Source organism: Wyeomyia smithii, chromosome 3, assembly GCF_029784165.1.
Source record: "Wyeomyia smithii strain HCP4-BCI-WySm-NY-G18 chromosome 3, ASM2978416v1, whole genome shotgun sequence".
NCBI lineage: Eukaryota > Metazoa > Arthropoda > Insecta > Diptera > Culicidae > Wyeomyia > Wyeomyia smithii.
The window spans coordinates 204,988,800-205,060,888 of NC_073696.1; the positions used below are offsets into that span (position 1 = coordinate 204,988,800).

Sequence of the window (72,089 nt, forward strand, 5' to 3'; positions counted from 1 at the left end):
TAATCTGCAACGGAAGCTACAAACCGAATAGGAGAACATTCTACAGCATTATTTGACGGCTGAGGCAGAATTATTAACCCAATCAGTTCCGCAAAGGGATTAAAGCTGTAAAACTTTACACAAGTTTGGAACTCAGCTTGGACGTCTGTCTGCGCCTTCACCTTCGAGCATAGACTAAAGAGACATAGATATCCATAGTGGTTCTCAATCGATTATTAAAATTGGTACAAACAACAAATGAGTTATGCTAATGATGACTAGAGCAAGATATATAAGATATAATCACCTGACTTCATACATTTTGCTCGCAACACCTTTATAACGGTGCCATCTGATGACCTCAAAACTGTGATTATTAGCAAAATCAATTTATCATGCTCAATCCGCTAGATGAAAACGAAAACAAGGTAGCAATACCGTATAAGGATATTGAAAATTAGATGACAGGACCATACAATGATATTAAAAAACATGCTTCACCTTTCACCACCTTGTCATCACCAAATTAACAGTATACAAATTAGTTCAATTTTCGTTCACGCGCAACGAAACTCGTGACCGCTGCATACTGCAAGAGTAACGTATTGTGTACTAGTCATCTTTGGTTATGCTTAAAAACATATTGTTGAAACGACTATGAACGATTAGTCATACTATCTTTAGAATAAATAATTCATATCATGGTCATCTCATACATTGACATTAATTATAGTCCTGTTGTAATAAATTATTGTTATTATCTAGACCATATAGATTAGTCTGTTAAAAACACCGCACAAAACCAAGCCTGAAAAGATAGCAATTACCTTAATATTTTTCTGTGTGTGCTCATTAAATGTAGTTCACCCAACCGCCATCATACTCGGAGGGGCGCCACATTTTTGTTCCCCGTATTGTTGGTTGAGTTGGATATCTATGTTTCAATAATCTAAGCTTCGAGACATCAAATTAGTCTATGTTCATGGAAGCATTAATTGACTTGTTGGGACGGGGAAGCTGTCATTTTTTTTTGATTCTGCTGTAGAGAATCTTGCAGTAAATGGTGTCTATTCATGTTGTCTGAGGAATTGGCTCATTGTTCTCGTAAATTTGCTTTTGAAAAAATTTTTATCCATTTTTTACCACTAAACAATAAAATAATAACGGTTACCTTACCGCGTATTTTAAAATTGTCCAACATTTCATCTATTCAACCACATATTGGTTATTTTTATTCATCATGTGGTTATGCTGTTATTATCGTTTGAAATCTGATGGAACATTTGCCAGTTTCATATTGTTGATTGCGACAAATTTTCTCGCGAAAAATTCTTGTAGAAGTGCGCGGTTACGTCCAATCGCGGTAATATCTTCTACCAAAAGTGCGGAAATTGAATTTGCGCACTTTTTGTAGAAGACACCAACATGATTGGTTATACCCGAGCACTTCTACGGCGTTTTTCATGCACCTTGCGAGATAAATTCTCCCGCAATCAACAATATCCAATTGTACAGAATGTACCCGGGTACAGAAATAGACGAAGTCTGTTGAAAAAATCACTTTTTTCTACGATGAATCGGGCTCATGCATCCATTGATTAGAACTTTTGTTATAAAAAGGATTCTTACCTGTTTTTTCGTCAATAATTTCTTTAGTACAGTAGTGTCTTGAGGATGGCAAAGCTGACTCAGTTCTGAACGTGAATTCATATTTGATCTTCTTTCTTACTTATGTTGTTATCGGTCGTCATGGGCAACTCTAAGTGAGTAAACTATCCTAGAACGTCATTTAGGCTAACGTGCTGTACTAGGTGCTCAGGGCCTCGCATTGATTGCTGTAAATATCACATTATTGAGGAGGTAACCAGTGATTAAAAACAAACTTACCACAAAATCAAACCCTGTCACCAATCCGTAAATACAAGGTTCACCTAAATTCTGCTCGATCAATATAGCCTTGACAGTATTGATTTGGAAAAATTTCGGCACTAACCAAGTTTGCGCTATTTCTGGTTCGGTTTGTTTAGCGTTTTTTTTTGTTTTATTTTTAGATTTGTTTTCTATGTCACTTAAAATAATGATGTTTTAATCATAAAAACAATTTTTTTGTTCCTTGAATTTATGTAATCCCCAAGCGAAACATTGTGCCACCTTTAGTGTGGTTCAATTTTTATAGGGGATATTGATCTTTTCGAAGTTCAAGGAACGCTATAGGCAAACAAAAAACAGAATAACAAAAAATATTTTCCTTTTTCTCACATGTGTTTTTTTACTCGCGATACTGTTGCACAACAATGATCTTTTGTTCGCTTTTTGTTTTTCCTTAGACTTGATTTTTGAAAATACAATGATGTTCACAAATGATGTTAAGGCGAAGACTTCTTGAATCTTTTAGTATCTCTCTCAACATTTTTTTCTTTATAACTTCTTCCACATCACTTGTGAAATAAAAATCTGTGCACGATCTGCAAATCGATTTTGAACAAAAAAATAAAACATAAATTTTCTGATAGAAAGCATTGTTTACCAACTATTGAAGACTATTATCTAATGCAGAGTTTTTCACGCATTCCCCTCATCATCTTTTGGGTGTTTTTTTTCGTAACGACCAGTTCCCGGTGAACTTGTCGTTCGATGCAATATGTACGTTCACAGTACTGCTAATTCATTCTGCGGAGTTGATTTGTGTCATCTGGCTAACCTATGTCGGACCTTTTTAAAAGCTGTGGCGGTTTTCGAGTTTCAAATTATTTTACGATTTACGAAAATCTATCGCTTGTGTGATGAGTGCTGATGTGTTAAAACACGTTTGCGATCAAAAATCGAGTTTTGAAGATATGAAGAAACCAAATTTTTGGTGTAAAAATCAAACTCAAAAATTCTACGCTCCGAACCGTCAGACACACGCTGGCCAAATTGATGTTTGTCTGTTTTAATATATACTTCTATTTCTCCTCTTTCACCGTCACATTTTAAGTTTACCTTCGTTTGGTTTTCGCTATGCTATCTTTTGATTAACATGTTTAACATGTTTCACGTGTGCTCCACTTTAGAAGTTGAATTCGCTCCTCTGCTGTCAACTTTTTCATGTATTCGTTTTAGCACCGATTATTGTGACAATTTCCTTCTTTCATTTTCCTCGATCTCACTTCGAGTCACTCGCCGTTTGCGAGTGCATTGTGTTTGTTAGTATTTCTTTTGGCTAGTTATTCTTCTCATAATAAGTTACAATTGGTTTATTGGCTAAAGTAATTCGATTTGCTCTTGTTCTGTTTTTATTTGATCTCTCGATCGCCGTGACTTTCGACGCGTTCACACGATCTGTGCTAGTTTTCTTCATTTGTCTATACAAATGCATCATTACATTTCAACGTATTATGAATTTCTTAAGCACACTCATGCCATTCTGTGGGAACTCAAACTTCAATAGAAAAGCGGCCTTACACTGTGGGCACGTTCCACGCATTCCTTTTTACTCGGCTTATCTCACTAGTGTAACTCATTATCTAACGTGCTTTTTCTTACAGTTGTTGCATAGTTCGCTTGTTTGCGAATATAAGAAAACTTTGAGTCCGATGCAATTCATTTTTTAGAAATGCATGCTTTTCCATGTAAAATCACGCTAGCGATATTTCGAACCAGTTTGGGAATTCATTATATCTTTTCTACATTTCGGCGAACGTTGGCACGTGAAAATAGATTATTATAACAAAACTGAGGTTTTAGTGGCACCGCATGTTGTTCAACAAACAAACGAATTGAAAATCGTCACAAGTTATGTACAAATTTATCAACAGTCAGTACAACAGTCTGCGAAAATTTAAAAATTTCTACTGAACAATTAATAGACGACATTTCACATTGTAACATAAGAAAGCTCAGAGACATGCAAATGTATTTGTAGCAAACTGAAAAAAGAATGCTGCAAAATTGCAAATTTTAACATTTGCCCAAATCGATAAGCCTTCGGGGTCACAACTAACGCTAGTATCAATAAGCCATGATTACCGAATAATCTCTTTGCGAAAAACAAAAGTAAACAGGACTACTAATGCTACCACATTTGCCAGAATAATAGAAAAGCAATTTAATATTAACCTGTCCGTAATTTAGTTTTTATAAATCGAAGAAAAAACGCAGAGTGTTTATTTGCGAGAAATATACTAAATATTTGTGGTGCAGAGATTCTCAATTAATGTGGGTGTGTTGAACATGTTTACAGACGTCGATTTGACCGTTTTAATCCGTTTATGAGTGGAAAAGAAATACCATTTTTGTGCCCGTTTAGCATATTACAAACTTTATCTTCGACAAATTTAGTTATCGGTGGAAAATTTAAACTACCTAAAAAATCTGCCTCAATTCCAACGTTCGCCAGCTTGCAATTATTCTTATCGATTACAAAAAGATTGTTTCACAAAATAAATTAACCAAGTATATTCATTCACTGCTGTAAAAACAAGATAACAAAATGTTCGCTAGTATATTCCAGACTTGATTTTTTTTTCCAACGAGCGTATCTAGTTATCCTCAGGTTACCATGTCCCGGATCTGTCTGCTATTCTCTAAACGGATATTTCAACGATATTGAACAGGCAATATCTTTGCTAGTTTTCACTTTACTCCTCAACTGTAAACGACTTTTGATTTGATCTACTATTTTAGTAATTGCTGCGTGCGCATTTTTGCTAGCCGGTACCAGCTAACGCGTCGCTGCTTTACTTATATTTCACGTGCGTTTGTTTTCCTCTCTCACATACATCCCATTAACACTTTTATTCACTGCTTATTCTTGGTAGTTTTAAAATAAAATGTAGCGCGCCTTCCTACTTGTTACCACCGATCCCGCTTTCGTTCATTTCTAATGTACATGTCGTTATAGCTACTCTAGTTTAGTGTACTAACGTATTTTGCGCCGCAAAACAATCAAACAACTGAAAGTAGTCTAGTAGATAGTAGTGACTCTCTTCCATTCCCTGACCATCGGAAACAGCAATTCTACATGCAGCTTTCATCTCACACACCAACCTAAGCGCATATCAGTGTTCGTTCTTCAACGTAAGTCAGTTTCTCTGCTCGCCTCTAATCGGTACAAGTGAAACAGATGACACATCAAAAAACTTAAAATGCAGCCAATGACTTCTTTTTCAGAATCTTCAGTTCTTAATAGACTTTCTACCGTAGGGTGAGTAGCTGCTCTGGTGGATACTGGTGGTTACCGTGGCCACCGTACTGTGCTGTGGGTGATGATGGTGCTGTTGCGTATGTTGGTGCTGATGTTGATAGTGCTGGTGATGATGTATATGAGGATGGTGGCTATTATTACTGCTGGCAGCGACTGCGGCGGCGGTGGCGTTGAATTTATGCTACTGAGCGGATGGATGCTGCGCAACGTGCATTAAGTGTAAATTCTGTTGATGGTGGTTCTGCTGTGGCGCCCCAGGGGTCATATTCGGGTATACCGTAGGCATGATCTGGGGCGGTGCAGCCACAATAGGACACATCATTGGATAGTGCGGGGGTTGCTGCTGGTGCGCTGGGGCGTACGTTGGAGGACCCCCGGCAGCGGGTGATGGTTGCGGCCCCGGATGATATTGCTGATGCGGTTGTCCAGGCGAGGGCGTTGTCGATGGCGGAGTTGGTGCCAAATATTGTAGCTGAGTTGGTTGTGGAGTTTCGTGATAGATTCGATATGATTGGAATGGCGGGGCCTGGAAATGCTGTGGATGAATCGTTGGCGGATAAGGCGGGAACATTTGAATTGGTGCCGGAGCCAGTAGCGGCTGCCCAGTGGCCGCAGCGACTTGAATTTGAGACGCGGCAACGGGAACTACAATGAAAGAAAAAAAAAAGTTACTCTGTGTTATTCCCGTTGAGCTAGTTTTATTATTATTCAGATAAGTGTAGCCATCAAAACAGTTTGACGCAATTCAATTCAGCAAGACTGAGCTAGAGAATTAAAAACAGGGCGTCAAGTAATATGGGATACAATGTTTGTTAACAGTAAGTGAATATTCTACTTGTTTTAATGAAATGAATTTCTAATCGTAGTTTCTTGAAAAATTATTTTAAGATTCAATGATACTTTATGAAGTATTAAAATACGGACCATGTTGAGAAAGCTTAATTTCGAGCAGGATAAGTTCATCAATTGTATGATATATGGGGAATGACCGGCCTGCGGAGTGTCAGTATATCCGAGATATGACTAAATATAGGGTTAACTTCGAGTTACGATGCTGGATTACACGGTACCCAAAACCAATTTTTGATTTCATCAAGAATTGGTAAGACAGATATAAAATGCTAAAGATGGATCGAGCATAACAACTGTCTGTATTGTTGCACCCCAAAAAATACGGAGTTCTAATTTGGAAGCGTGATGTAGTTCGATATAAAAACATTATAATCTAAACACGGAATTCGTGTTGAATTTTTTAAGGTAAACAGTCATAATTTGCAAAAAATCTGAAATTTACCGTTATACAATTTTTTATTCTGAAACGGTACAAAAAGAACTACTCCTCAAATAGGCTTATTCAGCCATATTTGAAAAGTCCGTCTGAAGGGTACTTTTTAATTTTGGAAGTTGATCTTCTGTTTATTTGAACCATACTTTGCTGTTAACTATTAATTTTAAAGACAATAACATGACAAGCGCTACAATTTTACTAGCTTTCTCTCAGTCTCTTATAGACGATATTCGAACATTGTTGTTAGACCAGAATTGTACCTCCCGACCTACTGGAAAGTGATGAAAATATATTAATCATATTAGTTAACTGTAAAGCTTTAAACTCATCATTAGTGAGTAACCGTGGATCGTATTTGTTTTTAGTGCTTCATTAACCCATTTGAATTCGTTTGCTCATTTTTTGCATTCCAAAACAAACACAAATTAATCGAAAATTTTCATTGGAACTATTTACTTTCAATTTTCGTAAAAGGTACGAACTGTATTATTGTTCGGGCTCTAGAATTGATCCCAAACTTTTTTATCCCTCATTATACCATCCATTATATGATGAGAGAAAATATACGATTAGTTGTAAGTCATGGATTTAGTTCTTGGCGGAGATGATACATACTATTATCAATGCATTTGTACCAGATTTGAGGTTTCGCCCAAACCTTGCTCTCTGATGTCCAACTTTGAGAAGGTGATGATGAACCTAGTTGGGTGTAAAGAAAACTATGTTTTAATTTTAACGGCCACATTGGCGGTGGTTTAGTGGATTCAGGAATTGCCGATCGTTACATGCGTGGTTAGAAGAAAGAAGTGTTTCGAAATTACCTTTCATTGTGTTTGTTTTTTTTTTTAATTTTCTTTGAAAACACATTTCAGATGATTGAAGTGTTTTTAGAATGCTCAAAATATTTCTCACTGACAAAAACATAACATGCGGTTGTGTACACATTGTCCACTGAATTTGTATAAATAAATATCACAGAAACGCTCACAAACCAACCAAACAGTTTGATGAAGCGATGCCAACAGAGTAGTAGATATAATCAGTTTAGAAATTGGAGTATTGGAGTAACTTCAAGTAGCATTTTCATCGAAAAATGCTAACATACACAATTAGTAGTTCAGTCTGTTGATTTTGTTGTACACGATTCTCCTCCGTTGACAGATTTTTGCATGCAGTTTCTTGTATGAGCTAACGATTTCACACGCAACATTAAAAAAATAGTTATACCTTAGACCCATTGCGGAACATTTCAACAAAAAAGCCGTTTACAATTAAGAAAGGAGAACGAACTTGCACAGTTAAGTGGAGTTTTGCATATGAGTGCCCTGGTATTTAATTGAGTAGAATAGAAAAAAAAAGGTTTTTCTTTTTCTTGAAGACCACAGTTTGACGACCACAAGAAACGCTCACACAGAGAAACTATGACCAAGAATCCAACAAAACAAAAAACAAAAAAAACGTTTAGTTATCCTCAGACCGTTACCTTTCCGGATGCGCGTCGGTTGGCCAGCGTGTGGGTGTTGCTGCGTCGGCTGGAATGCGGTCTGCGGCGATGGCATTACGTAGGACATAATGATTGGCTGCGGGGCCACATGTTGCTGGCCCGGGTAGGCACTTTGCTGCGGCTGGGGTTGCGGTTGCTGCTGCTGTTGGGCCATCACTGGTCCCGGCGTTTGTGGAGTGTGAGGGCTAGAAGACGTGTGACTTTTAGAAAAAATAATTACGAGAAAATTGATTAGTACTTGGATGAGGTCCCTGTTTGCGTGCGGATGATATTTGTTAGTATTAACGGGTACAAGCGATAGGCGGCCGACACCATTGGGATTGGTAGAAGAGTATTGAAATGATTTTTTTACATCGGAAAGCACCCACTTCCACAATAAAACAAAAAAAAAGGTATATAATACTTACCGTGACGGGTTTGGAGTGCTGGGACTACGTGGGGTGAAAGGTTTCGCCGCTGGATTCAGCGTGAAAGTCTTCTTCGGAGCAACCTTTGCCGTACCGTCAGTATTGGTAGCGCCAGCACCACCACTGCTGTCAACCACTGATGTACTATTTTGACCAGTTCCACTGCTAGAATTGTTACCAGCAACGCTGCCGTTGCTACTGCTAGTTGATGTGTTGATCTGGTTAGGAAGTCCGCTATGTACAGTGGATTGAACTGTTTGCGGCGGGGAGGATGATGTCGCCTGATGTTGCTGCTGTTGGGTTTGCTGTTGTTGTTGGGACTGCTGTTGTGGAGGGGGCTGAGATTGGGGCTGTTGCTGCTGCTGCTGGGGCTGCTGAGATTGCATTATATGCTGTGGGGGCTGGTGTTGATGTACCATACTGGAAGGTGTTTGAGAGGATTGATTCTGCTGCTGTTGTTGTTGATGTGGTACATGATCTACAACGGAGTGTTTTTGAACTTGGGACAGAGGAGGAGAGGATTCCATAGGAGGTTGGTTAGGTGATGAATGATCTTGTTGTTGTTGTTGCTGTTGCTGCTGCATTTGTTGAACATTGTGTTGCGGAGGTGGTTGTTGATGCACATTTTGCATCGGTGGCTGCTGCTGGGGCGGGGCCAATTTGAAGTCTTGCCCGAATTTACGCAGATTGTCAACATCCATATCACGCGATCGTACTACTACTTGTCGTTGAGGTTGCGGTGGCGGTTGCTGCATTTGTTGTTGCTGCTGGGGAGGAGCAGGACCGGTGGCAACACCAATTATGGGTGGTGGAAGGACAACATGATGCGGTTGCATTACCACCTGTGTCTGAATTTGCTGTTGCTGCTGATCTGCAGTGACCACTGTGGGCGGCGGAATGTGCGTGGCCACAGCGTGATGTGGATGAGTGACATGCATTGGGGGTTTACCCATGGACTGCATCTGTCCTGGGGGCATCTGCTGGGGACCGAGCGAGGGTGGTGGCTCATTATAGTTTACCGTCGCAGCATTCGGATATTGCCGCGTAGCGCGTTGAGGCAATGGTTTAGAACTACTATTTACATTCATGTTACTACTGTTCGACATATCTCCTCTTCCGTCGCCGTTCATTTTGTTCATGTTATTGTTACTATTTACAACCGACGGTTGGTTGTGTTGCTGCGGCACTGGCTGTTGTTGCTGCTGTGGTTGCTGCTGTTGATGGGGCTGATGTTGAACATGCCCATACGGCGATGGATTAGTATGCATTCCATATTGAGACCCATGAGGGTTTGGTTGCTGCATTCCTCCACTATGCTGATTGCTGGGTGGTTGCGGCTGTTGAGGTTGAGCTTGTGCCTGTTGTAATTGTTGCTGTTGCTGCTGCTGTTGTTGCTGTTGTGAAGCCATTGACATATTAGGATAACTGTTTTTGTGGGGTGGCGCCTGAGGGCTCGGGGGCTGTTGTTGCTGTTGTTGCTGCTGCTGCTGCTGGGGAGGTCCACCGTTATTGGTTATTGGTGGCGGAGTGCTCCGAACAGTCAACTTGCCAGCCTGACCCGGTTTGCGCTTTGCGGGCACGATGTATTTAGCATTCGATGGCATCACTGAGCTATTACTGTTGTTTTTATCGTTCATACTATTAGAACTTTGTGCTGGCGAAAGAGTGCTCGCAGACGACGGCTGTGGACTGGAGTTAGACGGCCGAGATACAGCTGCGAAAGCCGATTCTTCGTCACCGTTTTCTAAGTCGATACGATCTTTGTACACCGGATTATTCTCTATTTCATTGGCAATTCGTTCTGCTTCTGTTTCCTGTGCCTTAAAATCATCCGAATCTTTCTTCTGTATCTGCACCGTGTATCCGGAAAGCGACTGATCGAACGTTGATTGTACACCGTAAATCGTTTCGTTCTTGTGGAACATATCATTCACGTCCCATCCGTTGGCATTGGCGTCGAGTTCCAAGTTGAATTCGCAGTCGCCATTCAGAGTGCCACTTTCGTCCCACGGTTCAAGTTCGCGTTCCTCCGGTCGGCCGTTGCCGTTGCAACGAGAAATGGCGGTATCGGTCTTAAATGTGTCTCTGGTAGCGTAATCTAAGTCAACATCTTTGGCAGCAATACTGACGATGTCGCTAGGCTTGAATATGAGCCGGTCGACTACCGAGTCTACGATAATTTTGCTGTCGTTATCTGGGCCGACCTCAATGCGATGTGCCATTTCCAGCACAACCTGTTGGGAAGCAAACAGAGGAATTAGCGTTTGAATAATGTTCTTTCTAAAAACACAGATGTTAAAATTGCTTTTGTCTTCCTTTTGAAAAGGTATACCGTGTAAAAACTGAAGTTATAAATGAGGCAAAATGGGCTCGAATGTTGTGTATCACTGAACTGTGTGTACGCAACGCTCGCCAATTTCACTCGCTTTTTCTTAGTGATGATGGCCCCGATGATCCCGACAATCTAAGTGTTGAATAAAATTCTAGTTTCTGATAGTTTAGTTCGCTTTTGAATTTGATTGATATCGGACCTAAATTATAAATATATGTATAGCACATATATGGGCGTCGTTGTATGAAATATACCTCTTAGAAGAAAGGCAAAAAAAAAAATAAAAACTTAATAGCACAAACCCAGAACCAAGTTTTTTTTTAATTTGGGATCCCGAACAATTTTAAATTTATCGAAAGTCCATCGGTTTTGTCTTCTCTTGCCACTTTTTTTCTCAAATTTGTATGGGAAAACCTACTTTTTTGTATTTTTTTCGTGGAAAATCAGGTTAATTTGCTAAATGTTCCTCCATGATTTATCATTTTATGTTTATTTATCACAAGGTAAAGCAAAGCCTTGGTGCTACATTCCGATTCGAAACTCGACCTTCTGTTTATTATACACAGACTTCGCAGCCAACTGTTAAGTGTACAGGACAATTGCGGGGCTAGCGCTATGATACTACCAACATCAACAGTCTCTCCCGAGCCAAGACTCGAACCTACTCGAACTGGCTTGTTAGGCCAGCATCGTACATTGAGACCAGCTGGGATTTATTTATCACATTACATAGAAAAAACGGCGTTTATATCTTTTCTTGAGACTTTATGTGATGAAAAAATTACGCAAAAAAGTCTATCCACTCCCAATCGGATATTACGATTTAAGTGTGTTTTACAGAGTTTTAGTTTGAATTCTGAATAAATTTCTCGAATGTAAACAATGTGTCTAACTGTCATTTGGTGCTCTTGAAGTTTTCGTGCTTAAAATTTCATGTTCGTGTGGACTTATCACTGCGACCAAAGACCTTTGATCTATTGTGATTTTTTTTGTATGAACCCTACTGCGACCAGTAGATTTCGATCTTTTGTCCGGACGTTTTTGCTGTTCGCACATTTTTGTTTTTTAACTTTTTGCGGTGTTACTTATTGAGAAGTAACCTGCTCCGTGCTTTTGTCTTCTCCTTCAGACTTAGTAACCTACATCCTTGCTTATCGATCCTATTAATCCCCCTACAAGCTATCACTCTAACAGCGTATAACGTGCTATATAGTCTAATCAGTGCACAATGGTCGAAAAATTAAGATTTCGACCAAAATTAATTTGTTGGTGTCAAATTGTTGGTTTTCTACTGTAAATGATTCTGTCTCTCGAGCAAAGTGTTTCAGTGGCAAGGGTCTGTCCATAAATCACGTGAATTGAGGCAAATCTTATTTTTTTCGAAACAATAAAAAAAATTGTCAGTGTATACAAGCGAATAATTATACTAATTTTAGGTTTTCTCGATGTGTTTTGGACCAAACTAGTACGATATACGATGAATTTCGTTGATAAATCACCAAGAAATTCAAAACTTACATAAAAAATGGAAAACTTTTAATCATCTTTTTCTACAAAAACGCAAATTTTGCGCAAACTTTTAACACTTATTCTTGAAGAGCACAAGCAGGGCTTTCAGGCAAACTATCAGGAGCTGTGCTTATACGTGCTTATATTTAATGTTTTCAATGGTCAACGTTAGGAAAATTTCGCTTTTTTTCTACGTGGCCTGCGGTAGACTCTATAGGGTTGAAATCAATTACTCTTTCAGTTTTATGAAGCTAATATAATAAACCTCTAATTGTATGCAAATATGCCATAACAGATTTAGTAGGATTTTATATATTCCGACATATTCAGAAAAACTCTTTCCCTTAATTTTTGAGAAAGGTAACTTTGGAGGCGTTGTTCAACATGAACCGTTCTATACATCAAGATTTCTTCGAGAAATTTTGAAAATATAGACCAAAAACTACAAAATGATGAGTTAAAACATTCTTGAGCCTATACTTGAAAAAGTTCTTTTGCCATCGAGTTGGCTTGGTTCTACTCAGATTCGAACCTATCGCCACTCACTTGCCAAAGCGGACTCTGTAACCTTGCTCTACATCTATTGTGATATTGCCCAGGTGTTTTCTGTACTCCGAACTTCATGTTATTGGCAGTATCACTATTGAAGTAAGCGGGGTCCATACGAAAAAAATGTGATACGTTTATCATTAATATGCGTGCTTGTGTGTGAGTTTTACCTTTTGGTTTCAAGCTTACTATACGACTATACCGAGCCCATGGTAGCGAAAATTTTTCCGTGATATTTTTCAGCAAAGCAAAGCCTTGGTGCTACATTCCGATTCGGAACTTGACCTTCTGTTTATTTATACACAGACTTCGCAACCGACTGTTTAGTGTACAGGACAATTAACGGGCTAGCGCTACGATCCTATTGACACTAACAGTCTCTCCCGAGTCGAGACTCGAACCTACGACGCCTGGCTTGTTAGGCCAACATCGTACCTCGAGACCATCTGGAAGTTTTTTTTTTAATTTCTCAGCATTCAGCACAAAAAGTGAAACGTAATTGAACGCAACTGTGTTGATGAAAAAAAGGAAATTTCGAGAGTATTGAGGAGAAAGGTAAATTGTGAGAGAGTAACCCAAACCAATTATTGAAGAAACAATGGTTTAGAAAAAACGCGCATGCTTTGGTCTCCGAAGGACGCTCTAATCGAGTAGAATTCGCCGCCGCACCAAGTTGATCATCTACAAGACATTGATCTCTACGTTCATAGGGCGTGGACTATGCTTGTGGAGAAACCACGCGCCCTTGAGGTCTTCGAATGAAAGGTGTTGCGTACCATCTTCGATGGATTGCAGATGGATAACGGAACGGAACGACGAACGAACCACGAGCTGCAGGGGCTAGTAGGGGAGCCATCTATCGTCCACATAGATTGGCAGGTTGCTGTGTGCTGGGCATGCCGTAAGTATATCGAACGACAGCGCGGTAAAGATGGTTTTTGAAACCAATCCATCACAACGATACGGAGCGGTACATAGCGGGCGAGGTGGATCGATCAGGTGGAAAACGATCTACGGACCCTACGCAAACTGTAAAAATGGCGAACTGCAACGCGGATCGATAAAGAAGCATAAAATTTCCTATTTTTGACACCAAATGTCTTAAAAATCGAATCTTCATCTTCATGCTCTTTGAGTAGTATAGATCGCTTTCCATGGGAGTCAGATCAATATTCGAACTCTCCCAGAGTTATTTCTCCGAAAAAAATTCTGGGGCAACACCAGATCTTGAGGTTCTATGCATTTCTTTCAATTTCGGTTATTTCATGAGGAACAATCAAATTTTTTTATCGATCAAAAAATTGAAACTCTGATCGCTTTAGCATTCCACAGCCCAAAGTTCGTGGTCTGATCATACTAAGGTTTGAACCTACAACCACCTGTATGTCAAAACGACTACGGAGCTCCCGTCTCCTGACCTTCATCCGCTCGAGCATCTCTGATCAATTTTGAAAATTAAGGTCAAGGAGCAAAAGAAAACAAGTATCAAAAAATTGCTAACAATTTGTCTGACTTGGTTCGCATTCCCAAATAAAAGCGAAAATGTATTGTTGTACAATACATTCAACAATAAATGTTGTAGAATAAAAATTACTCATAATCTCAGTGTTAATTTGTAGCTTCATGATGGCGCTGTATAATACCCATACAGCCTAAATAATTCATTTGAAGCCTTCTCTAGATGTGAATAGAGTTGTTTAATTTTTGTTTCCCTATTCACAGCAAAGTGAAATTAGTATCTCATCGACATTCTAAGAGGTTGCAGGTTTTACTGTCAATTTTTAGGATATCGACCGTCTGACTTTTCGGCACAAAGAAGGCGCTACCGTATAAAAAAACCTTCAATCTAAACCAACTGTCACGTTTTATTCCTAAATTCCCCCCTCTGTCTTCTGCTGTATATAACTGCATCGGCACATAAGACGACATACCCAAATGTGTGTTTCGTTCGACGTAGAAGAACTAGCAAAATTCTATACTCGTGGTGTGTATGTACGCCTTACAAAAAATGGCCAACTGCATAGAGTGTTCGCACAAAGGGAGAGCTAGCAGCACGCTGATGCATCGTTGGATGCTAAAACAAGGTTATATGTATAACAAAACGGACCTTCCGTTTTCAAGCCGAACTAAGCGCTGCGAATGAAAGCTGCCCTTATGCACTGTAAGACACACCGAAGGAGCATAAAGCAACATGCCTTCTACATATCCTGCAGAATGGAAGCTCAATAGAAAGAAACGACCAGACTTCGCCATTTGACGTTGTAGCTCTGTTGGGGAAGGGGTTTACAACATTGCGCGAAAATCAATAACACACACAGGACTATATTGTACCATTAATTTCTCTATGTTCGCAATTAGGATAAGCGATTCGAAATTGAACTGCTGAAAATGCGGGTTAAGTTATTTTATCAGCAATCAGCTGTACAAAAGCACATTAACTGGCTATGTGTCATTAAAAAGTTTTCGACATTTTAATATCCCACAAACCAGCACAAACTCAATTTGAATGAGATGAAATAAAAAAGGAATAAGTGTGATTCTTTTGTTCCAAGTGGCACATTTCTATTTTTTCTTAGTGAGTAATTTCGACAAGCGATTCACGTCAGTCTATACGTACCTGAAATTGTGATGAAAATGTCCGGAATACGCCCTCGAATATAACACCGGACGCCGTCTGGACCTGCACAATGTTGCCGACGTGTGATGTGGCCGCATGCATAAAAAGCGAGTTGCTGTAGATGCCGTCCGCCGTGATCGAACGTTGCCGTTGGGTCCTGGGTAAAAAGTGCATAATGGGAGAGGATGATTTTAGTTTACTAGCGAAACTGGTGAGTAGATTTATTTATTTGTAGGTTACGAGTATTGGATATCGAAAACGTGTTTGATACACCAATAAAGAACTTGTTTTGTCATTCTAAAATAAAGCACACGCTTGGTTTTCAATTTATGCACAGGGTGTTCTCTATGAATTTTCTATCAAATCGTTCAAGTCTAAATCCTGTTCAAATGCTAAACAGGAATGAAAGAGGTTACTTTTTCTAAAACAGAGGACGAAGAAAAGTAAAATGGCAGTTTTTGAAGGGTACGAAATTAATCCAGAGAAACTAAACTCAAACAAACCCGATTTTTTTTCGAAAAAAAATTTGCTCTTGAATGAGGTTAAACTATACTGCCTATAATCGCATACCAGTCCCATATGGATTTTCATCGTTTTTGAGTTAAATATCAGAATCCATCTATTTCCTACTTTACTATCGATTAAGGAAACAAAAAAGTATGTTTTATCTGGAAAAAGTCAGAAAAAAATGTGAGGTAAAATTGTCCCATCTTGAAAATAATCGCAGTTCAGTCCCACCAGATGTTTTTCCTGAGTATGGCCATATTTTTTTCTTCAATCCATATGACAAATATTTGGTGCTATTTTTCAAGCTTTTTGCTGTCAAAATCATCAAATAATTACTTAATGCAAGGTTGTTTCAAATAAATTCCATACAAAAGTTAATTTCAAATAGACACTGAAACTGCAGCTTTTTCAGAGGGTTCGTTCCCGAAAGGTTATTGGTTTCGTCAATCAGAGATTTGAGCAATGCTGCTTTCTGTAAGGAGTTTTTTTTCCTGTGGATGATCTGCTCACTTCAAATGATCATTCAAGTTGAAATTGTCAAAACTCAGAAGGAAACTCTTTCAGTTGTACCTCTTTTCATCGCCGTCGTCTTCCGTCAAGTCACTGTTGTAATGGAATTGGAAACTTTCCTTTCTCAATACCACTTTTCCAATATGCTAAATGCACGGGCTAATCCGGAATAATTTTATTCAGCACGCATTACGAAACACTGAAGACAGAAATTTCAGTAGCTTATCCAAGACTTTAACATTATATTTGATTATTTGCTTTTTCAACGACGACCTTAAAGTCGGGGTAAGCAATGGATAGACGTCTCCGCCATTCTCCATGCAGCATATTTGGAAGCTGTCTGCGGCCATGAACGTCTGCCCATTCAAAATACTTGAGAAAATTATGACTATTCCTACACCGAGTGGTTGAAAGTGAGACTGGTATGCGATTATTTTGCAACTCGACGGCCTAAATAATCGCATATCAGTCTCTTCCTTGTTTTTTATTGTATTTTCCACAAAAAAGCAAATTCTTCAATAAAGAAGTTATGATTAAGGTCTATTTCATAACATCATGTCGAAAAAATAAGAATAACCCACCCCAAACAGGTGAAATACCCAAAACAAGAAAAATATCTACTAGCGCTGTTTTCTCAACTCGATGATTTTCCAGATGGGACTGATATGCGATTATAGGCAGTATAATACTTTTTTTTTATAATTTACCCTCACTTACCATTTTACCATCTCGTCGACATGCTCGTTTCAGTATTAGATAACATAACAGATTTTCATACTAAAAAGTAATCTGAATTATTTTTTTGTACATACATTTTTTTACATTTTGCAAGGGAGCTCCGCTATATTAATATCATTGAATACCTTTCTCAGGTTTTAGTAAAAAATTCGAATTCCAGTGAAATTGAACAAGCTTTAGCCAGAAATAACAAGTTAGGCGATTCGTACAAGTACTCTTGAACTTAAATTTTCATTTCTCACGAAGAGCATGATCAGGCATTTCACAAAACAGAAAAAAGTGTGGCTGCGTATACTAAAAACTGTACATATTGTATGGAATTTGCATTCAATTGTAGATGAAAATATGTAAAGAAAAGTCAAAAAAAAGCTACTACCGAATACATACGCTAATTCATTGCTTACGTTTCGTACCAGTATAGAAAGAACACTTCGTGAGATTTGAAGATTTAATATGCGAAACATTTTTTTTAAATTGACCGAAAAATTAAAAAAAAAACAATTTTTGCCTAGCGAACTGAACTGAACAAAAAAGCACTACCATCTGCATAATAATGTCGTCATCACTATCCCGTTTGTAGGATCCTATGTTAACCGTACTGCTGTTGTAAATATATTGTGTCAAGTATAGCAAAAAAGATAAAATACATTCTACGCTTTGCTTTCAATATCTTGCAACACAGTAGAAAAAACAACGTCTCGATAGCAATATAGCATTAACCGGATATACCATTAATCCGATAAAATGCAGCTCCAGGTATGTATGTGCAAAACAACGAGACTCGTACCATTATTGCTGCAGTTACTCTAGTCGCCTCAGGATCAATCGTTCAAAACATAGATATCGCATATACTTCACAAAGTTGTTCAATAATTAGTTCGTTTAGGTAAACTTTTCCGCCTTACTCTGCTGTCCGGCTTTCCTTTCTACTTTATAGACTTTTAATTGCACTCCGGATGCGTCGTTATGTGTAGGTATTTCTTCTTTAGCAGTAGTTTTTAATTCTATTTTGACAAAGTGCTGCACTTGTCGTTCACGCTTCCTACATACACACGCGGAAATGTTTGTTCTCACAACACATGTCAGCCATTGTCAGTGGTAATGTCACAAAACACTACCTCACGGCATAGGAGCAGACTCCGAGGTCCTGTTTAGCTCTTGAATGTTCACTATCATTCACAACTTTTCTCACGCTTTCCACTCTTTCGCTCGCACGGGCCTCTCCCGTTCACGTTTGCGACCGGCTCCCCATTCCGCCACCTTTTACCACGCTAGTTTTGTCGTCGTGGTGGTCGCGGTATGTAGCAACTGCGGCGTTTTCCCTATCCTCTGATGTATGTGTATACCACGGCACCGTTCTCATAAAATCCGCCTATTCCACACGCCACTTGCACTTGCAGATCCTTTTCTTGACCACCTGCCACCACGCTAGCCACAAAAAAGGGTGGATATGCTCTATATTTGCCTAATGCATCCACGTTGACGATTGATAAAGCAATAATTAGTGATCCTCTTTATAGATCAATCAGGCAGGAATGGCCTCCGTTTTTTCAGTTCTAGATCAAAACCGACGATGGTTTGCGAAAATGTTCATACACAAGCACGCTCGGCCATAATGAATTTTCCGTCTCCTGACGAAGGCGAATCCCACAAACAAGCACCCATTTTGTCATGATGTTTCAAGACGGCGATCCATCCATAACTATTATGCTTAACACTATATATAAATAAGTTAGTGCCTAGTTAAATGGTAACTATTCAGAATGAAAAACTGCTCGAGTAACAATGTTCGTACAATTGTAATGATTTTCTTCCTCCTCCCAACGTCCGATGTGAACACTCTTAGGCGGATAGATGCAATAGGCAGAAGTTAAAACTAAAACTCTAAATATATCGCAGTTTTTCTTCGTCTTCTTCCCGTGTGCGTGCAAATTCCTTTACTCCCTTCCGTCTCACTATATCAAGCCGAACTAAAAAGGCATCCAAAAAGAATAGCGTTCGTTTTTTTCCACTTTTTTAATTGATAAATTCACCTAAATTTATATTATTATCACAATCAAGTTACAGCGTTCAGTACACATTGCACCTAGGACAACGAAAAACAAAAATGGAGGAAAACCGATTTCCGCGACGGTATTGTCGCGTTTTCCTCGTGAAACGAAATGTGCCACGCAGTTTTGGTCTGACTGACTACAGAAGAGCCGCGGCGGACTGATTAAGCTTTTCTTCCGGATTCCGATGACTAAACAGACGGGTCCGCGACGAACCGACCGACTGTCCGAGTCCCAAGAAACAGACTACGAGTGAATGAGCGAGCAACTGTACCGTCTTTCTGATGTGACAACGAGCCAGACGAGACGACGGTCGGACCGGTGGGTGGTGGTGGTGGCGCATGGTAGCAGCGGCATGCGGTCGGAAAATTGGAACACGGGAGAGTCGTATTCATCGAGCAAGTGAAAAAACAGATCGATACCATGCTTCAGCTGTATTATTTTGCCATGAATTAGAATGGTTCTCGCTCTCTTGACTTCGAACCGTGGCGCTGCATGTCGTGTATCCCGATGGGGTCCATTTGCGACGAGAGTGAGACGCATTTCCTCCATTTTGGGTGTGTGTTTGTGAGCGATGAGGAAGGTTATTCTCATTAATGCTGGTTCACTCGGCTATGGGATGCGGGCATCACGATGGCAAGTATGTTTAGACGGTTGACTGTGACGGTGTCATGTGTGGCGTTTGATATATAGTGCCGGTCAGTCGTGTGAATTGGTGGAGCCGCTAAGTGCTTTGTGAATCGAACGTGTTCCGTTTGCATATTAGTACCTGTATTACGTGTATCATCATATCTGTCGGCTGTGAAAAAAACTTTTCAATATTGTTGGCCGCCATTCGATGGCAGTGAATGACACTTTAGGACGAGCTACCGTTTGTTTACATTTGGTTTCGGTTGGATAATTATCGAAAAATTCAAAAGTAGCGGTAGTATATGAAAATAAATTGTCAGTCCCATAGTCCCATAGATTTTAACCCTCTAGTGCCCAAGTTAATTTTCAGACGGACTTCGAAAAATTCACTATGAATCTGTACAAACATTTTTTAAGTATTGATCAAAGCTTTTCAGAGGTTCAACTGAAGACAGTCTAAAGGCGGCATTGGGCACTAGAGGGTTAAGCTTTCGGTATCGCCAAGAGATCAACGAGGCTCATATAAGAAAACAGTAATACGATGAAGCATCATAACTTTTAAGATGAAGTAGCTCAATGGCTTTTGAGATTACCGTTGAGCAATAATTATTGAGCGATGATACTGAAGTATCGAGGTAGAAGATCCTGCCTACGAGTGTCTCGCTTTCTCATAATCCTGGAAATCAAGTCGGCTCCACTTAGAATTCAACCGTAAAAGAGTCATTTTTACGCAGGCATAACACCAAAAACGGCTTCATATTGCCGGATTTTTCGTTTTAAGTTTTCCAAGTTTTTACAAGATAACTTCAATATTTTTTTAGTACTATAATAAATGTAAATAAGTATATAATAAGTTTGTGTGACCAATCACAAATGGTGACTTCTCAACACTGTTAGAAATTTGTAATTTTAATTTTTAGAGTTTGTTTGCTTTCGCAATTAGGACTTATTATTCGTAGGGATTTAAACCTACTTGTCAAAAAAGGGAGATGAACTTACACATATCTTAATTGCTAACTTATTGGCTATAAAGAGAGCATATCGTAGCAATTGAGGATTGCAACGATTTTTGTCGGAAATTGTTAATAATTTTGTCTGACATAGCTTCTAACGTGTCTCACGTGTAATTCGAGTGTACCAAACCAAGGAGGACGCTTGAAAATCATTTTCAGAATTTCATTCTGAATCCTTTGAAGCGTTTTCTTCCTTGTTAAACAGCAATTTGACCAGATCGGTACAGCATAAAGCTGTACCGATCTGGTCAAATTTGTTTGTAAATCAAAAGTTTATTCTTAAAACAAAGTTTAGAATACCTGCTAATGAGTAGATACAAACATCTCGTATATTTGTTGCACTTTGCTTGTATACTTTCAATATGCTCTTTGAAAATTGTTTTTTTTTATCGTTAATTAGTCCCAAGTACTTAACCTTGTCAGACTAACTTAAAATAACCCCATTCATCTTGACAACGTGATTATTGTTCGGCTTGAGAAAAGAAGCCCTAGCCTTATGAGGAGAAATTATCAACTGAGTTTGCAAGTAGGATTCTTCCTATAATATCTAAACTTTTCTGCAATCAATTGCAGATGACACGAAGATTTTTTCCTTTTACGGAGATGCTTGTGTCATCGCAAAACAATGACTTTGTGCATCCTGGAGGTAAATCAGGAAGATCTGAAGTTAATATGTTGTACAGAACTGGAACAGGTTCAGTCTTGGACCTTGAGGCACACCTGATCTGACGGGAAATCTATCGGATTTTGAATTCTGGTAGACAACCAGCAGAGTTCGATCAGTTAGATATTTTTTTAAAATTTTGATTAGAAAAATTGGAAAGTTAAAAGTTAGCGATTCCACAATCAAATCTTTATGCCAAACACTGCCGAATGCATTTTCTTTGTTTAAAAAAGCAGTAGCACTGGAATAACCTTCATATTTGTAAGCTCGCATCATATAAGTAACTCTGAGCAATTGATGAGTAGTGGAATGCCCATGGCGAAATCCAAACTTTTCATCTGCAAAAATTGAATTTTCATTGATGTGTGACATCATCCTGTTGAGAATAATTCTCTCAAACAGTTTACTTATCGAAGAAAGAAAACTGATTGGTCGACAACTTGAAACCTCAACCAAATTCTTATCCGGCTTCAAAACTGGAGTAATTTTTGCATTTTTCCATAATTTGGGAAAAATGCAATTTTGAAACATCTATTGAAAAATTTTACTAAAAATTCTACTGTGCTCTCAGGAAGATGTTTGAATAATATGTTGAAGATTCCATCGTCACCAGGTGCTTTCATATTTTTGAAATTTTTAATAATTGTTTTAATCTCATTCAAGTTAGATTAAATTATTTCTGCAGTTAAAAAAACCTGGGAAGAAATTAACCCTCTAGTGCCCAAATTAATTTTTAGACGAACTTAAAAAAAATCACTATAAAGCTTTATAAACATTTTTGAGTTCTTATTGAAGCTTTTTAGAGATTCAACTGAAGACCGTCTAAAGACGGCACTAGGCGCTAGAGGGTTGAATCAAATTGAAGTGTGACTTCATTTTTAATTGGATAAGGAAACATTTATTTTTCTATATTACACACGCCTTTGGTATATGTTATTCATATCGTATGAACAGGTCCTTGGAACTTTTAAAATATGAATTCTCCTTCCATTTTTTTCCTTTGTGACCCATCACTGCGACCAGAGACACTGGATCTATTGTGATATTGCCCAGATGTTTTCTGTACTTCGCACTTCATATTATTTGTATTACTATTGAAGTAATTGACACGCTTATCATTTATATCCGTGCTTGTGTGTGACTATACCCTTCCGTTTCAAGCTAACTGCTCTACTATACGAAGCCTCTTTTCATTCTACCAATATCGCCTAATGGGACACCAGCAACAATGTTCAATTCTAAGAGATGGCGCTGCAGTGGTAGTGGTAGTAAAATCGAAATTTCAACGAGCATTTCGCTTGATGACCGGAAAAACTGCTATTAGTTACTCTGTTTTTGTATTATTCTAACTTTCTAGTACTTACTTTTACTATATTCAATCTATTTTTATCAAAAAACTTGATTTTGCTTTACTACTATATTGAGTCAACGGAGTTGTATAAGAAAATCAAGTTTTTTTGATAAAAAAAGATAGCATATAGTAAAAGTAACTACTAGAAAGTTAGACTAATAAAAAAATAAGGTAACTAATAGCAGTTTTTCCGGTCAATAAGCAAAATGCTCGTAGAAATTTCGATTTTAATACCACTACAGCGCAATCTCTTAGAATTTAACATTGTTTCGGGTGTCCCATTACAATTCCCTGAAGAGAACTGTTATACGTTACTCAGACCACGTTTATTCTAGGAGGGACTTATTTTTGTTAGGAGGAGAGTCAACAGGGGTTTTGTAGGTAGAATTCAACTTGAAGGAAGAATACGTGTAGTAGTGGAGTTTTTTTTCTAGTGAAGTTTTATTCAAATGATGGAAAAATAAATTGTTCACAATTTTGTTTCGAGTAGGTTGCGTTCCTAAAGTGCGACTAAAACCATTTCTTCAAATCGTCCATTTTGGAAAATTTTTTACATTCACCAAGATTCGTATCTCGATCTGCTTAGTAAGTTACTTTGAAGAAAATTTCTTGAAAAACGGCTGCATCTACGTGAAAAGTTTTGGAAGATTTCTCACCAAACAAACATGTGGAAAGGGCCTATCTGCCATATGTAAACAAGCCACATTTTCAAGTTTTTCAACGAACACAAGCGTAATCTACTCGTACAATTAAGATTGTTTGACTAAAACAAAGTTCTTGAATCAACAAATTTCGTTGGTAAGGGTAGATTTCGCTTGAATTAATAAAAAAAAGAGAAAATTGGGCTTGTTTACAAATGGCAGATAGGCCCGTTTTCATATGTTTGGAGAGATTTGTTATTAGGTCATGTGGAAAATTTTTGTTGAATTATTTTTGTTTGTTTATTTGTTCTGGAGAGACAAAATTACTGCTGAAACTTTGCCGAAGACATTATACCAATTAAACAAACCGTTTTGGCTTTGATTTTTGCCTTTTTCCTAGAAAGGTATAGCAATCACTGGAAACACCAAAGGTATAAAAGTGCTCCAAAGGGTCGAATCTCGTATATCAATCGACTTAGTTTGACGAGCTGAGCATTTTCTGTATGTGTGTGTGTGTGTGTGTGTGTGTATGTGTGTGTATGTAACGCTCTCCCAATCTCACTCGATTTTCTCATAGATGGCTGGACCGATCTTCATGAAATTAATTGCAAATGAAAGGTCTAGTTGCAACATAAGACCCTATTGAATTTCATTGCAATCGGATTTTTAGTTTAGAGGTTATGTTTAATAATGTGAAAATCACGAAACATCATTATCTCAGAAACTACTCAACCGATTTTAACAAAATTGATTTTAAATGAACAAGCTCCTTAAAAAACCCTTAACTTTTGAGTTTCATGAAGATTGAACGTGTGGTTCAGAAGTTATTTAAAGAAACGTGTTCAGGAGAGTGTTTAATCTCACTCATGTTTCTCAGAGATGGCTGAACCGATTTCCACAAAATCAGTGTCATTTGGAAGGTCTAATTGCCCTATAAGACCCTATTGATTTTTTGTAATAGGACTATTACTTTGCCTGTTATGTTTAAAAATGTGAAATTCAGCTATAAAAAGGATTATATTCCGAAGACTACTCACTCACTTTTCTCAGAGATGGCTGAACCGATTTCCACGAAATTAGTGTCAAATAAAAGGTCTAGCTGCCTCATAACACCCTATTGAATTTCAATGTAATCGGTCTATTACTTTGTCTGTAATGTATCAAAATATGAAAATCACGAAACTTCATTATCTCAGATAGTACACAACCGATTTGAACAATATTGGTATCAAATGAACGGGCTAGTTAAAGGTTAATTGATGAATTTTATAGTGATTAAACACGGTTCAAAAATTGTGAAAAGAAACGATGACTTTTCAAATTCACTCGTTTTTCCAAAAATAGCTGGACTAAATTCAACAATCTTAGTGTCAAATGAAAAATTTGGCTTTCCTATAGGTTCCCATTTTATTTGACTATAATCGTATTTTTATTCCAACCGTTATGTATTAAATCATAAAAACAACGAAAGTCTATTATCTCAAAGATCACACGACTTATTTGAACATATCTAGTGTCATTGGAACGGGTTGTCTCTCAAACTCACAAGTAAGAAATTTTAAAGCAATTTGATATATGGTTCAAAAGTTATGAAAAGAAACGAAATTCAAAGACTATTTAAAACTGTAACTGCTTTGATCAAAACATATGGCCTCAACAAAATTTAAATTTGGTATTGTGCTATACGTACGTTCCCGGTATTGCTTGTGATTGAAGTGTACGAAATTTAAAGTCATTTCTTTTATTTCGCTATTTCTTCAGCACGAATATTTTACTCCTAATTGATATTTTTTTTAACTTTTGAAGTACAATACTTCTCTCAGGAAGTTCAAATACATAGGGATGTGAAATGAAAATCTAAAACCAAAAAAAGTGAAAAATATGTCCAATTTCAAATGCTAATAAATCGGTTATTATTCGATGGATCTCCTTCGTTCTTGCAGCAATAGATTGGAAAATCTTCTAAGATTCTTCCAAAATGAAGATAATTGTGATTTTATTATTCAAACTATTGTACTATTGAAAATAGTTAAGCCTTGTCAAAACGGAAAATTAGACTTCTGATTGGTCGTTATAAGATTGCTTCCCAAGCTTGGTCGACATAATCATATACCTTGCAGTTTAAAATATGCTATTTGGCCTATATAAGAGCCTGTTTCAGCCGAAGCCGCTCATAAAAGTTCTAGAAAGCGACAACAGTAGTCGTCCTCCCTTAGCAGCAGCACTAGCAGTGCAGTGGATACCAGCGATAGTGGATAGCGGCCACAGCTGTGGCATAGCAATGGATAGCGCACCAGTTGCAGCGGATCTCAGCATCGATAGCAGCTAGGTCAGCTGATGCAGGGGCAGCGGATACCAATGGTAGCGTATAGCGGCCACAACTGTGGCATGGCTATGGATAGCGTAGTAGTTGCAGCGGGTATATCTGACCATGAAGCATTTATGCAATAGTTGAATGAAAGTTGCAATTGCAGCAATCGCTTTTTTTCAAGGCTACTAAATGTATTTGGAAGAGCATAATGAATGGTTATTATTGAACTGCAACTGAGGTTTGATGCTGCTGCAAATGCACAGCAGTATGATGTTTATTACGATTTGTTGATACTGTGCTTAACAAGCGGTATATACGAAACAAATCCGATTTAGAAATGACTGACACGCAAGCAGCCGGGTTATCTTTCTTGTAAAAGTATTCTACTCCAACCTTGCGGTCGTGGCTTTGCACACAAAGGTATATAGCACTGGTATGTAGCACTCGACTCAGTTCGACGAACTGAGCATTTTTTGTATGTTTGTATGTATGTGTGTGTATGTGTGTATGTATGTGTGTGTATGTATGTGTGTGTATGTGTGTGTATGTATGTGTGTGTATGTATGTATGCGTGTATGTATGGGTGTGTGCATGTGCAGATTTTTATTTTCACCGATTTTAATGAAATTATATGCAAATGAAAGTTCTAGTTGCCCCATAAGATCCAATTTTTCATTGTAATTGGATTTTTATTTAAGAGGTTATGTTTAAAAATGTAAAAATCACGAAACATCATTACCTCAGAAACCACACAACCGATTTCAATAAAATTGGTATCAAATGAACGGGCTATCTCAAAAAACCCTTAACTTTTGAATTTCATATAGATTGAACTTGTGGTTCAAAAGTTATGAAAAGAAATTGTGAAAATCACGAAACTTCATTATCTCAGAAAGTACACAACCGATTTGATCAATAGTATTATCAGATGAACGGGCTAGTTAAGGGTTGACTGATGAATTATGATTTAACACGTGGTTTCAAAGTTTGGCTGCCCTATACGTTCCCATTTCATTTGATTATAATCGAACTAAGCAACCATAATGTATTAAATTGTTAATAAAACAACGAAAGTCTATTATCTCAAAGATTACACGACTTATTTGAACATAACTCATACGAACGTCATACGAACGAGTCATCTCTCAAACTTACAAATAACAAACTTCATAACAATTTGATATGTGGTTCAAAAGTTATGGAAAGAAAAGAAATTCAAAGGCTTTTTAAAACTATACCTGGTTTGATCAATATATGTGGCCTCAATATAATTTAAATGTGGTATCGTACCATTTGAATATTCCCGGTATCGCTCGTGATTGAATTGTTCGAAATTAAGAGTCATTTCTTTTATTTCGCTATTACTTGAGCATTTACATTACGTCAAATTTCATATATTATACTTCAATTACAACATCATTATTTTAGAACCCAAAAAGTGAATACACATTTATTGGATTGAAACGTTCATGTAAATCTATTTTTACAAATAATAAGTTTGAATGAGAAAGGCTGGGTCTGACCGCTAGGTGGATTAATTTAGGTTTTTTATTTTAGCGGTAAAATTGATAAAAAGTTCCAATGACAAATTTACGCGAACAATGAACCAATTACATGCAAGCATTCCTAGCACAGACGACGTGAATGGACACCAACCGTTCCCTGTGATATTCTCTGTATCAATATCAAAAAAAAATTGACAGAGTCTCCAGTCTCCCCGTCCCAATAGGTCAATTTATTTTTGCTTTCATGAGCTTAGACTAATGTCATGTCTCGAAGGTAAAAGTTTTCCAAAAAGTTTGAAACAATCCCCATCCTTGAACAATGCCTGAACCAGCTGTCAGAACGTAATAAAAACTGATGTCTTGAAAGAAAATATGCTGGTATAGGCAACAGTACCAGTGAAGCAGAAAGCAGCAGGCCTCTCGTCGTCTATGATTGCAGCGACACTCTTCTATTCGTACATTTCAGCGGTACATTTCCATTCGTACTGCAGCGCGCGGTACTATTCGTATTGCAGTGGTACACTTCTGTTCGTACATTTTTATTTTTATGCAATCGAGGTAAAACTGCAATGCTGCTTCTGATGGTGATTGATAGTTTATCTCATAAATATGATTACCATAAATTACTCAACAAGAATTGTACATTTTTGCAACGGTTATAAGTTATATTTATTATATTTCATATTCGATATTTACTAAATAATCGTGACCGGATAGTATCGGAAGACTGAATTCCCAAATACACTAAAGTCGCTTTTTACGCCGGGGATACGTGCCGCGTAAACAAAAACCGCGTAAATTCCGGAATCCGCGTAAAAAAAATCGCGTAAATTCCGGAATCCGCGAAAAAGAAAACCATCGTTAATTTTGCATTCCGAGTGAAGGGAAACCGAAATCCGGGCAAAAAAAAAACCGCGTAAATTCCGGAATCCGCGTAAAAAAACCCGCGTAACAAAAACCGCGTAAAAAGCGACCTTAGTGTATACAAATTTATAGAAGTGTAAGAGCCGGTGAATGCTTGTGAATTTTTGGTACATTCCGAATTTTTTTGTTACATTTCAAAATTGTTAGATGATATTTTATTATTTTATACTTTTCCATAATAAACGTTTATTAGCTGTCTTCGTTACACAGCGAATGTAATTGTAGGCAAACGAAAAAAAAAGTCAAGCAAAAAACAACAATGGAATTGTTGATTGCTACGATTTTTTGCTGAAACTTGTTGATAATTTTGTTTAACATATCTTCTTATGTTTGCTCACATATTATTTTAAAAGCAAGATCCATATTATAAATTTGATTTAATCAGAGTTAAATAAGACAAAACCATTCATTATGATAACGTAAGTAATATTGGATTTAGTTTTTGAGGATATAGAGTTAATTCTGACTTTGACGCATTACGAAAAGTTCTTGGTGCTTCTTCAACAAGAACGATAAGCTTGTGCATTGTCAAATACATGTTGGTTGCACAAAAAATTCTACAGGCATAATATCGCCAAATATAAAAGATATTTTTTCGAGTATATTACTATATTACTAAGGCTGAAAATAAAAGTACGTAAGTCACCGAGCAAACACATTGATTCTGTCTGCGGATTCTGTATATTTTGAAACAAAAAATCCTTTAATTACAGTGTTTAGTTCCACGTCACCATTTCATACAACCCTAGGGCTGTATACTTTGTAGAATTTTTTTTTTATTATTCAATGATCAGACGAGTATCAATGTTCAGCCAGATTTTTGCAGCTTTTATAAAAAAAAAATATTAACTTGAAAAAATAATTTGAAATATTTTTATGATTTTGTTCGGATCTGTCTCCCAGATGGTCTCAAGGAACGATGCTGACCTAACATGCCAGTCGTCGTAGGTTCGAGTCTCGGTCTGGGAGAGGCTGTTAGTGTCAGTAGGATCGTAGCGCTAGCCCCTTAATTGTCCTGTACACTAAACAACCGGCTGCGAAGTCTGTGTATGAAAAACAGAAGGTCAAATTCCGAATCAGAATGTAGCACTAAGGCTTTGCTTTTTTATTTTTTTCGGAAAGACAAAATTATTATCTACAGCTCTGTCAAAAACGTCATACCGATCAAACAAACCGTTGACTTTAAAAATATCAATACCGTTTTCACCCAGTTCACAAATTAAACGTGTTAAAAAGACCAATAGCACAAAATGACATCTTGAGCCCAAAAACATCTGTGCAAAGTTTCATTCAAAAAAACAAATAAGCTGGTCTTGTCAAAATGAATCAGGTTATTGTGGAAAAAGATGACGTTTGAGTTAATCTGCATTTAAGGATTCAAGAATAAATTTTAGCAAGACATACTTTAGGGAACATCCATAAATGACGTAGCTTTTTTTTGATATTTATATTTGCTACGTAGCATGGCTTGACTCCCAACCTTCCCCCTCGTCACATTTCATAACAAAACTGCCCCTCCCTTCTCGAATGCCACGTCATTTATGGATGTTCCCTTACTAGAGAATTGGTATGCTGCCAGTACCCGCATAACTGTCCCATCATGAAAAACCACATGTTAAGAAAATGGCGATTAAATAATCTTCGTGCATTTCATGAATTTCAGCTATTTCAAGCTCCAAACCATATCCATATCCAAAACCAATGGCCAGAATAGTTTCATGGCATCACAAACGTTGACAACAAAAAAAAACATCAAATAAGGGTATTTTCATGCTCGGGATGATACTCAGATATCAGGTTTGACTTCAGCCATAGATTTGAAATCCAAGATGGCGACTTCCGGTTTCTGAGAAACTGTCTGGATAAATAGGGAGGCGTTTTAATGCTGAAATATCGGTTGAATCCCAAGTTGCCGAGTGAACTCAGATGTTTTTTTTAGCCGAGCTTGAGATTCAGTTTTAAGTGTGTATGGAGATACTTTAATCTTTAAATTATCTTTAGTTCAGTTATTGTCAATAACTTCTTTTGTGAGGTGCATGCCTCAAAGTTGCCATTTGAAAATGTGTTTTTTTCTCGTTCACCAACGAGGAAAACTAAATTTTGATTAAAATAAGCCATGAAATACATAACAACGGTTTACGGCACGAAGAAAGTTGTTCATATTTTTCCCCGTTTTTCACTATTTTTTTACGACTTTCAATAGAGCATAAATGAATTACACAGAACCATCAAAATGGTTTGAAAATCGTTATCCGCATGCTCACATACGCACAAACATACACAAATACGCACACACAAATAAACACAATAATTTCTACAACGTCTTTTAAGTCATATGCTCGAAATAATCCGATATACAGTAATCTGGAGCAAGATTTTAGGCTCGCATTTTGTACCACTATGCAGGGGAACTGTAATGCGGGTACTTTTAATATGGGACAAGATAGGCTAATACTTTTAATATGGAACAAATACAAAAGTACTAATTTTAGTTTCTTTCGTAAGTACAATATCAATTAAGCCGATTTTCGGTGCTAACTCAAAAGTTACAAAAATCAATATAGGACAGTTATGCGGGTTCCGGCGATATAGGGGACAGCTCAAATCCTTATCAGATTTAACTAATGACAGTAGGATGTGAAACAAGATCAGTCATGTTGTCAGTCAGATGATAAGAGAAAATGATGGACTATCTGAAGACAGCATGAGTCCGCTACCTGCAAAAACCATAAGCAGCACATATATGTTTAGAAAGGGTGAAAACAAACATAAAAAAGATTTTTACCTGCTCAAAAAGACGTGCGAAATTGATGACGTCATAATAGTTCTAATACATGGTCATAGTGACGAATGTCCGAACAGAGCAAAATGTAAGACGCAGTATAATTTCCCTTGCATTCATCTGCTCAAAATAAAACTTTCATGTTCTATGCCATAATTTGTTATATTCTATTGTCTTTCTGCTGTAGCGTAGGAAGTTACGTAGTTACGATGATAATTAGTTTTGGGATTAAGAAAGTAGTGCTGCATTCTAAGTTTAAATTATGATAAAAAATATATCTCATGTATCTATTTCAAAATTCCTAACCGAGAAAATAAAACCTTAATTTGATGGAAAAGTAGTAACTAAAAGATCGTTTTCTTGTTACATGATCAATCGTCCAATTACGAATGTCTCATTGAACAAAATAGTTTTCTTGAAGAGCGCTTGTATTTTAGCATACATGTCATTCAAAGCATTCCAATTCTTCAGTTTTGTTGTTGTGCGAATATATGAAATTATAAAATCCAGGATAGTTAAATGGTGCACTTTTTATTCTTAAAGTTAAGAAGTATTTTCCAAAATTTCAGCTTAAAAAATCGTATTCCGATGATGTTGTGGATTCTAGTGGTCCATTTCAATCATTAAGTTCAGTCGAGTTAAACTTTAAAATATTTTAATTATTTAGAAATTATAATATTAGAATATTAGAGGTAGAATGGTTCAAGTATAGTTTTGATTTATTTTGTATTCTAATACGTCCTTAAGACTAGGATAAGTTGACAAAACTACGTTTTCCTATCACAGTTTCTAGCAGAACAGAAATCATCATTATAACGCTTCAGATACAAAAGAGAAATTATTGAAATTATTCATTATTATTATTATTATATTTATAAAAATAAAAAAAAACTTGGTCATTGAACTGTGTAATATTGTTTTACTTGGAGAATACGTAGCACGTAAAAAAGCCGCGTAAGTTCCGAAATCTGAAATTGTTTTAACCCAAATTAAAAATCTCTCGACAGCCGATGTACTTAGAAGGTTGATTACAATGATTTTTACGACTTGGATTGAACAGTAGAATCATTTACATCATCAGAACTTTTTTCGTATCACCTAAAATGGCAGGACGAAAAATGAAACCACGCATCGCTACGGGGAGGAAAAGAGAGGCATCTCTTTCTGAAACTAGCTTAAGCAGAGAAAATTTATATGATATTCCGCCTGAGCAAGAAGCCGGCGAAATTGAAATGTTCGAAAGTAAAACTATTCAAAGTGAAATTTCTGTAAAAAAGGAGAAAGTTCCACCTGTTGTGGTATCTATTGCTTCTGAATGTAATATTTTTAAAAGAGAACTTTCTACGTTTCTCTCCGACGTCAATGTTACTTATCAAATTGGTCGAAGAGGCGAATGCTGTTTACTGGCCCAAACATTGAAAGATTGGAATCGTCTTATTCAGTATTCAACTGAAAAGATGTATAATTTTTTTACATATGATACGAAGAGCGCCAAGCCGTTCAAGGTCGTATTGAAAGGTCTCACCAACGATCAAACCGTTGATGAGATCAAAATTACTTTGACAGAATTACTTGGTATAGCCCCTACCCAATGAATGAATTTTGTTTCTGATGAAACAAAAATCACGAGGCGAAAGCAGTCAGCGAACTGGAATTTCCCTTGTAAATTATTTAATTCATTTTAACCGCAGTAAGGTTAATAACTTAAAATTTTTTGAAAAAGCACATGCTTTATATAACGTGCGTGTAAAATGGGAATTATATCGAAAGTTTGGCGGAGGTGAAAAGCATATCACCCAATGCCGTGTTTGCCAACGTTATGGCCATGGTTTAAAGTTTTGTAACATGGACCAAAAATGCCTCATTTGTGGAGACTCTTCTCACAAAAAGGACACATGTCCTGTGAAAGAGAGTAAAAATTTTCGCTGTGCGAATTGTAACGGCAACCATATGTCGAATTTTTATCAATGCCCAACCCGTTTAGCAATTGTTAAGGCAAGGCAAGGTAAACAAAATTCAAAACAAACTTCAAAACAAAATTCTCCAAGCGTACCAGTGACGCATAGTTTACCTACTCCTTTGCATACCCGTTTAACTTATGCACAGGTTACAGGTAGTTCGAACATTATACCGCCTAGTGTTGGTAGTTCGAAAATGACCGTTAATATGGGTAAGCAAAACACGCTAGAAAATAATTGTACACCTATTACTCCAGCTAATATTGCTGCCGAAAATATTTTTTCTAATGCCAACTGCCTGGGGCCTATTACGGCAGGTAAACTTTCTTTTTTGCAACAGGCAATGATCGATCTTATGAACGCCATGTTTCAGGCAAAATCAATGTTTGAAGCCATTTAAATAGGCACAAATTTTACTATTAAAATTTAGCAATGATTTTAAATAAAACAATTAAAATATTAAATTGGAATGCTCGCTCATTGAAGGCCAATGAGAATGAGCTTTTTAATTTTTTAACAGTAAATAATGTGCATATTGCAATTATTACTGAAACATTTTTGAAACCTAACATAAAATTAAAATATGATCCCAATTACGTGGTTCATAGATATGATAGGATTCAGGGTTTCGGTGGTGGAGTTGCAATTGTTATTCATCGCCGAATCAAACATCGTGCTCTTCCCCATCTTGAGACGAAAGTTATTGAAACTTTGGGAATTGAAGTTCAAACTGAACTTGGGATTTTATTTATTGCCGCAGCATATTTACCATTTCAATGCACACGCGAGCACAAAAATTATTTTAAAGGTGATTTACAAAAACTCACCAGAAATCGTTCGAAATTTTTCATAATCGGCGATTTTAACGCTAAACATCGTTCATGGAATAATTCTCAAAGTAATTCCCATGGCAAAATTTTATTCAATGATTGTTCTTCAGGATACTATTCTATTTTGTCTCCGAATAGTCCTACATGCTTTTCTTCTGTAAGAAACCCTTCAACAATTGATTTGGTGCTTACAGATCAAAGTCATGTATGTAGTGATTTGATCACACATGCTGACTTTGATTCTGACCATCTTTCAATAACTTTTTCTTTATCACATGAATCAGTTTAAAACCCTATGAGCTCTGTTTTTAATTATAACAAGGCTAATTGGGAAAGATACAAAACTCATGTTGAGAGAAATTTCAATAATGAGCTTGATTTGCAAAACGAAGTGAATATTGATTCCGCTTTGGAAGCATTAAAATGTGCAATTGTTGATGCCAGGAATTATTCTGTTCCAAAGGCTCAAATGAAATTTGATTCACCAATAATTGACGAAAATCTTCAACTTCTAATTTATTTGAAAAATGTCCGCAGACGTCAATATCAACGTTCTTCGTGACCCTTTTTGAAACTATTTATAAAGATTTACAAAAAGAGATTAAACATAGATTTACTCTTCTGAGAAATCAAAATTTTGAGACTAAAGTTGCAAAATTGAAACCATATTTAAAATCTTTTTGGAAGCTGTCGAAGATTCTTAAGAAACCTTCAAAGCCTATTCCAGTTTTAAAAGATGGTGAACGTTTTTTTGTATCCAATGAACAAAAGGCTCAAAGACTTGATCAGCAGTTTGAGAGTGTTCATAACTTAAATTTGAATTTTGTGAGTCCAATTGAAAATTAAGTCACCCGTCAATTTGATTTAATTTCTTCCCAGAATTTTTTACCTGGAGAAATAATTGAAACTAACTTGAATGAGATTAAATCAATTATTAAAAATTTCAAAAATATAAAAGCACCTGGTGACGATGGAATCTTTAATATACTAATCAAACATCTCCCTGAGAGCACAATGGAATTTTTAGTGAAAATTTTCAATTGCTGCTTCAAAATTGCATATTTTTCCCAAATTATGGAAAAATGCAAAAATTACTCCAATTTTAAAACCGGATAAGAACCCAGCTGAAGTTTCAAATTATCGACCAATCAGTTTGCTTTCTTCAATAAGTAAACTGTTTGAGAGAATTATTCTTAACAGAATGATGTCACACATCAACGAAAATTCAAGTTTTGCAAATGAACAGTTTGGATTTCGCCATGGGCATTCAACAACTCATCAATTGCTCAGAGTTACTAATATGCTACGAGCTAACAAATCTGAAGGTTATTCCACTGGAGCTGCTCTTTTAGATATAGAAAAAGCACTCGACAGTGTTTGGCATAAAGGTTTGATTGCGAAATTGCAAACTTTTAATTTTCCAATTTTCCAAATCAAAATTTTAAAAAATTATCTTACTGATCGAACTCTGCAGGTTGTCTATCAGAATTCAAAATCTGATAGATTTCCTGTCAGAGCAGGTGTGCCCCAAGGTTCAGTCTTGGGTCCAATCCTGTACAACATATTCACTTCAGATCTTCCTGATTTGCCTCCAAGATGCACAAAGTCATTGTTCTGCGATGACACAAGCATTTCCGTAAAAGGAAAAAGTCTTCGTGTCATATGCAGTCGATTGCAGAAAAGTTTAGATATTTTTTCTTCCTACTTGCAAAAGTGGAAAATCTCTCCCAATGCTTCTAAAACTCAAATGATAATTTTTCCGCATAAGCCTAGGGCTTCTTTCCTCAAGCCAAACAATAATCACGTTGTCAAGATGAATGGGGTTATTTTAAGTTGGTCCGACAAGGTTAAGTACTTGGGACTAATTTATGATAAAAAACTTATTTTCAAAGAGCACATTGAGAGTATACAAGCCAAGTGCATCAAATATACGAGATGTTTATATCCTCTCATTAACAGGAATCCTAAACTTTGTTTAAAGAACAAACTTTTGATTTACAAACAAATTTTTAGACCAGCAATGCTTTATGCTGTACCGATCTGGTCAAGTTGCTGTTCAACAAGGAAGAAAACGCTCCAAAGGATTCAGAATAAAATTCTGAAAATGATTTTGAAGCGTCCTCCTTGGTTTGGTACACTCGAATTACATAGACTTACTGGTGTTGAACCATTAGAATCTGTCAAATAAAATTATTAACAATTTTCGACAAAAATCGTTGCAATCCTCAATTGCTACGATAAGATCTCTTTATAGCCAATAAGTTAGCAATTAAGTTAGCTGTAAGTTTACTTCCCCTTTTCTGACAAGTAGGTTTAAATCCCTACGAATGATAAGTCCTAATTGCGAAAGCAAACAAATCCTAACAATTAAAATTACAAATTTCTAACAGTGTTGAGAAGTCACCATTTGTGGTTGGACACACATACTCATTATTTACTAATATTTATCATAAATACTTAAGCTACTAACAAATCCCCCCTTTAAAAAAAATCATTTACATCATCTTGAAGCAAGTTGAAATTATCATTGCTCTAAACGTCAACCTCCAAGAATCCAAGCAGAGATGCCAGATGTTTTTGAAAAATGTCTACACCTGCACTAAAAACCGGATAAATCTGCTTGAAATCTGAAAGAATGTATCCGTAGTTAAAAAATTGCGCCCCGAGAGATAAGTTCGCAAAGTCTGCGCAAATATAAAGAGAATCCGCAAATCAGCAGAAAAATCGGAGTTTGTTTATGTGTTTATGCTTTGCATTATTTTTTTTGTAGTTATTTGGACAAGGAGTTGATAGCAACAGATCGGAATCAATTTGACGATAACGAGATCCGTAACGAAGTGTTCAGTTTCCGTAGAATCTGTTTTGGTCATAACGCTGAAATGCAGTTTGGACCGCTATATCCAAGCATTAACGAGGTAACATAAGCTACGTTGATGGTCCTTCAAGGCATAAGGTTTCAAAAATGAAATACTGCCCTCGCATATACGTACTTCGGGAATAATATTATGACATTTATAAAAACTACATCAACTTTCGTAGAATGTGCATTTTTATTTATTCGTATTTATTAGTTCGTTTCTATTTTTTCAGTTGAACAAAAGGTTAAATCGTTTGTCTATTACTATTATTAAACGCTTCGAGGATATAGCGTGCTCTTCAATAGTAGTCCACGAAGGCAACGATCTGTACGTTTTAAGGAACTTACCTTGCAGAACTCCCGCAATATTTTCTTATAATTAATAGGTAGTACCTCATTTTATGTAGTGATTATGCGTAGCATTTTAAACGTCAACCGGTGACAATGCAATTTCATACAGTAATAAAAAAATAAACATTTGAATGACTATTAGAGATAATATAACTAGGACTAAGTCTGAATCTTTCTGAATTGTCCTAAATGGAGATTAACAGCGAATTGTGATATGTATGTTGTTATTCCTTTCATTTCTTTCGAATGTCGGACTACTACTCAATTGAAACGAATAAAAATAATTTATAGAAATCTGTTTAGTGCACAGTGCGGTCTTCTGGAGATTCTTTAAACTAAGACACCGATTATGGTGCTTTTCTATAAGCCTATTTTGCTGCTCAAAAGGCCAAGAAAATTTCTCAGGCAAAAGATGCAGGTTTTACCTCATGAAAAATTCAATTAATAGTTAAGCAGACCTTCTGGAGTGCACAATATACTAGTTCATATACTATCGCACCATCAAATTTTCTGATTGCTCCCTATCTGCTGAATAAATTACCCAAAAGTGTCGAAAGCGAGACACAAAACAACAAAATAGCATGGGGATGTGCTGCTCCAAAAGTACTGGACTCATATGGTTAATGTGAAACAAAAAGGCCTGCACATTTTATCAAAATTGAGTTTTCGATAAACAGAATAACAAAAAATTGTGATAGCAAATGATAATTTTGTTTTTTCTGAAATAGAACTATTTTTAAGAAATTAACTCCTCTGTCACAGAAAAGGGTAAATGTTTCATACTTGATGTACGAGAAACCCGTTGTTAAAAATCGGCAATTTGAAGTCACGTTGTCCTGCATGATGCAACCCGAGTTTTGATCTGCTTTCACCTGCGATGCTAAAATAAATTCTGAATTGTTTAGCAAACGTTCAAAATTGATCAGTGTTTAAAATTTTCGGGAAATGCCAATGCACTCAAATCGAATATCCAAAATTGCACGTCACAATCCGAAATTAAATAACCGCCCAGTTATCAGGTATGCACGGATAACAAGCAAAACAATGGTCTTTATGTACAAATTCACCTTACATATGGACGTACTAGCCGAACACCGTTCAGCACCATTGCCGGTGGCGGCCTGAAGTAAGCCCCCAAAATAATATTGCAAATGATATAGCAAATTTCCTCTGCACTTTTTGTGAATATTTAAAAATGTGCTAATTCACTGCGTACCTATGTGTACAGTGTACAGTGGATGCGATTGATATTCGAAGCAAAAAGCTTAAACAGCAAAAGGGTTATGTGCAAACGGAACTCACCTTGCCGGACCGGGGCGGGTCTTGCTCCGCTTGTTGTTCATATCGTTGTCTTCCGTGGCGGATGAGGACGACGAGGAGTGGCCCAGAGAAGAGCCTTCCCTATGGTTTCGCGTCGGGACCGGAATTTTGGCTGAAGACTTGCCGATCGGTGACCACTGACGACAGTATCACACTCGTATTCCGGTGTGACGCGTTGGGTTTAAATAAATACTACACTTCCGACAAAGCTTGCACTCGTTTTGTTTGATGTAACACGTAAAACTTTTCCCTCTTCACTGCAAAAATTAGCAAATAAAAAACTGTACTTCGTTTCAACGATATAAGTTCCTAATAGGTTTCGGAGCGACGAGCTGTTGCTTGCTTTTATGTAATCTTTATTCGCTGTGTCTTTTTCGTGACGAACTTCTGACTAACAGTCGCGCCAAGTTACTGCAACTTCTTTATGCTTCGTTTTTACTTAGCTCACTGCTTGCACTCTTCATTTGCAAATTACCTTCCCTTTCGTAGGCAGGCAAATTACGAAATAAGATCCAGCCTGATTTCGCTTTTTTGACTCACAAAAATAAACCACGACACTTAGCTGCGGTGTATCCTGTTTTCGGGAATACTGGCTCTTGGAAGGGTACACAAAGTGAAAGCAATCCGCAAGTCGAAAATCCAGCAAACAGAGCACGGACGTATATTTTTGTGATGTGCCTTATTGGATACGGACAAGAAAAATAACTTGCGGAAAGTGCGCTCCTAAAATTTCCCGCTGATGGTGCGAAGATCCCTTTTCACGTTTTATTTGCTTCTTTTTGCGTGGCTGGCGACTTCTTCCTTTGCCCAAAGATGACTGCTTTTCACGGCGCGCGACAAAGCGAAAAAGAATTTTTCACTGTCAAATTATGCCGTTTACACAGATTCTTCCGTAACACGAGTAGTGTTTTCCACTTTTCACGTTTGCCTACGTTCGAGCGAGCGCTTTCGATCCAAATTGAGTACGTTCGGAAAATGATAAATTTTCGACAATCAAATGCGAGTAGGAGAAAAATGCCTTTTCCACTCGCAGTTTCACTAATAATGAATGACGATGGCCATCGCATAAAGTAGTGTACGTGTGTTTTCCTAGTTTTGTCTCTTTATTTCTCCATTCGCGATGCCACGATGGTAGATGTGTGCGTGTTTTAAAAAAGAGATATTCACCGCAGAAGATGCCAGGTTGACAACGGCAGTGCTGGCAGATATTTAAGAAGGTATGCAGAATGTCAAAAGATAACAAACAGAGTTATACGAATAAATTAATACGGCGTAATAACCATTTAACCAGTCACTAGCTTAAAACTATATTTGGTGATAATATTTAATCTTAATGTGAACAATACTTCATAGTAGTTTTGACACAACATAGTACTATTTCAACCACATCTGATAGACATTATGATTGAACCAAGCAGAGAATCAAATCCAGTTAAACAATTTACTGTCACTTTTGTTCAAGTCTCCGTTTAGGTGTGAACGGAGCAGGTTTTGCGGTTAATTAACATGATCATGATATGGGTTGACCTGGTAAAATGATTGGGTAGGTTTATTGGTATTCTTGTGTACAGGGCGCGTGTGATTGTTTTCAGTGTATGATGTGAGAAACCCAAAACGCTATAAATTTCGCAATTGTTGTTTTCGGATCATTTGATTTTATAATAAATGTTCTCGTGACTTGGCTTAATTGGAACTTTAGTACGAGCAATTTGTAATTGTTAAATTGGTTGTTTAGCTATTCACGGATTTCAGATTTTAATGTATCAATGAAAAAAATGCAGCTCTTTCAGATGATATAAAAAAATGATATCCAGCTTTTTACGCACCATAATGGCGGGTGCTATAATGTGTGTTCGTAGTTTGTGAACTTCTCTACTTACGTCAATTATCAGCGATCAGCGATATCTGGAGTTTTGGCATCACTAATGTTGCTAGATTTATTGTTTTCATTGCGAAATACATGAGGAGTCAAACTGACATAAGCAAAGTTGTCGAAAGGGTAGGTAACATATTACGAATTTTTCATTATGGCGTCGGCCATTGTGGTGCGTAAAAAGCTGGATAGCTTAACAACCCAATTATCACCAAAAATCACACTCTACTACGCAATATTCGAACTACGCGTTAAACGCGTAGGAGCTCCTTTCAGTTTTGGAAAATTCCAACTGGGTTGTTTATCTATATCAGTTCTTTATGTCATCTGGAAGAGCTACATTTTCTAAGCAAAGCGTGATTTTCAAGAATTTTATACCGTCATTTAATTTTTAAATCACGAATTAAAACTGCTCGAAATCGCTACAATGACAGTTTGCTCATATAACAACTGTTATTGCAGCGATTTTTATATTCCATTTAAAACTCGAAGGACAATGATATATAATTTTAATAAATTACGTTTTGCTCTGAAAAATAAACTCTTTTAGCTGATATATAAAAATCAAAACCCCAGTTGCAAAGTCTTATTTTAAAAATTTTCAAGGCATGTCCAAAAAAAACGATATAAAATGACTAAGAGATAGGACGATTAAATGGTCCAAAAATGGTACCACAGACTAACAGACGTAACACTGGAACCTAGCTCCATCGCCACAAAAAACGTTCATTTCAAATTTTCAATCGAATAACAATCATCGCGCGAAAACGTCGTCTGGGGCGCTGTCATGCAATCTCATACATATTTTGCAGTTCCCCATTTGACACATGCAGTAACGCTGGCGCTGATGTCGAAATACATGACGCAGCGCGAACACAACGGCAGATGGTGCTAGTGTTACTAACGTAAAGTACTGAAATCATCCAAACGATGATTTTATTGAAAATTTGTTCGATGTGTTATGTCTGTTAGTCTGTGATGGTACTATCCCGTATTGTCAGATTCCGCGTTACGTAATATACAATGTTTCCTAAGGTTCATTTAAAAAAAAAACTAAAAAAAAACGGATTTTGAGCATAAATTTTATCCAGTATTGTTGAGAAATTCCCGAAAAAAAATTTACGATGTATTTTGTGGTGAGAACAGCTAATACACAATATAATAAAAAACATGGTATTTTTACTGTAAGCTTGCGAAAGTTTTCTGTTATTACTATATTTTAACAATGTTTTTTGTTGTTGAATCTACCACCGACAATAATTTTACCATGAAAAACATTGTAAGTGACTTCTAAATGTATGGGAGAAGTGCCTGGAAAAATGCTGTTAAGATACATAACGACACCCCTTTTTCATGGTAAAAATGGCAAAAACAATGTTTTTTATTGTTCTGGACAATGATATTTAATGTAAAAATGATGTATTTGCAATGAAAAACATAGTTAAATTATGGTTGAACTATGTACAATTACAGCAACTTTTGAGGTTTTTTTGATGTTATATTTTTCCAGGCTAGAATATAGGTTCATTTTACGTCGATCTTTAGTGCCCATTAAAGTTTATGTTATTAACTTTCGTTTAAATTATGATTTTAAAATGTATCTGCAAATTTTCAAACTGATATTTCCCAATGTTTAAATTTTGCTAGTTGCTATCTATTCACTCCGGTTGTTCCCTAGCCCCTAATCGCAAATCACTTCGGATTTTTTTTTTGAGAAAAAGAATACATGCTCCAATTTCAGCTAGTTTCCAAAACCCGCCGTTCAGTTCGGAGGCGCTGCGAGCAGATAAATGTATCGTTGAACAAACAGTTCTAGAACATGTCAAAAGGGCCTAACTCTAAAATGTAAACAAACTTTTTTTTAAATATTTTTATTGTTAACTCATGTAGCTTTACATACGCGGGGCAAGACAGCTTTCATCTGAGTTAATCATATGCTTGGGAGTAACTATAATTTACTTGAAATTATTCCGAAATTCTCTGATGATTCACATCTTTGAGTACCTTGAGAACAAGATAAATATATGAAGGATGAGCCTGAGCAACATTTATGTTTATATTCGCGGCGGGGAAGAAGTTTAAGGAGGGAAATTCAGAAACGCGAGAGTTACTCAGATTTACTCTTTAATTTTCCAGCAAAAATTTGGCCTACGCTAATTTTATTTTCTGAGGTATCAATAAAAAAACACGTAATTTGAGATTTGCACTTCGAAATACGCCAAAAGACTTATGTTTAACGTATTTCTCGAACGATTCAATTTTTCAACTTTGATTTATTAGGCGTTAGTAGATACTTAAAATGCATTGAAATAAACTTAACAATTGTCAAAATACGTTTAACGGTTTCAACGACTAGACAATTTCTCTCGTCAAGATTCAACCAAAGAAAAAATTCTTTCGAAATAAGTTCGTTTTTTCCCTGAGTCAACATGAAAATACTGAACAATTTGTTACTTTTTTGAATATCCGGCATCAGTCAGAAAAATCAAGACATATGCTAAAATATGAAAAATAAATCAGGACGCTGCAAATCAGGACATGTCCTACTAAATCAGGACGGATGGTATCCCTAAGACTACTCGATACTTCGATTTTTTGACAATGGAGTACAATAACGAACGTAATGTAGGACTGCAAATGTTGTTAGGTAAATATAGGCTGGTATTATATTTGAATTATGCTGAATATTTTTGTGTTTCAGAAGCAGCAGAGGTCATCAGGAATGAGGACAGAACTGCTGAAATAGGGGTTATTTGTGAAACGCCAACCGTAGTGATCTATGAGGAAGGGCTCATTAGTTTTTCAATGTTCAGCGCTCATCAAGAACAAGTAGTATAATGAAACAATGCTTAAACATCTTGTGGTTCAGAAACGAGGCAGGAAAAGGATACATAACGGGCAAGACCACTTCGATGCTGATTTGGATGCAGAGGAAGACTGGCCTGTGGAGGCTTTCATCAAGCTAGACACCAAGAGCCGTTCTAGGTACTAAGAACCGATTCAGAAAACTAAAACCCGCTTCAGCCGTCATGCCAAAACACAATTTCACCCACCGTAGATAAAAATACAGCTAACGACATCTACCCGCCACTGGAAAAGTAGCAAATGCTAGAACCACGAAGAGACGTCACTTGTACACTAGCGCCGCGTGGTAACCTTATTGCTAAAATACATTTTCTGACGTAGAGCTACCTCTCTCAGGAAGTTCGGCTACATAGGAATAAAAAATGAAAATTTAAAACCGGAAAAGTGAAGTATATGTCCAATTTTAAATGTTAATAAATCAGTTAGTTTTCGTTGCTCCCAAATGCAGAAAATTATAGTTTTATTATTCGAACTATTGTTTTATTGGAAATTGTCAAGCCTTGTCAAAACGCGAATTGCACGGTCGACGGAATTATAGATCTAGTAATTCAGAAAGAATTATTTGGTCTATACTATATATACGAGAATGTTGAAAAGCCTTGTTGTTGAATCTACCACCGACAATAATTTTACCATGAAAAACATTGTAAGTGACTTCTAAATGTATGGGAGAAGTGCCTGGAAAAATGCTGTTAAGATACATAACGACACCCCTTTTTCATGGTAAAAATGGCAAAAACAATGTTTTTTATTGTTCTGGACAATGATATTTAATGTAAAAATGATGTATTTGCAATGAAAAACATAGTTAAATTATGGTTGAACTATGTACAATTACAGCAACTTTTGAGGTTTTTTTGATGTTATATTTTTCCAGGCTAGAATATAGGTTCATTTTACGTCGATCTTTAGTGCCCATTAAAGTTTATGTTATTAACTTTCGTTTAAATTATGATTTTAAAATGTATCTGCAAATTTTCAAACTGATATTTCCCAATGTTTAAATTTTGCTAGTTGCTATCTATTCACTCCGGTTGTTCCCTAGCCCCTAATCGCAAATCACTTCGGATTTTTTTTTTGAGAAAAAGAATACATGCTCCAATTTCAGCTAGTTTCCAAAACCCGCCGTTCAGTTCGGAGGCGCTGCGAGCAGATAAATGTATCGTTGAACAAACAGTTCTAGAACATGTCAAAAGGGCCTAACTCTAAAATGTAAACAAACTTTTTTTTAAATATTTTTATTGTTAACTCATGTAGCTTTACATACGCGGGGCAAGACAGCTTTCATCTGAGTTAATCATATGCTTGGGAGTAACTATAATTTACTTGAAATTATTCCGAAATTCTCTGATGATTCACATCTTTGAGTACCTTGAGAACAAGATAAATATATGAAGGATGAGCCTGAGCAACATTTATGTTTATATTCGCGGCGGGGAAGAAGTTTAAGGAGGGAAATTCAGAAACGCGAGAGTTACTCAGATTTACTCTTTAATTTTCAGATTTTCTCAGAAAAACTCGGAAAAACTCAAATTTACTCACTTTTATCTGAGTTACCCTTTTGATCGGGAGTAACTTTAATTTACTCAATATTAATCCGAAATTTTCAGATGATTCACATCTCTTATCATCTTGAGAGCAAGAAATATATAAGAACAGTGGAACCGAGCAACATTCATGTGTATATTTGCGGTGGGAAAAAATTTGAGGATGGATATTCAGAGACACGAGAGTTACTCAGATTGGCTCTTTAATTTTCAGGTTTTCTCAGAAAAACCCGGAAAAATTCAAATTTACTCACCCCTCGTTTACATACTATTCACAAAAGAAATGTTATAAACACTAAGAAATTCGTCCAAACAAATAATAAAAATGGGCCTTACTCGTCGCACTGATAATTTCAGTTAGACGTTTTCTGTTCAAAAGGATTCAACCACAGATAACAGATATCCAAGCTAACTTTGCTTCATGTGTAAAAAGACGCAACGGTTTTTTAGCATGTCGCAATACGTAGTATGGTGGCGCTAAGAACACTTAGTGGTCAATGATTCGATAAAATCGATAGTTTTCCAGCTTTTATCGATATTATCGCAATGAGAATGGTTGCCGTTTTTAAATGTAGAAATTTTGAGCAGTCGTAATGTGTGCACTATCGACTTCTGTATTCAATCCCTCTGTATATTTGCGATAAATTTGTTTGTTATAGTGTTGGTTTGAAAAAATAAATACTTAAACCTCACAAAATCTATGTTATATCGTTGCATAAACAGCGACTGTATAATCTGTAAGAATTTTCATGCGTCTGGCAGCTTTGACCGTAAACCAGCGCTGCCATCACTAAAGTGGTTAAAGTCGCAAGTTGCAGGAAGATGTCGTTAGCATTCCAAACGAGTAAGAATTTGAAATCTTACACACGATTTCTGGAGTTTTTTGTTCTAGCTTGGATGTCTGTTATCTGTGGTTCAACTGAAAATTGAACTGTTGAACAAGTAGACCTTTTTCGGATTTTTCGTGATTCACTTGTTGTTTTGTTTATACCCTCGTTCTAAGCTCAATTAACAGGAAATATGTTTAAAATTTCGGATATTTTTCATTTTTTACTAAACAGACTACTTAGGGTTGCCATTTGGTAGGAGTTAAAAATCAGGACAACTTTTTTCCAGCAAAAATTTGGCCTACGCTAATTTTATTTTCTGAGGTATCAATAAAAAAACACGTAATTTGAGATTTGCACTTCGAAATACGCCAAAAGACTTATGTTTAACGTATTTCTCGAACGATTCAATTTTTCAACTTTGATTTATTAGGCGTTAGTAGATACTTAAAATGCATTGAAATAAACTTAACAATTGTCAAAATACGTTTAACGGTTTCAACGACTAGACAATTTCTCTCGTCAAGATTCAACCAAAGAAAAAATTCTTTCGAAATAAGTTCGTTTTTTCCCTGAGTCAACATGAAAATACTGAACAATTTGTTACTTTTTTGAATATCCGGCATCAGTCAGAAAAATCAAGACATATGCTAAAATATGAAAAATAAATCAGGACGCTGCAAATCAGGACATGTCCTACTAAATCAGGACGGATGGTATCCCTAAGACTACTCGATACTTCGATTTTTTGACAATGGAGTACAATAACGAACGTAATGTAGGACTGCAAATGTTGTTAGGTAAATATAGGCTGGTATTATATTTGAATTATGCTGAATATTTTTGTGTTTCAGAAGCAGCAGAGGTCATCAGGAATGAGGACAGAACTGCTGAAATAGGGGTTATTTGTGAAACGCCAACCGTAGTGATCTATGAGGAAGGGCTCATTAGTTTTTCAATGTTCAGCGCTCATCAAGAACAAGTAGTATAATGAAACAATGCTTAAACATCTTGTGGTTCAGAAACGAGGCAGGAAAAGGATACATAACGGGCAAGACCACTTCGATGCTGATTTGGATGCAGAGGAAGACTGGCCTGTGGAGGCTTTCATCAAGCTAGACACCAAGAGCCGTTCTAGGTACTAAGAACCGATTCAGAAAACTAAAACCCGCTTCAGCCGTCATGCCAAAACACAATTTCACCCACCGTAGATAAAAATACAGCTAACGACATCTACCCGCCACTGGAAAAGTAGCAAATGCTAGAACCACGAAGAGACGTCACTTGTACACTAGCGCCGCGTGGTAACCTTATTGCTAAAATACATTTTCTGACGTAGAACTACCTCTCTCAGGAAGTTCGGCTACATAGGAATAAAAAATGAAAATTTAAAACCGGAAAAGTGAAGTATATGTCCAATTTTAAATGTTAATAAATCAGTTAGTTTTCGTTGCTCCCAAATGCAGAAAATTATAGTTTTATTATTCGAACTATTGTTTTATTGGAAATTGTCAAGCCTTGTCAAAACGCGAATTGCACGGTCGACGGAATTATAGATCTAGTAATTCAGAAAGAATTATTTGGTCTATACTATATATACGAGAATGTTGAAAAGCCTATATATAGCCAGACTATAAATAAATTGCATGGAATCAATCAATTTGAGATGATTAAAATTATTTAAATAAAGAAAAAATATGGGGTGGGCGACAAAGTTTGCCGGGTCAGCTAGTAATTAATAAAATTACTAAAAGTTAATAAAAGTTAAGTACTATCAAGTACATAATGATGTTCACTCTCACAGCCTTGTGCAATTTTCCGATGCACCACCTGTATGTTAGAGAATCGACAAGGCACTCATCGTTAAGGCAACTGTTAACATCAAAACAAGCGAGCTGTATAATTGTTTATTGCTGCTGATCGTTTTGGTGTGACAGTTGCCCTCACGGCGAGAGCCTTGGCGATTCTCACATTTCGCATTTCTGAAATATGCATAATATTATGATTGGCAAGCTTGCATATGGAATCGAAATACATTCCGACCTATGCAAGCTTTTTTGAAGTAGAATACTTCTCTAAGGAAGTTCGGCTACATAGGGATGTGAAATGGAAATCTTAAACTGAAAAAAGTGAGAAATATGTCCAATTTCAAATGCTAATAAATCGGTTAGTTCTAGATGGATTTCCTTCGTTTTTGCAGGAATCGATTAGAAAATCTTCTAAGATTCTTACCAAATGCATGAAATTGCAATTTTGTTATTGGTACTATTGAAAATTCTTCGACCTCTGATTGGTCGTTATACGATTGCTTTCCCAAGCATGGTCGGCAGAGTTATGGACCTAGTAAATTGGGAATGCACCATTTGGCCTATATAAGAGCTTCATCAGATAATAAACAGACATTTCATCGGATATTAAATTGAACAACTGAAATTTGAAGAACACAAATGAATATTTGAAGAGTTAATGTTTTCTCGTTTTGCGCTATATCCAAAATTAATTATCTTCATCTACATGCATACTCTGACTATTATTACGTGTTTGCGTCGCGTAGTGTTTGGCTACGGTTATGCAGAACGCAAATAACGGCGCGATGCGATTCGGCAAGACGAAATGTGTTGAAATGTATAGCTCTACTTCGCCTTAAAAAGAGCTGTACATTTCACTACGGTAAGGCGAATCGCATCGCGCCGTCATTCGCGTTCTGCATAACCGTAGCCTTCCGTTCCCGTTTAATGATGTCGTTTTAAATGTCCATATTACAATTCGGCAGCACTTCAACTTCTCATTTGCACAAAATTCAAAAATATGCAATGAACTTCAATCAAAATATCAAACAAAAAGAAATTACAATACTGCCAATGAACGGTCAACGTTTATTTACTAGAAAAAATGACTGACCCGCAAGCAGCCGGGTTATCTTTCTTGAAAAAGTATTCTACTTCAACCTTACGGTCGTGGCTTTGCACACAACCCTCCTGTGATTTTTCCAATCATTTTAACTTACCTTAATGTTTTTCATTAACCCTTTGCACTTGGAAAATTTAAATTTTCTAAAAGCGACATAAACGCAAATTCAATCTTTTGGCCAACTTTGTTGACCTTGACCAGAGATGCCAGATGTTTTGACGTGAGACTACGTCTTTGTTTACTATACTGGGATGCATTCTGTAAAATTGGAAATGAAACTAGCAAATGTTGCGTCAGATTTCAAACGTTAATAACAGCATAACAACATGATGGATAACAATAACCAATATGTTGTTGGATAGATAAAATGTGGAACAATTTTGTAATATGCTAGTTATCACTTTAATTTCATTGTTAAGCGGTAAAATTGATAAAAAGTTTCAATGACAAATTTACGCGAATAATGAACCAATTACATGCGAGCATTCCTAGCATAGACGACGTGAATGGAAACCATCCGTTCCCTGTGATATGCTCGGTATTAATATCTAAATAAAAATTGACAGAGTCTCCCCGTCCCAATAGGTCAATTTATTTTTGCTTCCATGAGCTTAGACTAATATGATGTACCGAAGGTAAAAATTTTCCTAAAAGTTTGATACAATCCCCATCCTTGAACAATTTCTTAACCTGCTTTCAGAACCTAATAAAAACTGATGTCTTGAAATAAAACATGCTGGTAAAAGCAGTACCAGTGAAGTGAAGAACCGCAGGTCTCTCGTCGTCTATGATTGCAGCGGTACTCTTCTATTCGTACATTTCAGAGGTACACTTCTATTCGTACATTTCAGCGGTACACTTCTGTTCGTACTGCAGCGCTACTATTCGAACTACAGCGTACATTCAGTACATTACATTCGTACATACATTACAGTACATTCGTACTGTAGCGGTACTATTCGTATTGCAGTGGTACATTTTTGTTCGTACATTTCTATTCGTGCGCAATCGAGGAAAAACTGCAATGCTGCTGTTGATGGTGATTGAGAGTTTATCTCATAAATATGATTACCATCAATTACTCAAAAAAAATTGTAAGATTTTGCAACAGATGTTTATTTAATTTTATCAAACCGTTTTGCAGTCAAATCTGCACATTTGATATTCCTGCTAGGTTCGAGCCTGTGCTGCCAGATTTATTTTTTCTAAATTAAAAGTACACGCTCTTTTTTTACTATGCCTTGTTCAGACTACGCCGGATATCACCTGATATAGCCAGATGAAATCGGATATCACTCCGAGCGTTCACATCAGAGTGAGTTGACATGATTTGACATTTGCTTTGGTAATTGAAAAGAGAAAAAAACAAAAACAGGTCAAAGCTAAAACAAGACAACAAGTGCAATGGGATTAGCATAGAGATGTCAGCTAGTTGGCTCGCACCAACGCGAACTCTCATAGGCAATTGTCAACATGTGCGGGATGAAAATAGCAAAAATATTTCCTCTCTTTTTTCTCGTATGCAACGCGAATTGCGAAATTTGTAGGGCTGCGTCGAATGTCTGTTGGCCGCGTCGCCAACTGCTGGAAATGTGGTTATTATTGATTTTCGAACATGATATCCGCGATAGCATGTAGCCGAGGTGATTTCCGTTGTCAGCTCGATTGTATGGGATATCAGGTAATATCGATGGTGATATGGCCTCGATAGCACGAATCGCCTGATACCAGGTGCTATGCGGTATAGTGTGAACGGGGTATTACTCTCAACTAAGTAAAAAAATAAAAGCGGAGGTACCCTAATCTGATATCACCAGATGATATTGGTTTGACATTTGTTTGGTAATTGAAAAGAGAAGAAAACAAAAACAGGTCAAAGCAAAAACAAGACAACAAGAGAAATTGATCTTTCTAATCGTGCATGTATTGGTGCACTTTAAACCGTGTAAGTCGGATGGAAAATGAGGCCAACAAAATGCTGTCAAAATACCTGCATTGACTGCGAAATTTTCATTTTCTTCGGCTGACTTGAAAGGTAATTTATTCCTGCGCGAGTTGTGTGATTGGTTTACGGATAGTATCTTACAAAATGAAAATTTTATTTCCAGTGCTGAGCAACTCAAAAAAGACTACATATTTTGATTTTCGTAATCGCGGTAGATTTAAGCTGTCAGAAAGCTTTATGCAATTAGGATAAAGAAGCCAACTACTTGGTTCGCACTAACGCAAACTCTCATATGCAATAGGGTCCTAAAGCTATACCGGTTTTTATATATCATTCGAAAAAGCCGCGTTTTCTGAGCAAAACGTGATTTTTAAAAAACGTTTATCGTTTTCCTTCGATTTTTAAATGAATAATAAAAAAACTGCTCGAAAGGTCTAAGATGACGTTTCGCCCATGTACGGTATATGAGAGAACTGTCATTTTAGGCATTTCAAGCAGATTTTTATCCTTCATTTAAAAATCAAAGGAAAATGCTAAACATTTTTTAAAAATCACGTTTTGCTCAGAAAATTGCACTCTTCCAGCTGATATATAAAAATCAGAAAACCGTTTAAAACTTTAGGACCCCATTGTCAAAATGTGCGGGATGAAAAACGCAAAAGTATTTCCTTCTTACTTACTCGCATGCAACGCGAATAGCGAAATTTGTAGGGTTGCGTAGAATGACTTTTGGCCGTGTTTCCAACTGCTGCAAATGGTTTTAATTGGTTTTCGAACATGATATCCGCGATATCATGTAGCCGAGACGATATCCGATGACAGCTCGATTGTATGGGATATCGAGTAATATGGATGGTGATATGCCTCGATAGCACGAATCGCCTGATATCAGGTGATATGCGGTAAAGTGTGAACGGGGTACGGTGTGAACCCATCAAAAACTGAGTAAAACCTACTCTGCTTATGCAAACCAGAAATTAATGCCTCATTTATGGGTTTTTCCACTTTTCATATAACTTTTTTTTTTAAATAACTATCCCAAGTATGTGTACCGGTAGGCGGAAAGCTTCGTAGCCGTAAGGTTACAGAGTCCGCTTTGTCAAGCGAATGGTCGTGGGTTCGAATCTTAGTAAAATCAGGCTATTCGATGTCAAAACTGGACTTTAAGTGTGGGTTCATTTTCAGGCTCCCCACCACTTACCCTTTCTTTGCGCTGAAATCTATAACATCTTTGCGTGTATTCCTCTTAACAAAAACATAATTCCCTCTTATTAATAAAACTGGGCAGAAGGACGCACGACGAAACTTATCCAGGGAATTATAATTGGTGATATTTGGCAAGAGGAACGAGCACCGATATAGTAGAACAGTAAGCGTATAGAAGAAGGGGTATCACATTACACACAAGCATTGATGAACGATAATAATAAGCATGCCACTTCTCAATAGCGGTAATGCTAATAATAGAAGTGCGGGATACAGCAGACACCCGGACATATCTTACAATAGATCTACGATTCTGGTCGTAGTGAGGAAGTCCATACAGGAAAAAAAATGTGTACCGGTAGGATATATGGAACTGAATAGTTCCATAACTTGGCTCATCCCCTATTGCCAAGGCTAAAATTGCCCATAGTGATGGTGTTGAGTATATAGAACAATTTGGACATAGTCCCATTTTTGGGGCTATCCACTTTTCATATAACTTTTTTTAAATAATTATCCCAAGTATGTGTACCGGTAGGATATATGTAACTAAAAAGTTTCATAACTCGGCACATATTAGTCGTATTATTATATTTGTGCTTTTCTTTCGCCAACAAATAACTTGGATTTTCAACAATCGAAACTTTCGGAATGTTTTAATATAGTTAAAATACTCAATATCTTCTTCAAATGTGTTATTTTATTACCTATACCACAGATAACAGATATCCAAGCTAGAACAAAAAACTCCAGAAATCGTGTGTAAGATTTCAAAATCTTACTCGTTTGGAATGCTAACGATATCTTTCTGCAACTTGCGACTTTAACTACTTTAGTGATGGCAGCGCTGGATTATAGTCAAAGCTGCCAGGCGCATGAAAATTGTCACAGATTATAGAGTCGCTGTTTTTGCAACGATATAACACTGTTATTATGAGGTTTGTGTATTTTTTATTCATATCAACACTAAAACAAACAAATTTATCGCAAATGTAAACTGGGATTGAATAAAATTGTCGATTATGTACAAATTACGACTGCTCAAAATTTCTACATTAAAAACCGGACACCCTTTTATTGCAATAATATCGATTAGAGCTGGAAAACTATTGATTTTATCGAATCATTGACCACTAAGTGTTCTTAGCGCCACCATACTGCGTATTGCGACATACTAAAAAACCGTTGCGTCTTTTTACACATGAAGCAAAATTAGCTTGGATGTCTGTTAACTGTGCCTATACGTTTTTTGATACTTGGAGCGGTTCTTGTTACCTTAATCGGTTCTTGGTACCTGAACCGGTTGTGGTTCATCTAGTGTTGAACAGATGTCGCTGCGGCTGTTTTGCGTTCTTTCAATTATATTTTCGCCTCGCACAACTGTGAACCGGTTTTTGGTACCTGGCTGCGAACCGGTTCTTGGTACCTACACACTTAAAACTGGATCTCGAGCTCGGCAAAAAAACATCCGAGTTCACTCGGCAACTTTGAATTCAACCGATATTTCAGCAAAAAATGCCTGTTGCCGACTGTCGTCAGATCATTTTGCCGAGACTTCGTCCAAAAAACGAAGCTTGAATCTCGGCACAAATTTTACTCGTTGCCGTGTTTCGGCAATACAGCTGCCATTCTCATAAACGAGTTGCCGCCAGTTTTCTTAGTGCAAATTTATGTGTGTTACGGGTGAGCAAACAGGAAGCAGATACAAGTTTGGCTAAAACTTGTGCAAATTACAAGGGTTTACAATCCGGTAGCCGAGAAAAATGTAGAACAGATTGGTGGGAAGTGGCTGGAACTCAAAAAGTGTAGTTTCGAATCGTGTGAATACAATATTGTATTTGTTTTAAGGATAGACATTAGAAGTAGTGTTAGACTATATGTTTTGCTCAATGCCCTACTGGAGAGCAAGATAAAGATAAGTATTTAAGATTTAGTATGAATAAATTTCTTTACTTACTAAAACTCATCGAGCTTATAATTTATCTTTTGAAAGAAAACTACCGAATGCACAGCGAAACTATTCTCTGCGATAGGATTCCACTAAAAAACAAACGGCTGTTCACTGTGCCGAATATTCAGCTTTTATAACCGAGAGGTCGTTAAACTGGGTTGCCGCTTCTCGGCAGGATTTGCCGAGAGCACAGTCAACTGTGTACCGCGATTCTCGGCATAAAATGATATCTGTCAAATATTGCGAGCACTCGGCTGTCCAAATCTAGACACAAACAATGCCGAGATTCGGCGAAATTTTTTAAGTGTGTTGAAATCCCAGGATAGAGAATGTCACCAACGCACAGTGGGGAATCGCTGGCCATCAGTCAAAAAAAATTCTTTTCGTTAGCTGTTTCATAATATTTTTCCTTTATTGCTATAACATTCAAGTGTCTAAATCCAAAATTTCGACGCAATATCATAAAATCTGAATTTTTTATGACTTTTCAAAGCTTGGCGAACTGACGGCTTTTGTCTTTTTCTTGAAAAAAAGTACATTACTTTGAAACGCTCTGTAGCTTCAATGATAGCTTGGTTTTTTTTGACGTCGAAGGAAAAGTTTTGTAAATTTTGTGCAAAACAAACCCTTTTCATTTGATATTGTAAAATTTGGTCATAGTAGGCTTGACACTAGAAAAAATTAAAAAAAAACGTGATTTTTTGAAGAAAAGTAGCTCAAGAGTTTAGTTGCCGCAGTTTGCCACGGTTGTGACTACATTCAAAATTTAGGTAAAAACGTAAGCTTTCAAATGCATACTGTCCGCTGCTGCGCAAAACTGCGCAAATTGTCACTTTAGTGAAAAAAGCGATAGCAGATTTTTTTAGTTTTTATTTTTGAAGTTGAAATTTCATCCAGGATTTATTTTAATCATAACCATGATACCCCATTAATGAAAATTTATGATATCGTACTCAATCCGTAAGGATAAAATATAAATTTGGGCAAAAATCACAAAATTTATCAATGAAAAGTTATAAAATAAGTGTTAAACAAGAAAACAGTAAACAAATCTGAAATTTTAATTATCTCAAACTTTATCACTTTCTGCAAATTTAAAACAATACCAAAAACATTCAGCCCTTTTCAATTTATGATCATGAAATTCGTCAAACTGATTGAAGTGTCAAATATTAGCAGCAAATTCATCAAACTCCGGCCAACAATAGCCCGTTTGAAGATTGCTTTTGCTTCGCACTCGTTTGCATACAAAAGTAAAGCACACATTTTGCTTTATGAGAAAAAAAACAAAGAACAGTCGTCGCCCTCCACATATTTTCGTATTCATTTAGAACGTTTTGTCATTCCAGTGTCTTAGTTTTCAAATTCATAAATTCGTTGAATTTTATTATGGAGCCTTCAACTTTAGCGGCACCACCTAATTCAATGTCTAGTAAGTTGTCAATTCATGGTGTTATACATGTTTTTAAATGTCCTCTTCCAACCATAGAAACCGGATTAGGAAGATAACATATATATGAAACAATGAAACATCGAAAATTACAAGAAGAAATGAAAATTGCAGCGAAAGACATTTTTCCTGCTGATAAGTATAATGAACTTCAAATTTTCTGGGAACAATTCAACACGAGATTTAAGCGATCACAGCGAAAGATGATGATGCTGTTGATGATTTTTTCATTTTGTAATTAGTTTGTATTACTTATGTTGTTTTAGTTCATTTAAAAAATATATATACAGTCGTCGTTCGCTAACTGCAACATGTTTACATTGCAGTTATCGAATGCCGTTCGATAACTGCAACACTTGACACATGCCAAAATTTAGAGGGGGGTCCGTCACTACCATTTTTGTTTTCAATGATGTCGAAATGTATTTTTTTAATGAAGTACATAGTACTAAAATAGGTAAGCTTTTTGATTAATCAATTTGATAGTCATATTTCCGCATCATAATTTATTGCGTTTTAGTAACTACTTTACATAACCAATATGTAGGCGAAGATAAAGTTCATCACTACAGAAGACCATTTTACGAGACGTTTCTGAACTCAATTCATGAATGAAATTTTGACAGAAGGCTCGGAACCGCTGACGTAACGCAAGTTAAAGCAACATCAATGTCAGCAGGATCCGTGACGTGAAAGCTAGCCAAACAATGCACAAGGAATTTTTTTTCTCTTATAATAATTACGGAAAGTGAACCACATAACATGGTGATTTGGCTTCATTGATTAATAGTGGAGATCCCATCTAGAATGACGCCATAATCTCCCATCTAGAATGACGAGACAACAAGTAAACGGAATCGAAAAAAATCGAGAAAAATGAAAAGTCCTTTTGAAATTTTTCTAGAGATTCAACAATTTTTTATTTTCGAATGCATTCAGAATCCCCCCGCGAGATTTGTCACTTCAATGTCAAATATGACTTTGACTTCAGATTTGACGGATTGCGGTCCGATAACTGCAAAGTTGTTGCAGTTATCGGTCTTGCAGTTAAAAAGCGTTGCAGTTAAAAGACTTGCAGTTATCGAACGGCGACTGTATTTAGGCAAAATTTGTTTAGTTCGAGGGGTCGTCCATAAATTACGTTTTTTTCAATGAGAAGGACGCCCGGTGGCACTACTTGTGGTCAAAGATCATATAATTCTATAAAAAAGGAAAAAAGGGCCAAAAAATATTAAAATTGGCTTTCGTGCTTTATGGACGGCCCCAAACAAAAAATGGATGCCAAATTCGTGTTCAGCGCCCCAAAATTATGTAAATACCAAGTTTTTGTCGCATTTATCGACACTTTTTTTGCTTGGCCAGCCTTTGTACGGAGTCGCCCCACTGTGCAACGGGTTTCACATTTCCAGATGCTGAAAATTAGAATTAGAAGTCAACGGTGGTACCAATTATTATTTGTTCGCAGGCAGTTTTACTTTCTCACCCGATTATTTCTGCGTTAAAAAATAGAAAATCGCTTTGGCAAATCGGAGATAGATCCTTTTGAAATGTTGCTTTAGATTTGTCCTCCAATAATGAGAATGGACAATTAATCCCACCCTCTGACCAAGTGACCTTCACCCAAAAGACATAAAATATCCACAAAATTGCAAAATGTTTTGAGTAGTTCATAGCTATAGGCATGGGCGCAACTAAGGAAAATTTGTAGGGGGGGCTAGTTTTCATAGATTTCATTTAAAAAAAGAGAAAAAAAAGAGTTAAAATGCGCAAATTTAACCCTTTCCCGCTCATGGTGACTCTAGAGCACCATGAATTGTATTGACCATATATTGGCAGAAAATAGTTAGTTTTGACTACTTTTTTCTACAAAATGTTGCATTTTTAATACACTTTTAACTTGGCATATAGAATGACAGCTTAATACAATATTTGAATTGTTATCAAGAAAATTGTAGAAGAAAGTCTGGATTTTTCGATAAAAAAATAATGTGTGTTTTTGACAACCGTTTTTATATAACATTAATCAATCAATTTCATAATAAAAATAAATTTTACGTAGATCTATTGTCTATTAAGTGTAACAATCCACCAAATTAGCATTTTTCATTCTAAATCGCTTGTCCCATAAATTTGAATATGGTGCCTCAGAGCACCACTGGGCATACAGGAGACAAAAATTTACAACGTATGCTGGCTAAAAATATCCGTTACGATTGAATATCATATTGGCCAGCACTTAGAGATGCGCAGAGATGTTTCTAACGCAATCATCGTGATCACTTTACACTTTACACTGTTCGAAGTGTAATGTTCGTCTTTGCATAATGAAAGCGAGATTTTTTTTTTTTCATTTTCCGTCATAAAAAATCAACCAAATGGTCGTAAACGTAGTCTTTTTTTTCGAAAACTACATTGTTTCTCTTTTATTTTTATTAATTTTTTAATAACTGCTTTAAATAGTTAAATTTTGCCAAAAAAAATTTTCTCGTGTATTAAAAATAAGACCCTTGTATGCTCATAGGTGCTCTGGAGCACCATTTCAAATTTAACTTTTTACTTCAAAATATAACATTTCCCAGTAATTTAAATAAGTCTACGAAGTATTTTGCCCAAATTAACCCTTTAAGTATTTTTAAATCATGAAAAACCTCGTGAGCGGGAGAGGGTTAATAACGAATAAAATAGTGTCGTAACAGTAGAAAAAGTCACTTTAATCGAGATTTAATCTCCAAAAATGTATTGAATATCTTGACTACAGCGTCAACGCCAACCTCTTTCAGCAACACTGATTCGATATTGAGGAGAGCTAGGTTTGCTAAACGGCTGAGCAGTGCCTACCAGCAATACACCCGTGCCAACTGGCCACCTAACATAAAATAGACCCTAGTGTGGCCCAAGGCGTAGTGCCATATCCCTACTTCTACGTAGTACCGACTGAAATACGAGCAACCAAGGGAAGATCGGTGAACCGGTGGGAACTCGGTCGTATGCTGACAGGGAAGGGGTAGCTGTTCTCCTTGGAGAGCAGCTTGTTTGAGCGTCTGTTCCCCAGGATAGGGGCGGCTTAAACAGCGACTGATCCGCAGTGGACTATTGAACTAACAGCGAATTTCTTTATTCCACCAGCTCACCTCGTTTTGACCTGGAAGCAATCTAACTTCTGTCAAAATTCTTCTTTATTCGCTCGATATTGACCCAGTATTGACCTGACGTGCTGCCTGAAGCGCGCTGTAAAATTTGTCAGCTTCAACCCGCCACCGCACGTGCTTAGTTCGTAAACAATTATCTGGCTTCTCTTTCTCACATGCGTTGTAAATTGCGATGTCATTTCTTTATTACTCGGCAGATTTGCCCGAACACAGTGGAATGAAGAAATTCACTATTCGCTAAGAAATGAAGAAATTCGTCAAGAAATGCGGTGTCTCGCCAGCTACACCCAATACGGCAGCCTCGTCGCGAGACTAGGCATCGCAGCACTAGTAAAGCAGCATGCTAAAATCAAGTCAAAATGTTGACGATGTACCTGATACGACGGGTAGTCCTCTACGGAATCAACATAACGACGCTTCTGGCGGAGGGCCTTGGAGTTTTCGAACGGAAGGTGCTGCGGATTATCTAAGGTGGACTACAGACGGACGACGGATAATGGCCACAGTGCATGAATCATGAACTGCACGCGCTGCTTGGAGAGAACCCCATTGCATACTCGGCGAAAGTCGATAGGTTGCGGTTGGCCGGTCACGTCGTAAGAATGCCGGACGACAACCCTGTGCAATCACTTCTCTTCAGCAACCCTGCACAACCCCAACCCCGCAACTATCTCCATTTCCAGAGCTGATAATCAAAATCATCGTGAGTTGAGTATTATGTAATGGTTTTCGCAAAACTTAATCATAGTTTTCTGGGAAACAGTAAATATCTGGAACATAACAGTATATGTGATAAGAATGATGAGTACAGTTGAATAGAATATAAAACTCGTCCTTATGGACCTTGTTTGAACGGCTTTTCACACTGTACCTTTTGATAGGAAAGGCAAAAAGCAACATTGACTCGACTAAAAGTAACATCTCTTATTTTTATTTCTTAGAGTAATCCGTAAAAATTGCTGTCGTTTTCGAAATGTCTTTCTGATTTAAGTCTCATTGTTGTTAATATACTACAATAACCTATTGCCTAAACATATTTCTATCCGCACTAAAACGCATCGCTCAATTTGAGCTACTTCATCACGAGTAAAATTAGATTTTACTACCACATCCTAACGCTAGTGGCGTCAAACAACATTCTAACGATTATTTAGGTGTAAAAAGACGAACAGAAACGAAATAGTAAAAATACACAACTGCTATATGATTGCGTTTGTCGAGTCTTCAAAATTGCATCGTGATCTCCCACCGTAATGGCACAACATGGATTCTACACGTTACGTTACGTGCGCTCGTAAGCTCAATATTTGTCGTTATCGTCGGTTAGCTAATAAGCTCTATTTTCTATTAACACCATTTTTTGTTACCCCTTCCAGGTGCTGCTAATTGTTTGAGTGAAAATTAACGACTAAGTAGCGGCTAGTTGTGTGTAGAAAGCGTTAAGAGTTATTTTCTAATTTGGTTAAACTTTTGTAGCCCCACTTTAGTCGGTTATCGGCGAGTTGAAGCGTTTTTCCTGCTGCTTAGTTCAAGCTAAAATGTTCACATATTCTCTAAAGTCTATAGAGTTAGACAACAGTTTCTCTTAGCAGCTATCAATAAGTCTAATTTCATCAGCCTTGCTCTAATCGACTACCTATAACAGGTTTTCATGAAAATTGTTCTAGGATGGAAAATGATGATTATAAGGTTCGTTTCCAAAACACTCACATCAATGAATTCGAGGCAAGTACAGGAAACTTGTGTGCAATTTATCAGCAGGGAAATTTTCCAAATTTTCCTATTTCTGCTGCTGTGAACTAGTACAACGTTATGACGACTGTTAAAGTTTGGTGGCCCTTCTTCCTATCGCAAAATTTGAGACCCATCACTTTCGTTTAGAAATCAATACTTTTCCTCTTCCAGCTCTAGTTGCCGCGCGTGACGAATGTTGTTCAGCCCATGCGAATTCCGCTTGATTGTGGCCGTGTCCGTGTCGTTGAATGATTTGGCCAAAACCTTGGGAGTGTTGTTGCCGAGAGCTCCGTTGACGTTGTTTGATTTTGTCAGCGTCGTGTGGCCGTTGGCGATTTTCGATCCGCTCGCATCATTCCGTCCGTTGAACGAGGACTGTCGCTTCGGTTTGTGGCTTTCCGTATACTGTGGAGAAGAATTTAGATTATCATTTTGATGGAAAATGGTAATACGTGAAAAAAAAACTTACGTCTTTCGTTGGTAGTGAGGAGTACTGATTCGGGTACGACCCGTAGCAGGGTGATCCCTGAATAGCCTTAATTCCTTTGGCCTTTTTCTTTATAATAAAAATGGTTGCATACACACTGGCGAAACAGCACAGGATTATGAGAAATGTAACTCCTACGATAATCACCGCTATTGGTGAGGACCCGGCAGTCAGGGCGTGTGGAATTTCTGAAAACAAATTGTTTAGTATAATCCACATTTTACACAATAATAATATCAATGTACCATTACTCATTTCCGGGTGGCACTTGCGAATTTCACGTTCGCTACCCTGACACGTTTTCTGGTCCGGGTTAGGTACCAAGCACGATCTGGTTCTCATCTTTTCACCGTCCGTGTTGCATGGCGACCAGTCACTCCATTCGCTCCATCCAAGAAAAGCTGTATGTGATAAAACAGAAAAATGTTATCAGGTTCAGATTTAAGGGTTCCAAGGCCAGCTTACAGTCACAATTCGGCATCTCGCACGTTTCGTATTGAGTGCTTTGCCCTTCGCAATCGTTTCCGAAGATCACATTGCCAGACATCGATAGACACTGGCGTGATCGTGTCCGCGTGCCAAGACCACATGATACAGAACATGGTGACCAATCGCTCCAGCATCCCCATTCACCTAAATTAAAAACAAAAAATTAACATCCAAAATTAAATTATGTACATGTTACATTTTACCTTTACAAGGCTGAACATTGCACGGTTTCACCATATTGTTACCTCCAGCGCATTCAGCTTTTTCACAGGTACGTGTTCGAAATTGTTGGCCACCTCCGCATGAAACACTGCAACTGCTCCACGAGCTCCATTCACTCCAGCCGTCCTCATTTTCTCCTCCTTTCTCCGCTCCTGTATGCGACGAATCACTCGATGATCGTTGACACGATCCATCCGGGTGGCACAATCTCGTTTCCTCTTTCGATGATATTTTAAGTAACGATGAATCCGCAATCGGAGCTTTGCATGTAAACCGATATCGCTTTTCAATATATCCACCGTTGGGTAGAGTTCCATTAGTTACAGTTAACCAGGTCGTCCAGGTAGCGGCGCGTTTGACATCCGGACATGGATGAGTGTTGCACACTTCGTAGTCCAAGTGACACCCAGGGCACTCCATTCCACCATTCTGCGGCACTGGATCGTCACATTTTCGTCTACGGATTCGGTAGCCACTACCGCAAGCAGCACTGCATTCTCCCCAAACACCCCAGGGGCCCCAGCCTCCATCGATTGGTGGTTGCTTGGGAGCTGGGCATGGTGGCAGATGTGAGCAGTATATTTCCGCACGATCTGGACCAACACATACTCGTCCACCGTGTGCCGGTTTAGGGTTACCGCAAGTTCTTCTGCGCGTTTTGACAGCCATTCCGCACGTTTGCGAGCAGGCAGACCACGCGCTCCAATCCGTCCAACCTCCATGTACAGTACAATTAGACACAGCTATACTTATTCCCGTGCAAGGTCGTCCTCCATTTTTCGGTGACGGATTATCACACGCTCTTGTACGGCACAAACACGAGTCGGTATTTCCTCCCAGTTCCTCGTTTGTGTTAGCAGAATTGGTTTGTCCGTTGCCAATTAGGGCACATTTACTCCAATCCGACCAGGCAGACCAACCTCCATCCACTGGAGCAGTCAGTACGGGACATTCGGTTGCATTCTGATTCCAGTACTTAGCTAAGGGATCTCTGTTGGGTGCGATAGTGCACGCTTCCTGCAATTCGTTCCAGCCACAATAAGGATCCATCGAGTTTAGACAGCTTAGCTTGGAGAGATGCCTATTGCAGTGATGAGAAGATATTCTGCTGATTGCTGAATCGGTTCCAACGTACAGAGAGTCCGTTTCCTTCACATATTGGATTGTGCGTATTTTAGAATCACTTGTAGGCTCTGGTCTCCAAATTTCCACCACACAGGTGCTCTTCGTACGTGGAAGAACCGAAATCTTTTTAATGAGACCGTTGTTGGTTGCCACGTAGATGATGTGAACCCGTTCGTGTAGCTTCGTGGGGATTATATCGATCGCAATGTGACTAAAACGCTCAAGTTTTGTGTGATGCAGTGGTTTACCGGTGATCGGCTGCACGGCTTGATCCATCAGTTGATACTTGGAGGAATCGATCAGAGAAACATGGCGTGCACTTGGACCGGCATTACACTCGTAGTGATCCCGATGCTGAGCATCCTGACGGTGCCACGCAGAACCTAATGATTCCTGATGCTTGAAGGCACCGGAAAACGCGGCATGAATGGCGGACATGTTATAAGCGCAGACAGCCGATCCCTGTATGCTGTTTCTGTAAGTTACAAAAGAAAAATGGATTAACAAAATTAAGTTTGTGTAAAATTGACCTGAAAAACTACTCACTCTGGCGTGGTAAAAGTAGCGTATAGAACTCCTTCCTCTTGGCTGTAAACCATACCCTGCACCTCATTGAAGTAGAATGGATAATCGCCAGGAATTGAACAATTCAATCGAGCTTTGACGAACGAAGTCCAGTTTTCTTTCAAAATTTGTGTACCGCCGGGGTCGTTCTTGCAGATCCTAGCGATTCTCGAGTAAATGATCTTCCCGCAGTTTATATACTCAACAGCTGCCTCACGGAAGACGAAGTACACAAACTCCCCCTTTTCGAAACTCCCCACAAACTGCGGATCGTTCAACCACTTGGAGTTGTACTGATTGGTACGAAGCATGCGGCTGCTTTCTTGCGTCACATCCGCTCGTATAATGGCCGGATCCGAGCCGGAGAAGTCCGTGGTAGTACCGACGAAAAGCTTCCCATTGTCGGCCATGTGCGCTGTGTTGTTCGCGTGGGGGCTGAATGGACATTTGGCAACACCTCTGTCGTAGCGAGTTGCTGTCAGATTTTCCATCTGCCGCCACGAGCATGACGGACTGAAGGCGTAAGTCCCGCAAGCGTACACCCGGTTGCCGAAGTTCTCCAGAACCATAATGTAGTTACGGCAGGCTTCTTCGCTTTGTCCCTTATCGAGACAGGTATTGCGCATCACGGGGGTCACCTCCCATGGCATTCGCTCTCGCACGTCCAAGTGCAACGACAGCCGGTACAGGTTGTCTCTGAAAAGATGGAAGTACGAAGAATTATATTAGTAATCTTTCATTTATATTATTTGTATTTAATTTTGCAAAAGCTTGATACTTATATACCTACACACTGTGTATCTTTTCAAGTTAACTTGAGGAAGCTTCTAGAATTTAAATTCAAAATGATTGACAGCGGTCGAATTTAACGGTTTTAAAAATTAGCGAAACTTTAGATTACACACCGCGGGCCTGTTTCAAGTTGTTTGTACCTCCTAAGTCATAATTACGAGAAAAGTTTTTAAGTTCAAGCTGGTGACTTAAAGTTTCCGGAAAACAGCCAAAAATGACCTTCTAATATGATTACTTCAAGAACCGGGATGTTGTCCAGACACTTGAATTTGACCCCACTGCCCAGACGCAATTTTGAAATTCAAGAAGATGATTTCCGGTTCCTGTTAAACATATTACTTAATATTACTTAATTTGAGTATTCCCCGAATCGATATGATGTCCAGAGGCCGAAAATCGACTCCAGACATCGTTTTAAAATTCATGGCGATTTCGAGCACCTGTTGAACAGTGAAAAACGACCAAATATCACCCAATATGGATATTTTCGCCAACGGGATTATACACAGATGCCAAAAACAGATTCCAGATGCCATTTTGAAATCCAAGTTGGTGATTGCCGGCTTCAGGAAAAGAGCCCAAAATTATCAAATCTCACCTAAAATGGGTATTTCTAGAACCAGGATAATATCCAGTAAATCGACCCCTCGTGTCGTTTTCAATTGAGATCAATCAGCGCCACATTATACCGAATACCAAAATACCAAAGTTTTTGGCTTCGCAATAAAGTAATATATCATGATCGGAACAATTTAGACTATTTTTATGGTACCTAAGTTTTCATGTCACGTTTTCATCATTCATACCGATCAAATCATGAAAAATTTGCGTTTATGCAAACAATATATCTGTCTAGTTTACAGAAACAATAATTTATAGCAAATTCGACGCGAATTCTTCCAAGAAATCATTTTATCTAATCATAGAATTTATACCGTGATCACAAACAGGGTGATCATGATCGGAACAAAATTTGTATCATAATCAGAACAGCCAATTTATTTCAGATTCATTTGAATTCAAGTATTTTTTTTGGGCGGTTAATTTGACTGACTGAAACTATTCTTCACATTCTCAAATGGGAACTCTCAAGAAAAATAAGTTTTTCTAACAAAAACTTTTCCATGAATTGTACCTACGTGAAATTCAAAATCACAATATCAAGCACAGGTAAAGTGAAGCGGTGAAGTCTCAGAAGTAAACTATCCCGATCATGATTGGATACGGATCCCGACGAGGTCATTGGATACGCTGATGACATCGTCCTCATCGTCAGAGGTGAAGATGACGCAACTCTGTCGAGCCGAATGCAAGCGGCTCTGGATGCCACCACGTTATGGTGTCTACAGGAGGGTCTAAACATAAACCCCTTAAAAACAGTCCTAATTCCATTCAGTAGACGAAGGAAGATCTCCATCACTCCTCCAACACTGAATGGAGTCAGACTGGGCTTCAGCAATGAAGTCAAATACCTCGGAATTATTCTGGATAAGAAACTGAATTGGTCTGCACAACTGGATCATGCCGCTAAGAAAGCGATATCGGCGATCTGGGCCTGCAGAACTCTGTTCGGTAAGACCTGGGGACTGGAACCAGACTTGGCACTCACCTATGCTGCCCTTGTGTGGTGGCCCAAGGTGAACGAAAAGACTGCGCAAGCCAAACTCAAAAAAGTGCAAAGACTTGCATGTCTTTCGGTTACCAGCGCTATGCGAACAACTCCAACTGCAGCCATGGAAGCAATGCTCTGCCTACTGCCTCTACATCTTCATGTGAAAAAGGAAGCAGAACTTGGCGCTCTAAGGTTGCAAAGGAGGAAAATTATACTCGAAGGGGATCAAATCTGCCACCTTCGCATACTTAGGGAGTTCAAACTAACTCCGCTATTAGCTACAGTCTCCGACTGGATGGACGTTAGGACCAACATGGATATTCCGTATAGAGTGATGGAAACAAACCGCTCTATGTGGAACAATGGAGGGCCTAATCTTCCACCTGGCATCGTCAGTTTTTATACGGATGGCTCGAAAATGGGATCTCTAACGGGATCCGGTATATACGGACCCGGTATCAGGGAAACATTTTCCCTGGGCAAATGCCCCACCGTTTTTCAAGCAGACGTATATGCCATATATATCTGCGCAAAAATATGTCTGAAACGCAACTACAGACATGCGAAAATCGGTATATTCTCGGACAGTCAAGCAGCACTACTAGCACTTAAGTCCGTCAAATGCGCTTCCGAACTTGTTTGGGAATGCATTGAAACTCTACGGGAGCTTTTCCGACAGAATTCAGTTTTTCTGTTTTGGGTGCCCGGACACTGCGGAGTCGAGGGTAATGAACACGCTGACTACCTAGCAAGACAGGGATCAGCTCAGCGGTTTATTGGCCCCGAGCCGTTTCTGGGTACGTCCAATTCCGCTATTAAAAGCGAACTACTAACTTGGGAGAGGCATTAGTTTCATCAACTATGTTGTACCTAATTGAGGTACAGGTTTACAACAAAACAGTTCTACTCCATCAATGAGTACGAGCAATCCGTAACCTGTGCACAACAATCGGGGCCAGCCACAAAAGACAATCAGTAAGACTGTCACAGTGGCATTTTCAGTACCCAGTGCCCTTCAGGCATACATTAGTTAAAAAAAAATCCCCACACCCCCCATCCAGTGGATTCAGATCCGGAGACGACGAAGGTCATTCATTATTCGAAATGAAATCGGAAGTTTTCCTCACATCACGCCTGAACAACCTTTGCGGTGTGGGATTGGGCGCCATCTTGCAGGAAGCAGTAGTAATCGTCTTCGAAAAATAGTTCAGCTTGAGGCAGAACATTTTTATTCAAAACCGTGTCCAGGTAGTACGCTGCGTTGATTTTGACCCCTTTATCGATAAAAATAAGAGGCAGTTTACCTCTCTTGCAAATGGCTCCCCAAACCATCACTGACGTCTTATTTTGGAACCGGGAAACGTTCAGCTTGTCCGCAGGAGCTTGCTGGAGGCTCACACTCCAAACTCGATCATTTTGGCGATTGACTGTTTTCTTCAAAACGAACAGCTTCTCGTCCGAAAAAATAATCTCGTCATCTGCGCGCCAACCGAGCAACTCCCGCGACCGTTGGTACCTCTTGTCCTTTGTAGCTTTGGTAACCCCATGAACCACCTGTTTTTTGTACGGTGTAAGTTTTAAATCCTTGCGCAGAAGCAGGCGGATTGATTCTCGGTTCATTTTAAGGTTCCTGGCCAGCTTCCGTGCAGATTGGGCGGGATTCCGGCAAATCCGGTCTCGTATAATCTTTTTCAGCCTTGGAGTTCTCACAGACCTTGGTCGTCCAGATCGTGCCTTGTCCACGGTGCCTCCGGTCTCTAGGTACCGATTTATGGTCCGGTACACGAATTTCCGGTTGATTCCGAGCGGTTTTAGGTGTTTGAATATGTGTCCGGGTTTGTACCCTTTCACATATTCAGCGATAACAGCTGCTCTTAACTTTACCATGGCTCACAACTCAATGTCAACAAACTGCACAGAATCGAAACTCTGCCACTTTGGGCAGCAAAGTTAACCCTTTCATTTGACATATAGATGGCACCAGAGAGATGCAACGTGTAGGCTACAGGCGACCCCAAAAAAGTGTGACCGGACTTTTTTATCACCGTGTATACTTAACAGTTGGCTGCGGAGTGTCTGTATAATAAACAGAAGGTCGAGTTCCGAAACGGAATGTAGCACCAGGGCTTTGCTTTGCTTTTGCTAACTAGGCATAATAGCTATTGTAAGGAAAAATTGTGTTCGAAGATGGATCACTTTTGGAACTTTTTTTTCAACAGTAATACTTAAACAGTCTAAATGAAACTTTTTGAATAGCATCTGGAGAAGTTGCTTGATGTTTGTTTAATGTTTGATATATATTTTATTAAATTGTGCTGAAATGTTGCATAAAAAATTGTTCCGATCATGGTTCATTTCCGGACTGTTCCGTTAAGGATACATTATCTCATAACCGCGTATAACGCAAGCTAGAAAGAGCAATGCAGGGAGATCAGCGCGCAAGGAAATAGTATAAAACTAATACTCAGCGAGCTAAGAGCTACCGAGGTGGGAAAATGACCAGTCACGACGTCGCTTACTTTTCGGTTTGGAATGTTGAAAGGACGTCTAGACGAGGTAGGTTAATAAAGAGCTTATTACGGATCTTAGCTCAAGGCGACAACAAGGATAATCTCACTGTGAAACCATGATGTATAAAGACATGGTGTAACGATATGTCAAAAGCAGAATCGGCCATATTGGAAAGAAAAATTGCCAGCGAGTAGGTTTGTTTATAAACAACTAGGGCATAAAAATTATCGCATCTCATAATATATCATTTGGATGCATTTAAATTATAAATATGGCAATGCTACATACCTTGCTACCAATATTCATTAATTTAAGAAACAATTTTCAACTTAAAACACCAGAATTTGCGGTATTCAATTGCCTAGTTAGTGAGGATATATCAACAAACACGAAAAAGTTATTCGCTGTTGCATAGCGATGCTTCGTCTCCAACCCTCCGAAGTGAAAAAACGCTTCCTCACCCCGCGCCTAGTTTTTGATCAAACCGTTGCACCATGTTGTACTCATCATGTGTGAAACCAGACGCGTGAAAATCAAATGGTAATCACCTACTGAAGGGCCTACAGAAGAAAAACTTCAATGGGGATCAGTTTTACACATCGTTTGAGTAAAAAAAAGGGGAGCTGCGTAGTCGCAAGATTACAGAGTCCGCTTTTTCAAGCGGATGGTCATGGGTTCGATTCTTGGTAAAAACATGCCATTTACGTTAAATTTTATAATACCTTGGTGTGACCTCCTCTCAAAAAAAAAAAATAAGCCCCTTTATTGATAAAACTGGCCAGAAGGACACGCAGTGAAACTTCTTCTTCAGTTATAAGTGGCGATATTTGGCAGCAGGAACAGGGGTCGGTATAGCATAGCAGTAAGCGTGTAGAAGGAAGGGTAAAATCATATTACACAAAAGCACCGATAAATAACGAGCATGCCACTTCTCAATAGCGGTATGGCTATTCATAGAAGTGCGAGATAGCGCAGACACCCGGGCATATTTCCCAATTCATCAACGATGCTGGTCGCAGCGAGAAAGTCCCTACAGGAAAACAAGGTGAAAAAAATTGACCGAAAATCTCTATTCCAATTGACTGATGTGATTGAGACAAAAAAAATATTGAAATTATTTCGTTTCTAACCCTGTTCCTGTGTTTTTAAATTTCTATTCGTGTTTATTGTTATGACCAAATTAAAATTATAATTATTTCTAAGCTTTTAAATAACACAAATCACCACAATCATTTTTTTGTCTTCCGAAAACTTATTTTTTAATCAAACACAATTGATTCCTGCACAACACTCATACTCCGTTGTGTGTGTAATGCGTTTGTAGAATACGAGGTGTCGAGAAACACTCATGTTATTGCTTTAATTCCTTTAAATTTCTTACTTACTGACTATTAATTTGATAGCGACAAGTCGTTAACTACCCCCTCCGATTCTAGAGTACGTCTTCACATCACCATATCGTGGGTTAGCTTCCGTCACGAGTACTGGTGTAGGGCAACTCCTGTTGCTCTACCAGGAATTTGTGATATCCTTCCGCAACAAATCACAGGTATTCCTGTACGCGCGATCCAGCGACCGCGCGGAATCACTTGTACTTCACGATTAAATTCTATGCTACATTGGAACTTACTGCTAGCTCTAGAGTGTATAGAGGCCTGTCTTTGTTTTAGTACCTTAATTCGTGGGTTTAATCCGGTGAGCCGTGCGCTCATTCACTCCGCCTTGTTTACAAACAATTGCCAGTAACTCACCCTCGCGATGCGGCGACGAGTTACCAGCCCATCAAGTACCGAACCGCGGACTCTTGTTTTAATTAATTGCACTTACGGGTGGCGGTTTCCGTCACCCAAGCCAAGCGGTAGATTTGGCTTCAACTGTAAGCAAGCACTGACCCACTTTCATGTACAACTGAAGGCTGTGCCAAAGTATAAAGAATGCGGTAGGAAACCGGCTGTTTTCCGGGTTCTAAGTATTTCACCTAATGCGACGGAACCCTGTAGGCTTTTACAGGACGCGTTGGTGCCGTTACCCATGCAGCAAAATTTGTTTCGATTATGAACTTTGTGCATCACACCTTCTATTCCCGTTCATCTTCGCATTCCCGCGAAACTACATACGTTGCCCGCTTGACTATTCAGTGAAGGTTAGGTTTTCAAATGCCGTTTACACGTTTCAACAACAAATCCAACCTCGTGAATTACGTTGTTGGTGTGAAGATTTTTGAAACAGCGATGCAACTTTAGTTGTTGCTAGTTTCTTTATAATTTCATCGTAGTAACAAAAAATGTTTCTTAACCCATTATGGACCGGACCTAGATCCTGATTTTTCTCCAAAGCGATTTTCCCAACACAGGCTTGTATTGTTCTCATCAAGAAAAAAATGGTGAAGAAAAAATTTTCCGACTTTCCACAACCGAGTATTTCACTGTTCGTTTTTCCGAACAATGGCCAATGTGTGATAACAAATCAATGAATCCTGAGTCATATGATTTCGTTGAAATTTATTATTTATGTGGTTCAAGAGCTTCAAAACATTTGGGATGTACATGAACATTACACTTTTTACAGATGAATATTGTGGGTTGTGACAATGCCTGCATCTACTTGACTTTTCATCGTGAGCTCTAGCTGGAAAGTGTAGTCTAATACTTAAAATCAACGAGAGGGGAGATATATAAAGTTTCTTCATCATCACTCTCTCCCTGCAGTGTAGCAAAAACTTCATGCATCATCAATGCGCGGCGTCGATTCATCTTGATTTCTAAACATGAAGATCGAATTCACTATAGATATACTTAGAGCAAAGTAATCAAAAGACATGAAACTGATACTTACGATAGCTTCAATACAGATTCAGTCCACATAAAACAATAATAATTGAAGCACTATAAAATAAACATGCAAAACCAATCCAGCCATTCAACTAACTGCGTTTGACAGTACGTAAACAAAGTGAACACCTATAGGACCACTGTTCGGAAAAACGAACAGGCATTTTCGATCAAAGGGTACGCGCGTTGTAATGCTCGTAGAGTATTGATAAATGGTATAAAATAAAAGTCATCCATTAGCAACTAGAATATATCAATATCAATAGCTTCAATTATTTTTTTCAGTTTTAAAAATTATAATGAAAAATTGTGTTTTTGAACACATCTGCGCGAAACGCTAGCCACCCTACGGGATGGTTGGGGAGGGGTGTCCAGTACATTTTTTTTGTAACCAACATTCCCAGCTATCATATACAAAAGACGGAATGTTTTTATCTTATCTCAGTTATTCGTGAAAAAGTTCTAAAGTACTGTTCGGAAAACCGAACACCCGGTCCATAATGGGTTAAAACCTCGGAATTTCATTAGTGCAACAAATGATCACAAATTATTTTTGAATGCCTTCTCCACTGCTCTACGCTTAATACTGACCATCCGCTAAACCTAGGGCATATGAGACTTGGAGATAATGTTACCGTATCTTTGTATGCTCTTCGTACTGCACCCTACAAGGCAATGTTAAACAAAAAATTCGAGAGCCCGTCATCTTGCTTCAGACCATTCAACATCGCGAACGGGTCCAAGATTACACCCGCTATCCTGACACATGATGAGCAACCGTTAAGAGTGGCACGAATCAGCTCACTCAGTTTTGTTTGGAAACCTTGTTTAAGCATAATCTCCTATAACTCGCTACACTTAACTAAATCATGTGCTTCCTTCAAGTCCATAAACGAATGATGAGTTTGCAAGTTTGCTTCCCTAAATCTGTCAACGATTTAACGAGTTTGTTGTAGATCGCCTTTCTCGGAAACTGCACTAGAAGCAGGAGAGAATGTTATGAACTAAATTGAGGAGTCTTGTTCTGCAAAAATTTCTGCAATCGAGCAGGTGGCTGTTTTTAAAGACTGGGCAAATAAATCCGTCTAGCGGACTTAAGGTTTGTCTTCGGTCCAAATCGTCCTTTCCAGATGCTTCGAGGTTTTTTAGCCCTTTACAAACTTCCCTGATATTGTCCAAGTAGGTGGATCTCCGTTGTTTCTGACGCCGACTTTTTTCTCTTCGCCGTTAAACAACACCTCAAAATATTATTTCCAACGCATGGCCACCAGTGTCCCATAGGTTATCAGGTTGACTTTCTTATCGTAGCACATGGCAGGGATTGGCACAGTCCGTTTCTTGAATCTGTTCACCACTTTATAGAATTTTCTTATGTTGTACCCGAGGAGTAGACCTCCGCCTTTGTTGAAATTGTTCGCAGTGCTGATGATTGCGTTGATACTTCCCTTACACCGTCACACGATTTACAGCCACCAGCGTGAGATACGGGCCTGATTTTTCTCGTCCGTCATCTTCTGATAATCCGCATCGAACCACGTGTTGCGTGTGTTTTCTGTGGTCAGGCCCAACACCTCGCACGCTCTATTGCTGAACGTGTCGTGGATACATTCATTGTACATTCAGGTCTCAAACCGGTTCACAAAATCGCTCATTAACTTTCCCAGTGTACTCAAGATCCGCACATCG

The 72,089-nt window shown here is 37.9% G+C and overlaps 2 protein-coding genes across 4 annotated transcripts in view; both read right to left on the reverse strand.

Annotated features, from left to right (window-relative positions):
- Positions 1-1,985: 1,985 nt before the first annotated feature.
- LOC129726844 (ataxin-2 homolog) lies at positions 1,986-39,357 on the reverse strand. Of its 3 annotated transcripts, none has more exons than XM_055683991.1 (6): positions 38,296-39,357; positions 15,371-15,527; positions 8,364-10,597; positions 7,936-8,141; positions 7,068-7,151; positions 1,986-5,809 (listed from the first exon to the last, which is right to left on the reverse strand). In XM_055683991.1, the coding sequence occupies exons 1-6, from the start codon at positions 38,334-38,336 to the stop codon at positions 5,346-5,348; spliced, it is 3,186 nt and encodes a 1,061-aa protein (XP_055539966.1). In that variant the 5' UTR covers positions 38,337-39,357; the 3' UTR covers positions 1,986-5,345. The 3 variants fall into 3 exon arrangements, with proteins under 3 accessions (XP_055539966.1, XP_055539964.1, XP_055539967.1); XM_055683989.1 differs by having other exon boundaries at positions 7,936-8,156; XM_055683992.1 differs by lacking the exon at positions 7,068-7,151 and having other exon boundaries at positions 7,936-8,156.
- A 19,594-nt stretch (positions 39,358-58,951) lies between these two features.
- LOC129729976 (semaphorin-5A) overlaps positions 58,952-72,089 on the reverse strand; it is a 327,831-nt gene continuing 314,693 nt past the window's right edge. The window contains exons 5-10 of the mRNA XM_055688911.1: positions 62,640-63,353; positions 60,950-62,568; positions 60,723-60,890; positions 60,503-60,658; positions 60,240-60,445; positions 58,952-60,175 (exon numbers count right to left, since the gene is read on the reverse strand). Of these exons, the coding sequence (XP_055544886.1) occupies positions 59,921-60,175; positions 60,240-60,445; positions 60,503-60,658; positions 60,723-60,890; positions 60,950-62,568; positions 62,640-63,353 (3,118 nt within the window). The 3' untranslated portion in view covers positions 58,952-59,920. The remainder of the gene's footprint in view (positions 60,176-60,239; positions 60,446-60,502; positions 60,659-60,722; positions 60,891-60,949; positions 62,569-62,639; positions 63,354-72,089) is intronic.

What these genes read in the sequence shown, in the direction of transcription:
- LOC129726844 (XM_055683989.1), bottom strand. Translation starts at nt 38,336, where the DNA reads ATGAACAACAAGCGGAGCAAGACCCGCCCCGGTCCGGCAAG. An exon ending in AGCACTCCAAACCCGTCACG is followed by an intron (nt 8,157 to 8,363) that starts GTAAGTATTATA and finishes TTTTTCTAAAAG; the next exon opens with TCACACGTCTTCTAGCCCTC. An exon ending in ACCGACGCGCATCCGGAAAG is followed by an intron (nt 7,152 to 7,935) that starts GTAACGGTCTGA and finishes ACACCCAACTAG; the next exon opens with GTTCATCATCACCTTCTCAA.